This window comes from Siniperca chuatsi, linkage group LG11 (assembly GCF_020085105.1).
Source record: "Siniperca chuatsi isolate FFG_IHB_CAS linkage group LG11, ASM2008510v1, whole genome shotgun sequence".
NCBI classification, from domain to species: Eukaryota; Metazoa; Chordata; class Actinopteri; order Centrarchiformes; family Sinipercidae; genus Siniperca; species Siniperca chuatsi.
In genome coordinates, this window is record NC_058052.1 from 20507389 (window position 1) to 20568336 (window position 60948).

The 60948-nt window shown below is 39.4% G+C and overlaps 2 protein-coding genes across 7 annotated transcripts; one reads left to right on the forward strand and one right to left on the reverse strand.

The window, feature by feature from the left end:
* Positions 1–1366: 1366 nt before the first annotated feature.
* LOC122884768 (sulfotransferase family cytosolic 1B member 1-like) lies at positions 1367–14371 on the reverse strand. Of its 5 annotated transcripts, XM_044215090.1 has the most exons (5): positions 14163–14363; positions 13566–13653; positions 8724–8791; positions 8018–8192; positions 5463–7885 (listed from the first exon to the last, which is right to left on the reverse strand). In XM_044215090.1, exons 1-5 carry the CDS (start codon positions 14166–14168, stop codon positions 7839–7841), a joined length of 384 nt encoding a protein of 127 aa, XP_044071025.1. In that variant the 5' UTR covers positions 14169–14363; the 3' UTR covers positions 5463–7838. The 5 variants fall into 5 exon arrangements, 2 of the variants coding, with proteins under 2 accessions (XP_044071024.1, XP_044071025.1); XR_006379963.1 differs by lacking the exon at positions 5463–7885 and having other exon boundaries at positions 8050–8492; positions 14292–14371; XR_006379962.1 differs by lacking the exon at positions 5463–7885 and adding an exon at positions 8398–8492 and having other exon boundaries at positions 8051–8192; positions 13566–14363.
* Positions 14372–43142: 28771 nt separating this feature from the next.
* atl2 (atlastin GTPase 2) lies at positions 43143–60744 on the forward strand. Of its 2 annotated transcripts, XM_044215069.1 has the most exons (15): positions 43143–43419; positions 48223–48389; positions 49057–49269; positions 52223–52354; positions 52525–52629; positions 52724–52774; positions 52874–52930; positions 53176–53268; positions 53570–53708; positions 53815–53942; positions 54496–54552; positions 54676–54747; positions 55065–55496; positions 57394–57741; positions 58031–58256. In XM_044215069.1, exons 1-14 carry the CDS (start codon positions 43347–43349, stop codon positions 57529–57531), a joined length of 1857 nt encoding a protein of 618 aa, XP_044071004.1. In that variant the 5' UTR covers positions 43143–43346; the 3' UTR covers positions 57532–57741; positions 58031–58256. The 2 variants fall into 2 exon arrangements, with proteins under 2 accessions (XP_044071004.1, XP_044071005.1); XM_044215070.1 differs by lacking the exon at positions 57394–57741 and having other exon boundaries at positions 43154–43419; positions 58031–60744.
* The last annotated feature ends 204 nt before the right edge of the window (positions 60745–60948 follow it).

Genomic DNA, 60948 nt, shown 5'->3' on the forward strand with positions numbered 1-60948 from the left:
TAACACTTCGAGTGTGGGGAACTTCAGGTCCATCAGGCTTTGAATAAACATTCCTGAAAGATAGGAAGATAACATGAAAGCATCAGGAGAGGAAACACAGATGCAGACGAACGGAGAATAGTAACGGGACAGGAAGTTCCTTCTTTATTTTTAGCTCCAAACTCAGTGCTCAAAATTGGATTCTTTGCTTTTTCAACTTTCTTAATTTTGGGGATCTTTTGACAACACAACATGTTGCAGCTTCAGATACCAACCCCACTAAAATAATTCATATTAATCTTCCTGTGACCCACCTTGAGGTCATGACCCAATCTCAGAACAACATTGCTTTAGGGCCCATGCTGATTTAGGGGCCAGAAAAGCCAAATTGGGATGCTGCCCTCTGTAATACGGGGTCCTATCAGCAGAAGAGAGACCTGTCTTCTTTGAGCAGTTAATCAATCAATCAAAATGTATCCACAGAACATGTTTCATCCATTAAGATGCAATAAAATAATCAATAAAATACTTAAATCAAGAATGTAAAGAATCAAAGATATGTAAAAAATAATAATAATAATAATAAAGATGATAAAAGCACAGATAAGGTCAAGGACATGTTGTAGTCCAGTGGCCCAGACCTGTCCACCTCAGAGTAACATGTCTGTGGCTGTCCAGTCCTATGATTAATGACCACAGGGATTTCCTTGGTCAGCCACTGAACCTCTGCTCTATCGACACAGGTCCGCCTTTCACTGGTGATATTCTGCAGCACCTCAGGGCCTCGCTGAGCCTTCAGTGGAAGACTGCTCTGTACGGATCTCCTCAGACATCCTAAAAACTTAATATGTGATGATGCAGTAAGTATTAGAACTAAACTGTTACCTTTCTGTTGTTGGTTTATCTATGTAAAGTTTAACCGGGTGTTTTATTATGCTTACCTGTCTGTTTTTGTTGTGATGACACTTTAGGACACTTTTAACTGCTAATTCTACTTTCTGCTGATTTAAATCATATCTCTCTGCCAGCGGTGGAAAGTAACATTTAGTCAAGTACTGTACTTAAGTACAGGTTTTAGGTACTTGTACTATACTTCTCATTTTATGTTACTTTATACTTCTACTCCACTACATTTCAGAGGGAAATATTGTACTTTTTATTTATCTTTTACATTTATCTGACAGCTTTAGTTACTAGTTATTTTGCAGATTGTGTTCCAAACACGACATATCAGCTTAGAAAAAACAGAGAAACAAAAAATGTCCCCAAGTACTCAAAACTTTAAGGACTCAATTCCGTAAATAAAACTTTAAGGGATCACATTTTTATTATTTATTTTATTTTCATTTATAAAAAAGTGAAAAACATCTTCCAGTGCAGTGGGAATGTTTAAATATATTTTCAGTGTAAAGAATTTTCTAAAATCAACTTTTTCATAATTCTAGCGCAGCAATCCAACTTATTATCTCTTGTTTCAAGATACAGACACTCTTTTCTTGAACATCTTTTAAACAACTTGATTTGAATTAAAAACAGGTGGAAATATTCTCGCTTCACAGCAAAATAAGGTTTTTAAGACGCTGATATGGACAGAATAGTCTTAATAAGATCTAGGTTTTTGCAGGTTAAATGATGCAACACTTTGATGCAAACACGCAAGTGTTTGGACTTTATAAAATACCTTTTTTGACAGTTGTTGATGATTGGCATGCATGTGCAAATAAACTGAACATTACACAGAAGAACAGCAAAAATCAATGAACAACTAAAAATGTACGTAAATAAAAGCACTACTCCTGGGGTGACTTATCAATATGTTTTAAACATCTCTGCACATCACGTCTTAACACAACACACACTTAAAAGGCATAGCAGAGGACCACAGGCCATTATGTATTTTAAAAAGAGGGGCATGGTGAGCGGCCAGGTTATGCTCCTCTATTCTTCTTATTCTTCCTTCACCAGAGCGGTCGGTGTCAGTAGGCGATGGCAGGACAATGGAGGTGATCTCTCTGATCTCGGTGCTTCTATTGTGGCTCATCATATTATTAATGTTCATCTCTGAGAAAAGCCACGGCCTCTGCCTCACTGTCGTTTTGTCTCTGCTGGACTTTCTCTCTTCTCTCTGTCGCACTTTATCTCCATGCAGCTCTGTCATCTCTCCATGCTGTATTGTCTCTGTCAAATGCACATGCACACACAGAAAACCTATAAAAATAACACAATCCACCAAAGGAAATTGAAGTCATTGTCCCAACATCATTATCAGGGTAATTTCTTGGAAAAAATTCTCTTTTTCCAACCCACATTCATCAGTTGTAGTAATAAGACAATATGCCAGATCTATAGAGTCTTTGGGACACAAGAACTGTGATGCTGCAGAGACATAAAATTATTTTTAAATTCCTTCCCAATTTGCCTTCGCTCCAAACCTGTATTCAGACATTCCCACTCATTCCTGAGGTCTTTGTACTCCTACAATTGTGCAAAAATGGGAACACTTTGAAGGTGTGTTGCCCACTCTCCTTTCAAAACACACAAACTATAGAAGCCAGGGTGAGCTGTCGCTCATTTATCAGTGGTGCCGTGGGCTGCCCATGCCTTGCTGTGCTGTGCTTGGGGTCAGGCTTCCTTCACTGTGGACTCGGAGTAATTATTAACCTACAGGGATTGTCCCGCAGTCATCTGGGACTGCTGAGTGTCAGTCGGCAAAGGTCATGACAAGGCAACACAGTGATGAAGAAGGAGCTAGAGAGTGAAAATAGAGAGAGAGACTGACTGATGAATTAAAATCAAACTGGAAAATTAGACCACGTTCATAACAAGAGGCGCGGATTATGGATTACACACTTAAGTCTGGTTATATTCTATTTTTATTTTTCATTGTCAACAAATCATGAAAACCGTAAAACCAACAATGAACTGATTCTACTAACAAGCAGAAACTGATATAGCTTACTCCTCTGCAGTGCTGTGCAGTAATGCATTACTCAGTAACAGTAATGTGCTTACTTTTTGCAGTAATGAGCAGTATAAGGAATTACAATTCACAGTTAGCCTCTATGAAAAGAGGAGAAATGCAACTCCTGGTAACTTTAAAGTTGTATTATTTACATGTTGTGCCTTCTTAGCTGGCTTGCTAACGTTGGCCAGTGGTGTGTTTACATTCAAGAACCCCACAACTTCATGAGGATGGGACTTCTGGAATGCTGCGTGCAGTCGCTGAGACTAAAGTTAGGGGGATTTGGACCGAAAACAAGGCTGCGTTGGTGGGGGCAGGTTGATTAAAGTACAGATGAGACAATGAAATACGATCCAGGAAGTCCAGTTGGAGTAACAGATCCATGCAGCTTATCAGACACCAAAACACTGCTCGACAGTTTTCAATACTCACAGACGGATTTTACAACTCTGGAAAGTTTTCACGGCGGCAGCTATTTTATCTTTTGCCACAACAGTTGTGAGGTAAACAGTAGAGATACGATGTTCACAGAGTAATCCACCAGGAATGTGTGCTTGCATGCATTTGATTGTCCAGCACAGTGCCTTGCTGGATGATGTTGCATTGCATTACAGCTAAAGTTGAGCCAGATTAAACTTTTTTGCTGGGTGATCCTGCGTTGTTTTGCCGGAGACCCCTGCTTCGGGGACCCCTCTGTTTCAAATGAAATGAATGGGCTGCGTTTTTTCACGCAGGGCTGAAGTCGGTCTGAATGCAGCCTTAAGCTAGTTATTGATGGTCAGTAAATATCTCCAAAACGTAGGCTGGCTGCTTGTTAACATGTCTTCTACGTCTACACCTCTTCAATACAGAAAACGTGTGGATGTGGATGCTGGGTAACGAAAGTAAAGTAACGAGTAGTGTAACTTATTTCTTTTGCTGTTGAGTAATTAGTAAAGTTATTACGTTTTATGTAACATTATTACTTTTTCGAAGAGTAATATGTAATGAGTAATTGATTACATTAACCGTCCTGCTGCCATGAATACTCACTAGAGCATCAAATGTGTATCAATCCTCGGCTGAAAATAGTCCCCAACAAATGCACCATTTACTCCTGTTTGAGTAACTTATGCTGAAATCTACAGTGCCCATTTGTTTTGGACATTATTGAGCCTTTTAAATGAATTATTTGCTACTTGTTTTTAGATTTCATCTCCAATATGAACGAATGGGTTTGGGGCTGAGTGCCTCAGACAGGGAAGGGAAGTCGGAAAGTACTGAGAGACAGACTAACAACCTGTTGATTTTAGTCTTTTCATGGGATTTGTTGACAAACACAAAAATATAGAATATCCTTTGAGCATTAATACAAGCTCAGGTAGCTATTTTTCCTTAGACTAGTTCAAGAGTTGACTTATTAAAGTCTGTGCGTAAATAAAATGCTCAGACTTGACATCAGAATGTGTCTTCCACCTGAAATGATTGGGCAATAATTCAATTAGTCGACTGACAGAAAATTAATCTATTAAACTATTTTGAGAATCATCAAGGTAATTTTTCAGGCCAAACATCGCTCATCAATTGTCAGAATTTGCTGATTTCATTTATTTTATGTGGCAATAAACTGAATATCTTTGGACAAAACAAGAAATATAAATTTGTCGTTGGGCTTTGTAAAATTATAACGAGCATTTTTCACTATTTTCTGACTTTTTACAGACCAACCGGTTAAGAAATTAATTGAGAAAATAATCAGCAGATTAATCGATAATGAAAATAATTATTAATTGCAGCCCTACTGGAAACGTAAACTAAACACCACAGATCTTTTTGTGTTCCAAATGTAATGAATCTTAAAAACTTAACTCCTTAATAACATTTATAGATATTCAGGTTTACTTTACCAAAATATTTTGAAACGTCACTTTTATGGGTTTTATTATGTTACAGCTCTTTCTACCCAAACTAAACATAACCAAAAATGCCTAAATCAATGATATAGCTTCCCCCTACTCACTCAGCTAGACCCCCTGTGTGTGATATAACCTGGGAAAAAGTGCTGTTTTTTTTTTTTTTTAAATCATGGGAAGAGCAGGGTGTGGACGTTCTCTACATAAAACCCACCACCTCAAACTGAAGGTAATTTATACTGCTGCTGTGGCATTGTGGCCTACAGAGCCTTTGTGAGGCAGCGCACAACACATCTTCTAAAGATGTTTGGGTTTTGTGGGGAATAAATTGTGCGGTTCGTCTGCGGTCCAGCTCTATATCATATTCGGCTAGCTTGTCGGTGCCACTGAGGTGGTGAATGGGCCGCCAGAGGCCCAGCCACTAGCGGGTGGTCTGACACAGAAAGGTTAAATATGGTTCAGCCACGGACGCTCTCAAAGGGCCTTGCTGTTAAAAAAGTAAGTTATGTGGGTTATATGTCTTCACGCAGTCAGGAAATTGACAATACTGGTGCAGTGAGGCACAAGGCTGTCCCAGGGCTGAACTTCATGCTTGACCGTACAATTGAAAAAAAGAGTCACAACATCACTTGTTTCCGGTGGATTTATTGACGGCTCATCAAAGCTCCGGCTAGACAAGAGGTGTAAAATCAACACAATGACCATGCCTATATAATGGTTATATTCATCGAACTTCTTTGTACTTAAAAGTATGACGACAAACTTGAACTCTTCAGTGACATGAAAAATGGAAGAAAGCAAAAATGCAGCAGTTACAGAAAATAAATGGTTGAAACATTAACATAGTAAGTGGAGAGACACTGAATCACGGCCCTGAACAAACACTGCTATAGTGATCTATTGCACTACTTGTATGGTTAATTGATCATTTATTTCTGCTTTGTATTAAAGGGTCAGTTCACCCAAATTACAGAAAAGCATATTTTCACACATGGTAATCAACAGTCTTCATAATTTCTTTTTTCCCCCGATCCCCCTTGTCACAAGACAAATCTTTTTCCTTTATCACAATTCTCTTTTCCTCCTACTACTCTAACCCTACAACTAAACTTAATTAAAAATAATAAAACATTTAATTCTACAATGATATTGAAGAAAAGAAGAGCAAACCTCCAAATTACATTCAAGTATGTGACATGTTCAGTTCAAAAAGAGGACCCAAATGCAGGACTGAGGCAGGCAGGTTGAAGAACAAAAGACGAGTTTATTCCTTACTTAAACGGCAACACAACACAACTTGGATGGAATGAATTAAACTCGGATGAGAAGTTCAGGTAAGTAATCCAAAAATAAAAGACCAACACAAAAAATAACAGGAGCCCAACAAAGGTAAAGCCAAACAGAGGTACACAAAAAATACACGACTGACGATAACACGCTGAAATGGTGGGGACAAACGCAGGGAACATGGTACAATGATTACCTGACACAGAACAAAAGAAGAACACTGACTAAATACACTCAGGTAGGGGAGACAACGAGACACAGGTGAAAACAATGAAAGCAATCAAAGACAGGAAGCAAAACTATCAGACACATAAGGGAGGGACAATATTACAAAATAAAACAGGAAATAATAGGACAAAAACCCAAAACCATGGCAGTATGCCAGTTATTGTAGTTGACTGAATCAGTTCAACACCAAGTTTGCTCATGTTGCTTATGTCTTATATCATCATTGGTTTGTGTAATTAATATTTCCACTGTTCCAGTGTTGTTTTTAGGACAGAGTTAAATCGTTCAATTTGTTAGTTATTCTCCATGTTTGTGTTGAGAAGAAATATTTTTCCAAGGAGGACTTTTTCTTTGGTAAAAAGTAGCTCAGCTGAAAAATGGTCTGTCTATTATCCAGATGTGTTGCTTTTGAATTTTTTTAAATGCCAGTTTTCAATGCTCTGAGCACCACAAATGAAAGTCACTTCCATTTTACACAGTTGTGGAGTGGGAGGAGCTATTTGGGCTCCCCTGGTTCTGGAAGTAAAAGTCCCATAAATTTTTCCCATAGACAATGTTGTCAGAAAATGATTCACTGTTCAAGCACTTCTACAGTTTGAATTGTCAGTACATAAGATTAACAACCACTGAACTCACGTGTGCCACTAAAGGCAGGAGAAATCTAAAAATTACGGCGATGAGAAAACTTGACCCAAATTTTGGGTCAATTTTGGATGAACTGAGCAGCAGTAGCGCCATGTTTGGCTCTCAACGGCAATGACGAAGGGTTGTGAATTTGCTAGAGCTCTGAGTGGAGCCTCTGACTGGCTAACAAGTCCTCCACATTAAATGACAAAATAAAATAAGTACTTTTTTAAGGTTTGGGGGCCTTCGTCGTCATGGTTACAATAATAAACACGCATTTAAGGTTGTGGAACAATCGTGGTCATGCTATTAAAAAACAACAATGCTGACTGTCAGTCTGAAACGGGAAATGAACAGCAGTATCCCATGTTAAGGTTTATACGTTAAGTAACATGGAGGATATTGTTGAAAGAAAAAATTGAAATGGGAATACAGAATGGGGGGAAAGTCTGGAATCAGCAGCCCCTTCCAATTCACAACTCTATGGATGTGGCAGCAGAAATCTTTGCAGCAAATGTCTCAAAACCTGGACAAATAAAACCAAAACTATTTGCATGTTTTGTTATTTGGGTGAACCAACCCTAATCACACTGAAATACATAACGGGACGAGGAGACTGTTTGTAAAATGTGAATTTCTGACTGTGATGGAGACCGGTTTCCGCCAGTCCCTGCGCAGAGGTTCAAGTGTGTAGGAAGGATCCCTGAGGGAGTGAATTGCTGCTTTTGAGATCATGGTTGAGGGAGACTGTCTCTGAGTCTGTCTCTCTGTCGCTGAGCTGAATTTAAGAGGAGCTACAGTTTGATCTCCCAGGTGCAGGTCAGAGGCAAGTTTCTCAGCTCCTCCTTGAACACTTTGCCAAAATGTTAATTCTGGGCCACTGTGAAGAAATTCTTCCAGTCACCTGCCACACCTGTTCGGACACAGATAAGGTCAGAGATGTACCAGTCTGTACTGGTCTGCTGCACATTTCTTTCCCACCATCTCTGCCATTTTTTTTTCTGTAGATGTCAAAAATTGAGGAGACATCAGTGTGGAAACAAACCTTTGCGCATGGTTTCCTTCTTATAGCGGTCGGTTTCAACTAAGTCCTTGTAGTTTGCTTTGGGGTCGGACTTCATGTTTTTGAAGGTGGACATCTCCACAACATGATCGATGGCTTCATCTGTCAAATCTTTTCCCAGGAAAGCACAAACCTTCACAACTTCCCCTCTAAGGTCCTGTCAGTCACAGATGTTTATGAATATTTTCATAGAGCACCATTGTGTACAAAACAGAAAAATCAAAAATCTGCAGTGTTTGTTGCCTCATGGCTGTAGTATGGACCCCTTAGTTATCATTGCCACATTACTTAACTTAATTATATATTCTTATTATGGTCAAATGTCCTATTAAACATACAATAGAAAAAAGAAGATTCCCGACCTTAAACATGTTCTCATACTGAACAAAATGGATGTTCAGTTGATCTCGTGCAGCATAATATTCTCTCACATGATCAAACCATGATCCCATGTAAACTGTTTAAGAAATATGTATGTCAGTGCTGAAAATAAATGCAACAGGGGAGAGAGACTTGCTGGTGTTGTATGTGGTTACTGTTTGTTTCATAAAAACTTACAAAAATAAAGTGAGATTCAAACACATATTTTTAAGTAAAAAGTGAAATAACTCTCAAATCTCAAGTATTTGTTGTATCTTACAAAAGAAAAAAACTGGCTCACAAATATATTTTTGAATTTGTGCATCACCTGGTAGATGAAGTTAGAGCACATGGGAGACGAAGTCAGATGAATGAATTGAGCTTCTTTCCATCCCTCTGAATGTACAAATAAACACAAATGAAATCAGGGGATATAAATACATAAACATAGCTGTGAACCAGTTATTCTGTTAGTTCTACAAAGCATAACTAACTGCTTGGTTCTGAAGCTACCATTACCATCCAGGAACTGCTGAAAGAAATCCTCAAAGCTCTGAGGTGTTTCAAGCAAGACCCAACTGTGGGCAAAGTGATAGAGGGACACCAGGATGTCTTTGGGGTTCCTCCAAACATACACAACCTAAAGGAATATGATTTTTTTTTTCAAAAAATCATTGAGGGATGGCCTTCATTTACAACGATGTCGAGTAACAGTTTAAAATATTAAAAGATACAAAATAATAAAATATACCAATAAAAGAACAATAAAAGCAGTTTATTAAAACAAGTTAATAAAAGACACAAGATGCAAAAACAATTCAAGTAAAACAGGTACAAACATAAGCTGAATGGTTCTTGATCATGGATTTAAATTCACCAAGGGGTACCAAAGAATACATTTTTAGGGTGCTTTGTAAAGAGTTCCAGACAGTCGGCGCGCAGAAACTAAAAGCAGATCTTCCAAGTTTGGTACAAACTCGAGGGACTTGCAGAGGAAGCCCATCATTAGGCCATGTGTGATATGGTCGAGAGGACCAAACTAGCATAGAAGAGTTATAAGATGGCAACTACCCAATAAGAGCCAGAGAAGACCACCTAACCTTTCCATACAGGATGCAATGATGAGTGCTATACACATCACCAGTAACAAACCTAAGAGCAGAATGATATACTGCAATCAAGGGCTTAAGAGTAGAGGCATGCCTATAAATCACATCACTACAATCCATAACAGAGAAAAACAGCTTCAACAATCCTTTCCTACAAAACATAGGAAAGTTAGTTCTATTTCTACATAAAAAAACAATGTTAGATGTAATTTGATGACACGATTGTCTATATGATATTTGAAGTTGAGTTTGTCGTTTATCCAAATACCAAGGTGTTTATTTTCTGTAACTGTCTCAATGTTGGATCCTTGTACAGTGGAAGTACAAGTGTTTTTGCTACCATTATCTTATGCTCTAGAGAACAACACAAACTTAGTTTTATGAGCATTCAGGACAAGTTTACGATCCTTAAGCACAGACTGGAGAACATTAAAGGAATATTGCAAAGAGGTCCACAAAGATGGCAGCACAATTTTTTTTCACATCCAAGGCATTGACAATATCATTCACAACCAAAGTGATGGCAGAAACAGTGCTGTGCATGGACCTGAACCCAGACTGATGTGGGCTCAGAACAGAGTTAATGGTGTGAATGTTTTTAAGTTGACTGACTGACTGACTAGAATTTTTGCTAAACAAGGCAATTTGGATTTTGGTCTATAATTATTCAGATCACTCTTATCTCCACCCTTATGCAACGGGATGACAACACCAGTAGACATAGAAAGGTTAAAAATGTGAGTTAATTGCTCATCAATTAGTGTAAATGATCTTTAGCAGTTGATTTCGGTGTTCAGCTCAAAAGACATGGGCTTCTTCTTGGCCTTCACTCCAAGGGGCAACATGTCCGGTGGGAGGTGTGTGCCAAACATCCGAGGGTCTGGCCTGTCTCGGAAAGGGTTGTCAGCAGTTCTCTCCTCCTGCCAAGGAACTCGTACCCTATTGGTAGCATCTTCTGCCCCGTCAGGATGTGCAGCATCCATGATCTTGAGTAGGACCATACAGAAAAACCCAAATGCTCCCAGGTAACACTTACCTAAGCGCCTGTTTCCCGGTATTTAGCCTACACTCCTTGATATAAATGGGGTGGACAAAATAATAAAAACACCTGTGTGCCACCAAAGTGATAAAGTTGAATCAGCACCTCTCTAAAACAGCTTCAACCCGAACATTATAAGTTACCTTCATGACGGTAGAGTTTATTGTATTCGACTGCATTAGGTTTACTGAAGCTAGGTGTACCAAATAAACTGGCAACTGAGTGTAAATGATATATAATTGTAATTAAAATTGGTTGATAAACAGTGAACTAATCCTTTAATTGGGGCTCTATGGTGAAAACGTGCTTGAAAATGCTTGACGGCCCTGCACACTCATGATAAACCAACACAGGTGTTTTTACTTATGTAAATGCTTTATTTTATGTGACCCAGTGATACTCAATACACAAGCCCCAGAATAAACAGGAGCCAGAGACACATATACCAAGATTTTATTGACAATGCATGAAATAAAAGACTTGTCTCCATTCAACTAGGTGGCAGCAAGGGAGTTTTAAAAGAAGGCCTAAATGCAGGCCATAATAAAGCAGGGATGGGGTAAATTGGACAGTTAATACATAAATCAAATCAATAAACAAGAAATGAACAAGCAAATAAAATAAACAATGTGGGGCTAGACTGCACTATCAGGGAGGTTAATGTAGAGTTATGCATAAAAAGAGGAAATCTTCATAAAATATGTAGGCAAATTATGAATAAACCACCAATACACATGAACCTAAGGGTGCTCCGATCAGGATTTTTGGGGCCGATCACTGATAACCGATCACCAATATGGATCATGGGATCTATTTGAAGATTTATTGTGTAGCTTTATTTATTTATTTTACACTCTTTAACACTGTATATAAAGTATTAAAATTAAGAAATTAGAAAGTACCATGAATTGACAACTGTCTATTTATTGACAGGCAACATGTGCAACATATTCCACTGTCTCTCTTAGAGACACAACTTATTGGGAACAGCAGATATACAGTGTTTCACACATAACTGTAACTGTGGCAGGGATGGGAGAGGAGCGGGTACATTTCTATTTCTAGTAGGTTATTTCTTATTTCAGCATTTTAATTCTACTTAATTCTCCACCTTATTTTAGTGTTTACTCACAAACTACTTTAATCTGCTCACCTTGCTTTTCCCTTCAGTTCTCTTTTCTCCACACACACACGCACACACACCTCTGTCTCATTAATGCACACACACCGGCTCTTTCTGTTTCTCTCACGAGAATTTCATCTAATTGGCTCTTCTGTTTGGCCTAGAGACAAACCAATCAAACTATAATGAATATCGTATGATAACTGTCAGAGAATCGAAGCACCCTTACATGAACCAAATCAAAACTGTTCTACAACACTCAAATTTACCTACTCACAGCAAGCTAAGGTGATTCAAACATCACAATAAAGCACACATGCAAGATGGCTACTCAACCACTCTGCCCCCCTTTAACACAGCAGAAAGCCCCACAAGAAAAATAAAACAGAAAATGGCCCATTCATTTGATTAGTTAAAGGCACACTGAGATCTAAAAAGTCTGGTAAAAACTGTGGCTGGCTCCTCTAGCGGTGTCTTTGTTTGAAAACTTGCTAGACTGGAACACAGACATGCAGGTGACTGGAATGTTGTTTCTTGGCTGATGTGCCTAAGCAATCACTAAATGTTTTAGTCCCTCCTCAAACATGACGAATCAAATCAAACGCCAAACAGAGGCTGGCCTCACCTGCTCTCTCAGGTGTGTCTCAGTGCAGGAAGAAAGGCACAGGTGAGCTTCCAGCCCCATTTTATAGACTCTGTCCCTTGCCTGGGTCCTGGTGCTAGACTTCCTGTTACCTTCCCTTCCACTTTATAAATATGTTATATAACAGTTTTGGAAGGCGCTGACAAAAGATGGATAGATAGGAGCATCACAACACGCTTATATGTGTCGTTCTGGGGGGCAACTACCAACGATGTATTTTGTCATTTAATTTAGATGAGTTGTTGCAATTTTTTCACTTTTCCTGTGTGAACATGCTACATGCTCAAAACCTGCTTATAATTTACATGTAGTATGCAACTGGGACACAGTTTGGCGACCTCAGCAGACTCCCACCATAGCTCCACCCAACGTCAACCTGATTAGGAGGTGTAATTAGTCAGTAAGGGTAAAAAAAAACACCTATTTGAGTGTGCATGGTTAGCCTGACCTTAACTTTCAGTTTAAAAAAAGTATAGTTGCATGTTGTAGTCCATTTAATGCAAATTATACTTTATCCAAGGGAGTAATTTCCACTGAGGTCAGGAGGGAATGTCCTCCTCACTTTTTTTGAGAGACTCACTAAAATCTCTCTTCTGACAGTTCAGCTGCATTTATTCATTTATTACGTTTATGTTTATAGAATTTATTATGCTCTAAGCAATAAGCTTTATGCGCAGCAGTGACCCTTTGGCCAGGTTATGGCCCGGGCATCGTCTCTCAGGCTGCATACAAGCTGCCGTAATCTTCTAATTGGTGGATGTTGTTGGTGCTGTACGGCAGCCTGACGGGAAGACCTGCAGACTCTACTCAGGGCTGAAAAAAGTACTGCCACTGCATATATCATTGAATAGATTGTGATTTACAGTTAATATTCACTAGAATTGAGTCAATCAAAGATAAGGCAGTAAAAGCCAATACTTTTTGTAGTAAATATGTAAATACAAAATGATCTACCATTGAAACTAAATGTGACTTTAAGTAGGGATAGTGGATTAACAATACATACATTTTCATAGAATTCTAACAAGTTTATTCGCTATATATAAATACTTTGCTAGATATAAATGTATATACTTTACATTACTGATGACCATTTTTCAAACATGCATGTTATATAGTGTTGTAGATGTGTTTTTCGCGCCTTCTGGGGAGCAACTGTTTTTTTATTTATTCATGCTTGATATTTATGTTTGTAATCAGTGATAAAGAAGTAAGTGCCGATCTTATCTTAACTAAAATTATTGCATGCAACTGACCTGACTTCAGGTATGTGATGAGGAAGATATCAGTAGGACGTATCTCAACATGTTGGAGAGCATCAAGGTCCTTGGGTCGCAATGTGTCCTTGACCAGAAAGTTTCATTCATGAAAGTATTCTTAGTTTCATCACTTAATTTGATCTGCTTTAATATCAAAGTAAAACATGCTAGATGTGTTGATTATGAATGTTATAACCTGCCAAATGATTTCAGGTCTGATGTGTGTTGTGTTCATAGCTCATACATTTAATTGCTGTACCTTCATCATAATTTTAAGATTAGTGGCGAGTAGCCAACAATGCACCGACCGGTTCCGGTTGAGAATCACTGTGATAAATGATGTGCAATAAGTGTGAAAATCTATATTTACAGTGACAGATTTTGAATGTATCTGAATGCATTCAAGGCAGCTTTTTAGCTCAATTTAGGATTACGAAATGATACATGTAAACAAAAATGTTTTGTTAATCTATAGAAAATATAAGTTTTATTTTAAAACAACATAAAAAAGTTGAGAGAAATTAGAGAAGACAACCTGGAATTTTGCATTTACTGTTAAAGATTCTGCTGAAAGTATGAGCACTTGATACACACCCTCATGGTTTTCCTTCGCTTTGTATTTTACAGTAATCTTTAATCTGGTTGCTCTCCTCACCTGGAGCCTAGAATAAAATAAGAATAAAGTTTAAGTTAAGTTTAAGTTTAAAATATTTTCCTACTTACACCTTCACAGCAGGTGAACACGTCAAGAGATGCACTTGAAGGAATGCACTGCTGCTTTCCTCTGTAGCTGTATATGGCTGACAGTCTATATACTGATCAGTGATAAGACTGACATACAGTTTTATCATTGACATACAGCAGTGGGTGGCACTTACATGATGACTGGGCAACTCAGGAGAAACACTCAGTTCAGTTGCTGTGGGCATTTATGTTATAATAACTTGAGCAAGACTGAACATGATGATGAATGTACAGAACCTGTCAAGATTACATCAACCCAGGTTTCATGATGTAAATTACTCACTGAACCAGAGTTTGGATATTCTGTTTGTGCATATGCTTGACTGATGCACTTCAGGGTTTTTATTTGTGCACATATACATGACAAATACTTAACACAGGGAAAGTATTGTGATGAAAAAGATAATTACTCTTTGTTATGTGGCCTTGTGTAGCCTCTGACTAAAATTGAAACACAGTTAATAGGTCTATATAGGTGGTTTTCCACAGCTTAACAGTTTTTGCACCATCATATGCTAGCATATGACAGCTAGCCTTAGTTAGAAAACTTGGTAGGCGGGTGTGAGAGCCGAGGAAGACCATTTGTGTTCAAAATGTTATGTTTATGTAAAATAAAAGTCAGTCAGTCGGTCCAGATTGAAATATCTCAATAATTATTGGATGGATTGCCATGAAATTTGCTACAGACATTTATGGTCCACAGATCATGAATCAAATGACTTTGGTGATACCCTTGACTTTTCCTCATGGCACCACTATGGGGTTCACATTTGTGGTTTTGAGTGAAATGTGTCAACAACTACTGGATGGATTGTCATGAAATTCATGGTCCCCTCAGGATGAATAACCTTGGTGACCCCTCAATATTTCATCCATCATCAGATCAAAGTTTTAATTTGTCTAGTGCTTTGGTTTACGACCAAATACTTGCAATGCTAATGACATTCCCTTCAGACTCAACTGTACTTTGTGTAAAGTGCTAATTAGCAAATGTTAGCATGCCAACATGCTAAACTATGATGGGGAACATGGTAAACATTATAACTCCTAACAGCAGCATGTTAGCCCGCCCTGCTGAACTGCCAACTCCATCAAATGCAAAGCGCTCAACCTCACCACCACAGACTGTCTGTAGCTAATAAATAGCTGTAGCTTCGGTAGTGGGCCAATCACACGTCGCTTTAAATCGAAGAACACTTAGAGTGATTCCCTGCGAGAAAAACCATACAAATAGTAATTGTTTTTCTAGATCTAGGTACAAAAAAGGTCAAATGCAGGTATCGTTTAACAGGAGACGATTCGATTCTTGATACTCAGTTATTTTGGTCGATCGAGTACCGATACCCAGCCCTAGTAACAAGAGAAATTGTGTAAATGGGTGTGTTTGGCTCAAATACAGCAAAGTAAAAGACGATGTGTTTTGATATTTTTCACAGGGATGGGAGTGGGAAGTGGAAAGAGGGTGTGTGGTGGGGTGGTCCCAGAAGCAGTGAACAGGATGGGAAGGAGCTTCAAAGTGCGAGGAAGAGGTCCCTGGCCCCCCACTGCAGCCTTGTTCACATGAGAATCAATCTGGTGCCAGTGTTTGATGTGAACCACAAATAAAAGAAACAAAACAAAGAATGACAGCGGGGAGATATGGAAAGATGGGGCACAAACAGACAAGGAGATTAATGGGTAAGGCGGGGAGAAATGTAAAGGTATGAAGAAGTGCAAGAGGGCCACATTTACCAAAGAAGGGCAGGGATACGGTATCTGAACAAGACGGGACAAGCAAGTGTACATCTGTAGGAGGCGGGAAGATACTAAAAACACAACATTCTAAGAAAACACATTAGGGAAGATGCTAAAAACAACAAACCAAATGATTGACAGAGACATGTAAGTAGGAGGACAAAGTGAAAGACAGAAACAGTCTCTCAGTCAGACAGACACGATCCATCAGTCAGTCAGACATCGAAGGGCAAAAGAAGGTTCAAAGCCAGCGTGGTGGACACTAGTGCCTCGCACAGTCTCCCCATGACGCCAGGAACTTGCATTAGCATCACAATGCAAACTGCATTATCAGCATCGCCATCACTATTATCATGAAAAATGAAAATCATATTGAGTTCGGAGCAAAGCCTTCAGCTGGACAGCTTTCGATAAAGGATTCACCCCTCAGGAATGTGGAGGTTATCTCTCTGCGTCTCTGGAAGAGTTATAAATTCACAGAAAACACTCAAAAATGTTTGCATACTAACACTCCAATGATAACATACTGTGTCAAAGGTAGAAGTGGTCAAAATTAACATAAGAGCACAAAAATAAAAAAGAAACCGCCTTTTTAAACCTGAGTCCCACATGATCGGAGCCGAGCACTCCCCCCTTGCTTGTCCATCAGTCGGTCGTCATGCTCCTCATGGAACAGTGTAGGAATGTTGTTTTATTTGTACTAAGTTGAACAGAAAAGTCAGAGCTCTGTTATCACAGGCTGCACGGGGACAATGAGAGGCGGAGAGAGCAGCTTTTGGGTCTTTTCTTGTTTTTATTTCAGTTGAAACAGGCTCTGACATTGTTGTTCTTTCTGCTAATTAAGCTGTTAGAGAGAGGGGCTGGTCTGACAGGGCCCTGCTTGGCGGGGAGGCAAAGAGTCAATGGGCCGAAGCTGAACAGGAGACATTTATGGGCTGCCTTAAGCCATTGTTTCCACCCACCGAGGATCTTTTCAGGCCAGCCGCCTCTGTCTCGGTGACCTGTACAATGAGAAGAATGCCACTCCGAGAGCCCTGAGCCGGCCACAAAGAGCAGCCCCGCAGAATGAGGATTTCACGGCACTGGGTCGAATCCGGACGCTGCCAAGATTCCACGGATAGTTTTCACTTCTTCTCATCATCAGACACTCTGATGATCACACTGTGTGTTTATCTTACAAAGGTGGAAAAATATTTTGGATGTAGATGTTTTGAATATATCCAATGACACAGGTAAGTTTAACAAGACAAATGAACAAAATGGCTGGTGCAAAAGCTAATTCAAAGCCCAGTTAATAAATGCATTCCATAATAATGACACTGATGATATTTTTCTGACAAATTTTCCTGTTAAAAAAACATTCATGGTGGGTTACTAAGAAGCGGGAAAAGTTTCTTTCCCATCAAAGTATTTTTTCTCAGGATTATAAAAGTATACATTTCCAATTAATATGCTCAAAAATCAGATTGGGGCTTTAATCAACTCTTAGAAAATGGTCTCTCTAAGTTTGTCCAGCAGCAGTTGTTTGAGCCACCTGTTCCTGTTACAGAAGCTGTCGCCCAACCTTGCAGATTAAACAGGTGAGATTAAGGCAAAGCTCTGGGCAGCTTGCAAAACATCCCCTAACACAGGCTACAAACACCCCCTCTGTGAGTGTGTACGTCTGTGTTTGTGTGTGCGTGCATGCTCTAGTCCATTTGATGGTCATCCAAGCGTCTCTGTGTGTTTACTTGGACTGCAAGGCAGATCCTTCCTCTCTTGCCGAGTCACACAGCTCTGTCGCTGGCCTGAAGATGAATTTGTGATCTGCTTAGTTGTCGCAGAAAACTTTCTTTTTTTCAAATTATGGTTTTCTAGTGACTTAAAACAAACCATTTCTGTGTCAACACCACCTGCTTATCTCTTATCAGTGTGCCAGTTTCTGCTCCTTTAGCAACTGCCATGTGTTGTCATAATGTAACTCCATTTACCACAAAGTGTTGAATGGCACTTTCAGACGAGCCAGCACCTCGCACAACAAAGCGGCCCAATTATAGAGCCATTTATGTGTTTGTCAGGGGCTTCAAATGGGCACTGGTTTCTCGGGGTAGCCATATTGGCGAGGTCAGGCACAGCATCTGAAAAGGCAGCTTTATTACAGAACAACCCATCCCTCTCTTAGATGAACACCCAAGAAGAAAAAATGATAAAAAAGGGAAGAAATAAAAAATGACAACTTTGTTCTTTATAACAGTTTGGCTGAGCCTGCCTGTCTTGCTGCTCTGTGGAGCGCAGCAGCATGTGTTTCAGGGATTGTTCTGGAAGGGGGAGTGCAGAAACAGCAGGGAGCAGAAGACAAACAGGCAATTCGTGACTCATTAAACACGGCGACGGTGGCCAGCGCAGTGGAGGGGTGTGAGGACCCGCGTTCCAACCGGGCGATAAACCCCCCCTGTACCAGCTGGAGCAGGCATCTGTCAGCCGCACGCCGCACCACGCCACGCCACCGATTATCAGCAACAAGCCATATCTGAGTGGCCGGCCACAGCCATTTTCAAACACCCTACACTTACATAACAGCCCTGATTGGCTCACATTGAACCTGCAGGTCCACTGACAGGCTTCACGTTGGAAAGTTGTTGCAGGCCGAGCCGTGGAGGGAGGCAACGCTAGTCTCTCTCTCTGCTATACCAGAGGTCAACTCATGTTATTTTATCATTTTGTTATGAGCAGCAGGTTGGCAGTTTGGTTTGGAAGCCCGTCTGCTAACTGTGGCCCATAACACCAAAGCTAAGAAAGGACACCAAACCCAGATTAACAACCTGCTCCCAGGGCACGAGATGAAGTACAGGTAATTTTAACTACAAATTTAGGGCACACACAACTGAGAGTTACTTGTAATAGGTCATTTTGCTAGTATCTGTCCTTGAAAAACTAAAAGAAATGCATATACAAATTGCACTGGGTTTGAGACGGAACGCTTTATGAACTGGGAAACTGTGGCTGTAAAAGGGTTGTAAAAGTGGTTAGAAAACATTTAGCTTACTTGGGAACACTGAGTCAAATTTAAAATTTTCATATGTGAATGCAAAATAGAGATGCACCAATATCTTTAAAGCAGCTATAATATATATCCATTATAATAACAATGAATTAAATGACTATACGTAATGTTAAAAGTGTCACTTACAGAGAATTATCACCCAACTCTGCACCTCCTGTTTTAGTGTTTTAGCATCTTTCAGCTAATTGTTTTGGTTTTACTTCCCACAAATGTGCTATTCTGGGTCACTCTCAACGTTCTCTTAGCATCGTTTATGGCCTCAGCAGCAGGCAGCTGTTTTCAGTGAAAAACCTCTGATAAACCTACTGTACGCTACCTATCCAGCTGCAAACAGCAGATAAAGTTAGCGACTAGCTAGTGAACATAATGGAGCATTTAACTGCTAAAGCGCCAGATATTTCCCTCAGGAGTTAGTGGAAACCAAAACAGAACTAGAAGGAGAAGATATATTGGACTTACATTTATCAGGTGGACACAAACACAACTCCAAATTAATGCTAACGTTGCTCCTTGTCTGGTGAATGTGTAAATAAGCAATTGTTTGCTATTAATGTTGCCATATTGTGGCCAAACAATCAGTTATTGCAGGTTAAATAATTGCTAAATTCTTGCTTTTTGGGAGCTGTGACCACAGATACCATATGTAAGTTTAAAATTTGGGCCGAAACTTGCATATTCACACACCAATGAGGTTGAAAATTTTGAATTGATATGATGGTATACTAGAGTGTTTCTTTAACAACCATTTATTCCTCCATCTGTCTCAATGAGACGAAAAAAATGTCAGAAGAGAATATTTTCCCTGAAAAAATGAGGTGCTAAACCACAAAGACAACATAATTCAATAATAACTTATGACACTGTGGATGCAAGGTAATCAAAATCCTCCATTGCCTTGAAAAGCTCAACATCAGCACAACTTTGCAACGAGGTAAAAGTTTGCTCTCAATAGAATTTAACGAGCTGCTAACTGCCTAATTAAATGCTGAGAGCAGATAAAAGCATGAAATATAGATAAGCTGGAAACGCTGCCTATAGCTCTACGGTCCGTGCTGAGGAAGACGGTGATGTCTCCTAAAGCCACAATCAGCAGAGCAACTAAACCGTGCCTCGTCCTCCTCCCGGTTGTGAATGTTTAATAAGAACGTGAAGATAAACATGCTGGCTCACAAGCCATGAATAAGACCGAATCGCCTGCCAATGGAGCGATGTAAAAAAGTGTCTAACTTTCGATGAAAAGCCTGCGTTAATGTGGTACTTCCAAAGCCCATGGCACTTTCTAGGACTGAGGGATTGGGCCTTTAACAGCGCTCGAGGTGTGACAGAAGGGGCCTCTCCCTTTTCTCACCAGTGGTAGTCGGGGTTGTAATTCTGACTTTAGCAGTCTTTACGACTCCCTCTCCTCATTTCTCTGGAATATGAAAACATCAGCATATGGCCGTCGACAGCACCGAGGCTAAGGAGTCAATTTCCCCTAAGTAACATTGGGACAGGGGTGACATTCATTTCAGTACTGCTCCCTTGGCTCAAAAAGAGGACAGAGGAGAGACAGAAAGAGAGATTGAGACCGAGCTACAGAGCGAGAGACAGATGGTGAGATGCACAAGGACAGAGAAATTCAAAGGGAAAGAAAGAGAAAGACAAAGATGGTTTGACTCTCATTTTCTTGTACCAGCAGGTCTTCAATGTGTCTCTGTCTCAGTGTGTTCAGTGTGCAGTTCACAGAGTTTCATGTGGCTACCAGGAACAGAAAATCTGTCCGTCAGCTGCCAAAGGTTCCAGCTCCGCTCCGTTCCTCTGAGCGCTCTTAAAAACCCGCTGTTTCACACCCATGAATTACACTATTTATGGCCCTGGTTAAAATGGGCAGTTTCTGGGCACGCTGCATGTGTGTGCCTCTGTTTCTGTGTGTGTGTGTGAGTGTGGGTGTGCCATGTGGCAGATGGGAAGCAATATGGCATACCTCTGCCCAGACAGATGTGGCACAGCACATCACAGCGAGCCGCGAGAGGGATCGCAAACCTCAGGAACATCTGGACCTGTGGCAACCTTCACCCTCAGCCAACAGCTAACTTTATCTAGCTGCTAAGGACCTGGGAGGAGGAAACACAGGCTCGTAACATGTCACTAGTCCCTACGATCCCTTACATTGCATCTTCATCTCTAGCAGCATTTTGACTGACAGATGAGGAATCCCACCTCCCTCAGTGAGGGCTGTCAATCAATTGCTCTGTGGAGTGGAGAGCTGAGGCCTGTCCCAACATGGGCCTGTCATGGCCTGCTGCACAGGAGTACATTCCCACCACTCAGGGGGCAGCCTGGCTGGGACAGACTGGGGCTTCTACAAGGGCCGGGGTAGTGAGAAATCGGGTAAAAGGGACTTCTTGGGAAGACACTGGAAGAGGTGTCCGAGTATATTCATGCCTATACTTTGTCTAATGCCAAGCAGCAGCTGTTGATTTCCATTAATTTCACTGAATGATGTAGTGGCAGGTAATCCATACTTCTTCTTGCAATTGGAACAGCAGCATTCTTGCAGAGGCCAGCTCAGCTCCGGTGATTACACTTCAACACAATAACCACTTGGCACTTGGATCTTCCAGGAACCCTCCAAGGTGCTCAAAGACTCATTCAAATTAAAAAGGGTTCCTCCAGAAGCTGTAAGCTGAAGAAAAGTGCTTGCTGGAACCCACTGTGGTGGTAGGAGGTTCCTGCAGGAGCTTATAGGTTGTCAAGGGTTCTTCCAGTAACCTCATCATATGTAAAGGGTTTCTTGACACACTTCAGATATATCTAGTTCCTTGGGTACCCTATTGGATATTTGAGGCACTTTTAGTTTTTACAGTGCTACACACAGCCTCACAGAGCTGCTAGCGTGGCTGTGGACTCTACAGTCTTGTTCTTGAATGTGAAATGTTGCTGTACAGCAGCTGACTCCACGATCTCACATGTTGGAACTCCTTTGAACTCACCTACAAGTTGTGTGAACAGGCTGCGCTTGCAATTGCATTTCATAATTCTGACATTGAATAAATACATAGATAAACATCACCAAAGACTTTAGTTAAAAAATGACAACAATGGCTGCCTGGAAGGTTGGAAATAAATTTAAAAAAAAACAACTTGTTGTGGAAAAGATCAGGTGCAATTTGTTGATAGTGGGCTCTAGCAATACAAATACATTACAATAATTGTTATTTTTTTGACACTGCAGTTTAAAGACCCCAAAAATGTGTACATGCAAAGTTTCTAAAAGCTACTAGATCTGAAATATTTGAATACAAGAATAAGTTGTAAAGTCATTTTGAAAACAAGTTTCCCTCCTGCCAAGACTGTGATGAAACCAAAAAAAGTATTTCAGTGCAGTGTGCTTCACAGATAATATTCAACATTAGGTAAACCATAATCACACACTGAAGCTCAATTAAACAATCAGAGAACAATTTCACAGTAGAGCTGACAACAGTTAATTATCTGACTTTCCAGGGTAAGAATAGAGCAAAAAATTGTATTTAACTTGTTTAACTGTGTTCTGTAAGACAGGACACAGAGATGGGGCAGCCATGTGAGAGGGTCAGAAAAGTAAGCTGGCTTGCATGATTAATTAAAAGTTATATTGACAACATTTTATGCATCCACAAAGCTTTTAGAAAGGTGCAGAATAACCAAAAGTACCACTTTTCCTATTAAAAAAAATATTATGATTGTGAATTAATCATATTTAAAATTCTGACGGGTCCAAAATGAATGTTTTGTTTATCTCTGTGTGAGATGTCTGACATGACATTTGGTTCCTGCTTCTAACAATGCTTGTGAGCCAATGGTATAACGACGTTGGTATCACGTGGTATAGTTGCCAGTTAGTGTAGAACAAAATGGACATTGACGTTAGCACATATTAGCTATTATAGCTTACTCATCTGAACAACAGTAAGCCATAAAATTACAGTTCTGCATATTTAAACAAAATCAACAACAACTACCGACAGTCATAATCCTTAAAACCTTAACTAACGTGTTGACACCGGTTAGATTGTCAAAATTAGAAAAATAACAGCTTCAATCCCTGACAGTTACGTCCAGGTACCTAATGTTATAGTTCCCTCAAACAATGTAAAGTTATAACGAACATGCTTATCAGCGGGGATTTAGAAGTGGGCCAGGGTCTGACATAATAGATGGCCCGGGGCAAGTACAAATTTATGCAGGGCAACTTGATTGTGGAGGACTGTTTTCATAATCTGATATGAGATTTGTTTTCAGCAAGAAAACACTTCAACTAATGTTAGGTCAACACCACGCTAACACTAACGCTAGCTAATGTCAACTTTTACTGTAGCTGTCTGTCTAATGTTGAGCGCTGTGGGTTTTAATAGCATCCATACAAAGTACTGTACTTTTGAATGGATTAAAATGTGAATATTTACCTAATGTCTTATAGTGTAAGGATGATTGAAATGTCATTTTATGGTAAGTGCTGTAATATAGGGCCCATATAATTATTGAATGATGGGGAAAAAAGGGTTACCTAATGCTAGTTAGCCATATCCTAAGATTACCATAGATAACATTACATTAACCACCACCGCACAAAGTAACCTAAATCTATAGCAAATGTTTAGTTATATGTTGCAAAATGAATGAATTACTCTATCACGAAAAATTAATACACTTGATATGACTGAGTCTGAGTCTCACTCCACTCAACCATAAAATATGCACTTTGTGCAACGAACTGGCAACCACTAGAAGGAAATGGAAAGGAGGAGGGGGATTGCGTCATCTAGTGGCTGGATGTTGATGATGTCAACGTCATCAATAGTACCTTCAAATTGTCATGTGTCCCTCTGTAGGATTTCCAGTCCATCAAATTGTTCTTTTTGTATACCATACCGGCCTGAATATAAGACAATATTTTTTTCTGGATCTTATGTTTGAAAAAGTATATTCGAGGACTAGACAGTACTGGTCCCACCATAGTCCCTACATGAGTTAAGTAGCTAATATACTAAAGGTACCCCTTAATGTCATTTCTGGACGCACCCGTCTAGCGTAATGTTTTGATGAAAAACTAACTTATTTAACTAACATACTTACTTTAACCCAAACACAGGACTTTCACCCAGAAGACCACTGTTCGTTTCTCGTGTGAAACCAATAGTTAACACTGACTTCTGTTTTTAACTTACGTACATAACATAAGTTACTTAACTTACGTAACTAACATACTTACTTTAACCCAAACCATGATCTTTTTCTAAACCTACCCAAGTAGTTTTGGTGCTTAAACCTAACCAAACTGCGACCGTTTCACAACATTAGCCACGTGTGACAAAGTTCCTCAGCAAGCTTTATTTTGAAAGTCTAGCGAGGAACGCCAGACCGACATGGACCCTCAAATCAGGTTACGTACCATTAAGAGTGATAAAGTCCATGAGCTGAAGTAATGGTGGTTGAAAGGGTCAAACGCAGAACTTTCACCCAGGAGACCAAGATTTGAGTCCTGTGTGAAACAAATTTTGACTTACTATTTTTAGACTTTGTTTATGTATTATTTTCAGTTATTTTAGTTTTCAGTCGCAGTTTGGTTAGGGTTAGGCAACAAAACTACTTGGTTACATTCAGGAAAAGATCAACTCTATTTTAACCCAAACCATGATCTTTTCCTAAACCTAGTAGTTTTGTTGCCCAAACCTAACCTGAAGACTAACTTCTCCCAATACCCTGCACTACCTAGCGCCTACCTGTGGTCACTGTGCACTGTCGACTACATTGCACGACTTATACATCTTGTCAGTGGCCAAAGATCACATCATTTAACGGTGTGGTATCATTTCCTGTGCCATTTGAAAGTTGGACAGAGGTGTGCTGGATGCCTATAGACTGTAGCCCAGTTTTACAACCTAGAACTGTTCTATAATAAAATTTTGAGTGATTGTGACTAAAGATTCGTACATATGTGTGTCATTTTTCATTTATTTTGTGTTCCTGGCAACTTTATACTTTATTAAATTGACAAAATGAGAAGTCAGACTTATAGGTGAGTTTGTTCTGAAAACAAGGATACCATGCATGTGGGATAAGGATAGTTTAAAAGGTGCTAAACAAAGATAAAAATGAATGCATAGAAAGTCCCCTTGGTGTTTGCATGCACACTTGTAATCTCACATTACATTACAGAGAGAAAACCGACCGACAGACGCCTTCCTCAGCTCTCTCACTCTCTATATCTCTCTCTCTCAGCTCTTTGAATAATTAGTGATGTGTGTCAATATTGTGGCCCATAGTAACCATATGGTGGGTGCAGGCAGACAGGCCATTGTTGGGAGCTGTGAAATATTGTGTATCCCTGCAAGGGCTGGAGCCAGCAGAGGCAGGAAGTGTTGTCGGGACTGACAGGGACATTGTGCGCTTGAATGGGTGAGTCCTCGGTGGCAGGGAGCACCGTGGACCCAGACAGAAAGTCTTGACCCTGGCGAGAAAGGCTGATTAGGCATGGTGCGGCAGGCCTCTCCTTCATCCACCTCTTCCATCCCACCACCACCACCCCTCTCATCCACACCCCCCACTGGAGGCCGTTAGAGCCAGAGCAGAATACAACAAGGCCACTTAACTCAGCGGCGCCTTTTCACTGCACACATAAAAACACTCATATATTCATGTCAGTGGTGGAGAGGAGAGGAGAGGGACGGGGTCTCGGGGCTGCACCGTCAGTGTGTGAACTCATGAATGATTAGACTGTGTGTGATTTGTGGGAATGACAGTGTAACATAGAGAGTGTGAACCCAACAACTGATCTGATGCCTCAGAATAGAAAAGAATAAAGTAGTTATTTTAGATTTTGATCATTTTTCTTCAGCAGGCCGACTCACTTTTTAACATGCATCAAAACTAAATGATGTAATTAGTGTGTTGTGTAGAGGACAGATTGGAAATGATGCTAAGCTTTTGTTTTACAGTCCTCATATCGCCGCAGTATAATCAGACAAACACATTAGTTCAGATGTAATAGAAGGAGGCCAACATTATCCTGTCACATTAACAAGCTGTGGAGTGCAGGAAAACTGAGCAGCTAGTGCATCCTGACACTACACAAATCCTTAAAATACCATATAACACCCCAACAAATATCTGACTCTTAACTCTGCAAACATTTAAATTCAGGAAATCCTTCAAAATGTCGAGGAGAGACATTTCATTGTGAAACATCTTTGGCAAACATCTGAGCTTTATGGCAAACATTTTATTTGTTAATTAACCATTTAACAAATGAAATATTTAAACTTAATGTTTTACAGAAAAAGTTCACGTCACTCACAAGATAACTGAATAAATCAATGTAGCAATTAATGAGGATTCAAATTTTAGAAATATATGATACATTTTAAATGATTACAGGTGATAAAGACTAAGCAGTTTTTAAAACTGAACACTGAACATTTAACATTTTTTCCACGAAATTGATTTAAAGGGACAGTTCACCCCAAAATCAAACATATTTTCACTCTTACCTGTAGTGCTATCTAGATTGTTTTGGTGCGAGTTTGGAGATATCGGTCGTGGAGATGTCTGCCTTTTTTGAATATAATGGAACTACATGGCATTCGGCTTGTGGTGCTCAAAGCGCCAAAAAAATACATTTGAAAAAAATCAACAGCAATGTCTCTTTCCAGAAATCATGACCCGGTTACTCAAGATAATCCACAGACCTTGTTTTGAGCAGTGTTGTGTAGGTATTATTAGTAAAAATAATCTAGTTGGATAAATAGCGCTACAGGTAAGAGTCAAAATTGTATTTTTGGGTTGAACCGTCCCTTTAAGAAACAGCTCGGTCATAGTTGTGTAATCTGTAATTATGGATGGGGGACTCATTTTCTTCCATGCAAAACAAGCTGGGTAGCTTCAACCGGAGGAGCGAGTTCATCTGGTTCAGTTTCATTTTACTGTCCTCTGAGTCTTCTGCTCCTCTCTGCTCCATAACTGCCTGATCAAATACGCTTCCATCCACGTCCCCTCTCCTCCTCGTCGCTCCATCCTTCTCCTCTTTCATCCCGTCCTCCTTTCCCCTCTCTGCCAATTATCTCTCCGTCAGTCTGTCACACTTTGTAGTCTAATAAAGGCGTCCTAAATTGATGCCCATCCCGCCTTTATCCCCCTGATAAAGCACAACAATTAAGGCCCATGTCTCTTTGCTCAGGGCCTTTGATGGCGCACAAAGCTGCACCCAGAAAGAGGGAGAGGTGGTGGAGCTGCACTCATGTTAGCAGGCAGCTCTCTCTCTCTCGCTCTCTCTCTAGCTCTCTCTCTCTCTCTCCAAACCAATGTATGCACTAAAAATGCAGGTATGAACACATACACACAGAAAAATCTGAACAACAATGCACATCAGAGGTGTGGACTCGATTCGTGAATCTGATTAATTTAAACTGGCCAAAATCATAAAAGACTTGCTACTCCACTTTAACACCAGTGACACTTGGACTTTAGCCCTTTGATTTATATAATAACTTGATATTCTCCCTGAGCCCAAACATTAAAATTAGCCAATTTTGAGTGGGCCCCTCTCTGCCAGCACTCAGGGACAGGCTAGACTAGGACTAAACTATGATAATGTAGGGGTTTTTTCTGGGCACAAGCACTGGCCGACTACTGAGGACCAATATCTGTAACCAGAAAAACACACTCTGCAGGTGTGACAACATTCTGAGCAAGAAGCCAGCGAAAGTCTGAAGACATGTTGTGACTCAAAGCCTCTCTCTCTGACTCTCTCTTTTTCTTTCCCTCAGTATAACACACACAAAGACAAAATCTTGAAACCTTTGCCCTCGGATAAAACATACCTTACTACAATCAAGCTAAGCTGCTTAAAAGACTCAAAACTTTCTCTAAACTAAAGTATTTTACTACAGAAATACCATATAGCCTGGCTAAAAACAGTGTTATAAAATGAGTCTTTAAACCTCTCCCCACTGATAAAACGCAGCATACAACATTAAAAAAATGATAAAAACCCCACAAATAAAAACAATTACTTAATTAAAACAGAGGTGAGGTGCCAGATGACAAAAAGTACAGCAGCTCTCCAAAACTTAATCAGCATCAAGTCCACCAGTAACAAAAACTTTACAAACAATATTCACAAAGAACAGGATCTCCAAACTCTGAAAAGGCTGAAAAATCTGTGACTGTTAAAAGTATTTTACTATAGAATAAGCATCCAAAACACAGCTGCAACCGGCATGTTTCACACCTGTACCTGCGTACACTGCTCCTGCCCCTCTCCTCACCAGTGTGAGGCATCAGTCATTTCCGCAAATGGCCCAAAAATGACAAATGTTTATGTTGAAGTGAAAAAGCCCTCTAGCAGCAGTTAATGCTTGTAAGTGTTTTCTGGAGGGCAGTTACAAATGATGTCTTTTATCATTTAATTTGGAGGTTGTCAGGCAGTTGTCAGACCAGATCCTTTAAAGAAATCATCATCAGAGTCTCTAAAGTCTGTTCTGAACTAAGCAAAACTGCATGTTCACACTACACACCTTAAACTTGGAACAATAAAAACAAACTTCATTTAGAGACACTACTTCCATGTCAGGCATTCAAACGCCACGTTCAAAATGTGTTTTATGAAGAATATAACTGTTGTACATAGTCACTCTCTCTTCTTTATGCCTCTCAGGTCCAATGGTATATGTAAATAATGTAAATTATTTATGTGACTCTGTATAATCTACTCTAGACTGCCAGGTCTCTCCTGTAAAAGAGATCATGTATCTTGAGAGACTTCCTGGTTACACTAGAAGAGTGCAGATCTCCGCCGGGTCTGGTTCAGCCCCGACAAAACATAGCAAAACGTTTATTGGAAAATAAATGGAAACGGTGGTGCATTGAACACCGTGTTGTGTTAAGCAAGCGCACTGCACTGGGGTTTATATACATGTCGCTACTGATTGGGTAACACCTCTGACACACCCACCAAACAAGAGAAAACCTCAAAGCCTGTTGCACATCGTTTCGAGGGAACATGACATTCAACACGGAAACTGTAGCAAAACAGTGCACATCGTTGTCAGATTGAACATGCCCCTGGTATCAACAAATGACTTAAACGCATAGTATGTAATTTCTGCCACTAGGGGTCTTTCATATCAAAACAATTACAAAAGATGTAGTTTGATGATGTGCTGAAGTAACATGGGATCATGAGAGTAGTTGTCTTCACCACCACTACCTTCACTGCAGTCAGTAAAAACACTGAATAAAGCAGTTTCACATTAAAAATCTGTGTTTCTCTGACGCTGTTTGACGGACAAAGGACGCCACAGAGGTGCTGCAAGCCGAGCTGCCATTAAAGTTTGCTCAGTTTGTTTCTCTGATAACTTCAGATCCAGACATCTGATGACTAAAATCCTTTATCCAGTTAAAATATAGGCCTATAGTTAAAAACGACCAATATCTAAAAAGTGTATCATAAAAATGTGGTTTAAAACTGGATAAAAAGTCCATTTATGACAGCTTCTGACAGACAACCACAATGCTGACGAATGCGCAAAGGGGATATGACGCCATTGACAGGCGACCAAAGGAAACGCACCGTTACCTTGATTAAAATTACGGATTTCTCTAGGTTTGAAAATTGATGGAAACATTTGGGATAGTGTAAGTACACAACTCAACAAAATATATAACAGGTCTAATCGTTTTTAGACATTTTAATGTGAAAAAGTTACATATTATACCTTTAAGTCATTTTGTGTGTTATCACAATGCCTTTTTTGCTTTTCACATGTCATTTCACACCATTTAGTCTCTACTGACTTACATTGTACAGAGAAGGTGTGTCATTTTAGGCGTGAATGTCATAGACAAAAAAATGTCAGATGAGATAGGCTATTATAAAGAGGAAACAAAATCCACGTAGGGACGAGGTCGTGGTGGATGGATGGGTCAAACAAACACGGGACTTTCACCCAGGAGACTGCTGTTTGTGTCCCGTGTGAAACCAAAAGTCAGTCAACATGACAGAATACTTCAATGTATTGCAGATGTAGAATCTTGCTTATTTATTTCTTGCAACAAATAAGAACGTAACTTAGGCCGTGACCAACAGAAGTGGTACTAAATGAAGAGCTGTTTGGGAGCCAAAAGAGCCGGCTCTCGTCTCTGAAAGCATCGAAAATGATGCGAGTTTATGTAGTGTAATAATATAACATACTATAAGGAGATTGTGTTATTATATTCCCAGCTATCTGGCTGTGAAATGTGAAAAATCAACAAACTCTTAACTTGTACTTGGAGAACAAAAGTTTCTGTTTTTGATGAAAAGAGAAAATTGTTTGGAAATGATTGATAAGAGTCTTGAAACAGCAAAATGTGGTAAACAATCATATTTCCTCAGGTTATTTAGAATTTGGTTGATGAGAATTAAAGCATAGATAATTACTGTGTGAATGCTAAACATTTAGAACAAAAAAAGAGAACATTTAAAAAACACAGCGTGATTCCTGCAAGAATGTTCAACATGTTACCTCTTTGTTTATTGAGTTGAGTTTGGTTTTTTTGCTATATGCCATGACACCAGGGGGTAAGCTGTAAAATTGAATCGTCAGTGGAAGTAAATGGAAAGGTGTGAAGGAAAGCAGAAAACACAACGTCGTTAAAATCCATCTTCGGTCTGTGAAGGATTCAGATACACAAGAGTAGCTCTGTTGTTATGGCAGACGACTGAAATCAAATCTGCACCCTGTTATTATACCGCATCTTTTCACCAGAGACAGATCTGAGGAGAAGTGAACGAAACTTTTCTACTCAAAGAAGCACAAAATGATGCAAGACAAAGTAATATTTCTCTGAATTATTCAAATGTAAGTTGTACTTACCTGTTAAATATTTTGTTGCTGCCTGCAGCTCCTTTAATATTTTACAAGACTATTCATTAAAGAAACGTTTAGCTTTTCTCTGCCTTTGCACTGACATTATATAAGGAAATATCTCATTGTTTTGTGATGTTGAGGTTTTCTTTTGGTTGGTGATATTTGTAATATTGAATATCATGTGTTCCTTGATTTGATAGCTTTTTTTTACAGTAAAATATAAGTTATTGCAACACCTACACAGGCCATTTTCTTATTTAATCATATTAGTAGTAACTACAGAGCTGAGACTGACGTCTTCCCCTTAAAGGTACAATTTAACCATTAAATATTTGGCATTTAGCATTTTTCTCTCAAACAAAAAAAAACAGAATTTATTTTAATTATTTTAAATTTTGTTTATTTTAAAAGTAGTTGCAAACACATCCTTGTTGTGGCTTAAGACTGCTCCCTTTAAATTATTTAAATTATTATATATATATATTATATTATATTTATATTTAGAGTCAATAGCAGTAAATTGGAATTACAGGATGTAGACAAAATAATGAAAACACCTCTTAGAAGATGACATTTAAAGCAAGACTATGTAACTCTTGCTGAACAGCGTCCACAACAAATGACAATTTTGGGATAATGCTAAATGCAACATTATTACTGTTTAGCAAAATGCTAAAATGCTAAGCTACTGTAACAAAGGCACAAATAGAGAATAGTCATAAAGTCAGCGAACTGACTCAGTAATGTGCTTTTCATACAGCAATATCTTGCTTAAGTTTGCTAACACTAGCTAACATTAGACACCATAAGCTACTGGTCATACCAGACCAAGGGAGGCTGCAGCATCTACAGCCCTGAACTGTATTAAATCGAGCAACGATGCATTTTATTGCTAATGAACACGACTTTTCATTTGTAAAAGGAAAAATGTGTTATTTCTTCTGTCAAAGTTACATAGTCTCGCTTTAAGTAACTTATTCACAATTTCAAATATTGTCACAAAGATCGTATTAAGTTTACTGTCAATCAGCAGCATTTGTCAGCAATAAACAAGGTGTATGTGAATATAGGCGATTTCAGACAAATGAGACACAAACTCCAAAGAGGCCAAACTGTCCAAACTGCTGGAGCATTGGTCCCAAAAAAAACTGTCAATGTTGACACTAACTAGCTACTGACGTACAGTACACTGTTTATGAATGAAGGAATACAAATACCATCATCAGAATCAGCTTTATTGGCCAAGTATGTAAGTATGTTTTCGCCTACAAGGAATTTGAGTCCGGTTTCTAGTGGCTCTCAATGTACTTACACACAATTCCAAGAACAATACCAGGAAGACACACATAAACAAACAGACGACAACATACAGTGTTGATATACAGGTCAAACTGTAAACTTTAAACCAGGGTGTGTGAGAGTGCAATACGTGCTGGAATAAATATTGAATGGGAAATATAATAAGTTACTTTATATAGACACATTAGGTGGTTTATGTACAATATATGCATGTATAGACATCTACTGTACATCTGCTTACTTTTTTGTAAGCAGATACTTTTTTGACAGTGATGGATGAAATATACATGTTATCGCACAATCTGTATATAAAATCAGTCCACTGGATGTGTTTTTCTTCTTCCCTGGCTATCGTTTGGTTGGTCCACATTTTGTGAGGGCTGTGCTGAGGCTGTGTACTGTCTCCCTCTTCAACAGCACCAGCTCAGCAGTATAGTTACCTGGGAGGCAGGGCCTTGTGAGTGAGTAATGTTGCTGAAACAAAAGCCCTGACAGCAGAAGTGTGGAGAGAGTGATGAGAACTCCTGCTGGCGTGTTAGCTAGCCTGGCCTCAGCGTCTCCTCCCTGGCTTTCCCTTTCAGACTCCAGCCCCTGAGGGCTCGGACGGAGCCTTGGAGACACCAGGATCCTTGAGAGGTCCCGGTTTACCAATGTTCACCTCTTATGCAAATGTAGCCTACTTCTGTTCAATTCCAAAACAAGTTTCTGATTCACGAAAAACTGATGTGGATGTTAAAATGATCGGCTTTTTATAATTACAGTATGTAGGCAGTGTGAGAAGTTTGAAAGCAAAGAGGCATTTCAGTACTCCAACATTAAAAGCCTGCCCTACCCTACTGTGATAAAAGGGAGTTATTATCAGTGGTGGAAAGTAACTAAGTACAGCTACTCTAGTACTGTTTTGAGGTACTTGTACTTTAGTATTTTGGTTCTGCTACTACTGCTGCTGCTACTTCTACTCCACTACATTTCAAATGGAAATATTGTACTTTTTACTCCACTACAATCATTTGACAGCTGTAGTTACTATTGTTTACTGCAGATTAAGATTTTAAATACAAAATAATAATGATTATCTTCTAAAATGATGCAGTGTTATAGATTACCCAACTACCCAAAAGTATATAAAAACACTTAGAATTAGCTCCACCTTGACCTGCGACAGCATCAATATGCTCCTTACATGTTAATGCATCAATAATAATAATCAAATAACACAAAATATACAATAATATAACAATCTGAAAGGGGCAATTCTGCATGACAAGTACAAAGTACAAAGTACATTTTGTTGACAATAACTTTGTACATTTACTCAAGTAAAAGTTTGAATGCAGGACTTTACTTGTAACAATGTATTTTTACAGTGGGATACTGCTTCTTTTACTTAAATAGAAGATCTGAATACTTCTTCCACCACTGGCTATTATAAATAAGTAGGCACCTGATTTGGGAGGTAAAATTAAGATGAAATAAAAAATACATTACACATGTTCTGGTTGCTCTGTATCAAGCCAATAGTTTTGCCATCGTCCACTCACTGTCAAAACTAGCTTCAAAACCCACCATGGGAACAGATTTAACTGTGTGAGGACCTTTTAATTTTATGTTCCTGCTCTGTTTGATGCTCTATGCCTGAGTACAAGAATGCATGAATATACCCACCCAGAGTACAGTTTACTTTGAGGAGAAAACATGACATGTGACGGGTTTTTAGACTAAAGAAACTAAGAAACACTTAAACACTCAACTACCTCCAAATACAAAAAACGAAAATGTCTCCAAAAATAACTTTGGTCAGTTTTTGGAGGCTTCACATGGGACACCCGGCTTTCTGTTAAATACTGTGGCTATGACATGAGGAGACACTACACCACCAACTTCTCCTGGCTCCCCCCGTTTTTGCCAGCCTCTTGTGGTTGCCAAGGTAAACGTCATGGCGACCATGGGATCGGCTGCAGGCTCAGAGGGACGTCCGGCTGTGATGGGGCGCGTGACATGATACTCAACAATCAGACACCATGACAACCTGGCAACAATGCTGTTGATTCAGCAACCCAAACTGTATGAGGAGTTGGAGAGAGGGGACAATAAACATGTTGCTGAGTGGAGGAAACACAGTTTGGTGTTACAGGATCAAAGGCTGCATTTTAATACCTGCAGAGGAATAACAAGAGCTTTAGTAAAAATGATCATCCCAACGTATTTCAGGTCTTTCTGTCTTTGTATCTATTTCTCTCTACTTCTCTGCCTGTGTACATCTCTCTCTCATGCACAAGTTTTATGTTGCCCAGGCTTTTACATTTACAAAGTAAAAGACAGATTTTTAAACGTCTTTGCAACATTTTTTATCAATAATACAGCAATAATGTTCAGACAGGAAATGGAGAAACCCGCCCTGGAGTCGGAAATAAAAACCACTATTAAAAAACTATGAAATGGGAAATCTGCAGTGGGTGATATGTTTACTATAGTTTCATAGTCAGGAAATGTTGTCTCCTTTTCTTGTTATGCTTTACAATGATCTAACAGAGAAACAAAAATATGGCAAATAAATTATTTGCAAAGATTCTCGCAGTGCACTCTTGTGCACACGGATCAGGTGGGCTTTAACCTGGGAAGACTTTCCTCCAATAACATGAGGAGACCTACATGTGAATGTCCCCTCCCACTGGTTGCTGAAAAAACTTTTGATAAGGCAGAGTGGCCATATTTGTTTTTTGTTTTTGTCTAAATAAGACTTTGTCTTAATGAAACGGATTAAAGCACAAACCAGTAGCAGCAGTTGAAATCATTAGTACATTATCTGATTAGTATATTATCTGTATCCAGCCCTATCTACAGACAGGGCTGCCCAGTCTCACCTGCCATTTTTGTGTTGACATCGGAGCCTTTTGCATGTGCAATAAGAGCCGACATACAAGGCGTCAAAACTGGTGCATGACTTAAAAATACATCTTTATGCTGATAATATAATGTTTGTTAATGTTAATATTTTCTAGGTACAAAGTAAACTACAATAGCAGTGAAGCAATTCCTTGTAATCAGTTAACCTTCTCTTAACATGTTAATTTAGAAAATACAAGGTATGAGGTACATAGGAATTAATATTACATCCATGATTTCCAAGATATAACATTGCAGGTCTTTTAAAACAATAAGAGGAGACCCCCATCCCCCAATATTTGTGTCATTGTATACATATTGTGTGTGTTGAATGTAATGTCATGTCACATATTGTCTGTGAAAATCAGAAAATATAAATAAAAAATAATGTTGTTATTGTTTAAATTCATCATCTCTGATAACAGCTTTTACATTATTTTGAGAGATGAATAGCTGAAATCTATCCACAGGGCCTGCTGTAATCATTTCAACACAAGTGTATGAGGATGAAAACACAAATGTTATCAGTTATTTATCAAAATGATCTCACATGCATGTTGTAAAATTACTCATCACAGTTAATTACAGTTTTTTTCAAGGCAAGGCAACTGTATAACACCTTTCAAACTCAGTGCTTTACAATAAGGCAAAGAAATGCATTACAACAACACTTAAAAACACAATAAAAAGGAAATTAAATTAAATTTAATTTAATGAGATTTTTTTAAATTGATAAAATAAAATAAAGTACAAATACACAAACATAATAATAGACCAGACACAGTTATGGAGCAGTTACAGTGCAGTAATAAGTTGTAAGTTAAAACATAAAATAAAAGTGTAGTAGAAAAATAAATCAATCAAAGGCACAGGAGAAGAGTTTTTCATTAAAATTTGAAGTGTCTAGAGTTGGGGCACATTTAAGATCATGTGTGCAGCATCGAAGCTGAAAGCAGCTTCACCCTGTTTGGTTCTACTGACTGCTTCCTAAATATCCAGGAGACCTATTGGGTTTATTTCTTCAAACAGATCAGAGATATATTTTGGACCCAGGTTGTTATGTGATATATAAACCGACATCACCACTAAAATCTATTCTACAACTAACTGGAAGCCAGTGTAAAGATTTAAAAACAGGACTCTTGTGTGTCTTGTTAAAACTCTGGCAGCAGCGTTCTGACTGTGCTGAAGTTGTCTGATGGTATTTTTTGGAGAGACCAAACAAGAGACCGTTACAATAGTCCACCCTGCTGGAGACGAAGGCTTGAATGAGTTGCTCTAAATCTTGTCTGGACATGAGACCTCTAATTCTTTCTATTTGTTTGACATGATAAAATGCTGATTTCGTTGTTGCCTGGATGTGGCTGCTGAAGCTCAGACCTGAGTCTAAATGTCTGGTCAAACTTAGTCAAAAGAAAACAACTTTTTCACAAGATGAATTTTTAGGCCCTGATGAAGTGAAAAAGCACAACAGGAGAAACAAACAGAGAAATATCATTCTAAGTCTGCCAGGTTTGCCAAATAGTCAAACACTGAAAAATTACAATTATCTATATCATCTACTTGCTCTGATCTGCCTCTGAGCACAAACTGACTGGCTGCACAAAACTCAACCAGGCCCACAATGCCACCATGTGGTAGCAGTGGGAAATGAAAAACTTTTAAAATGTTTTTACATTTCTTTCCATAATTTGCAATGTCCTGGAGATTTTCTTGATGTTGTCAAGTAACTCTCACATGTACAAGTTTAGACTCCTATAAGCATCCAAGATGGATATTGACTTACAGTGTGTAAAGTCAGGTAAATGGCAGTGGTGGAAGAAATACTCCATAGTAGTAATACCACAGTGTAGAAATACTCTGTTAAGTCCTGCATTAAAAACTTTACCTTAAAAGTGCAAAAGTATTAGCATTAAAATATACTTAAAGTACAAAAAGTATTCATTATGTAGAATGGCCCATTTTAAAATCATATGTATTATATTATTGGATTATAATAATTGATGCATTAATGTGTAAATCACTTTAATGTTGGTAAAGGTGGGGCCAATTTTAATTACTTTATATACTGCTGGGTGACTTAATCCATTAAATTACATCATACTTTATTATATTTTGCATTAATAATTTGACTCTGCAAATAAACTAGTAACTAAAGCTGTCAAAATAAATAGTAGTAGTGGAGTGAAAAGTGCAATATTTTCCTCTGAAATGTCGTGGAGTAGAAGTATAAAGTAAGATAAAATGGAAATACTCAAGTAAAATACCTCAAAATTGTACTTAAGTCCAGTACTTGAGTAAATGTATTTAGTTACATCCCACCACTGGGTAATGGTGAGATGCTGCATCTGTGTTGTTGTATTCAGTCAGTGGTTTGATTGTCAATTCACAAATACTGCGTTGGTCTCCGACAATTAATGTTGTGTAGAATAGAAAATATTTGATGTTTCAGTGTCAGTTTCCTTTTTTTTTAAATAGTGAACATTTTTGGTGTTTTCTACAGCTCGTAGAAAAGATCAGAAAAAATACTTTTTTCTTCTCAGCAGCACAAACTACAGGCTAAAGAGATTGGAACACATGAAAACTATGTAAAAGTATATAAAATAATAAATTAAACAACAGTTCAGTAGTACAAATTATAATACCATACAATATCATATACATAAAATGGTGCAAATATGTCCAAAAACAATTAGTCTAGTAGTAAGAATCTCCTTAAACCTTAAAGAAAAACCCTTTCAAACAATACCTGCTGTCATTTTATGCAGTTCTATAAACCAGAAAGATTTTAAACCACTAATATAAAAGGTCGATGGAGAAGGCAGACATTGTTGTGTTATTGTTGTGCCATATGTTGTGTATTTTGGTATGAATGTGTGAAAATGTCCATAGGACACATCCAGATTAATTATGCTGATGATTTCAAATTTCAGGAAATCACATGGATGCAATACGTTTTTCTTCTTCACTGACATTTATCAAGATGAATCTGTTTGCAAGGTGGGAAGCCCTCATCCACAAATCCAGATATTTCAGATGGAGGAGCGTAGAGGTATAACATGTTACATGTATAACATGTAACAACATGTTATGTTGTTATTATTATTTTTATTTAACTATAATTTCTGTTTGTTTATTTATATAGATTTATCTGGTTTTTTTAGCTCTTTGCGTCCTTTTTTATTGTGTGTGTGTGGGGGGGGGTGGGGATTAAACTAATAAATATTATATATATCATAATCAGCAGACCTTTTGCAAATTGTGCTTTAAAAGTTGTTTGACGCATACATGTCAAACACTGTGCTTGGGGACCCCACTTATCTTGTGTATTTTATGTTATGGACACTAGAGGGAGCCCTCTACTCAGCCTCCACCAGTTCCTGAGCTCAAATAAATGTACAATAGATGTGAAGAAAATATGACATGAGTTTTGATGGGAGGGAAAAACGCAAAGCATGCAATAGGACGCAGGGGAATAATCCTCCAAAAACGGTCCCAGCTGCTCCATACCATCCAGACACACACACTGTACAGTCAACACATCTGGAGTTTAGTACTGCTCTTTCGTCACTGTTCGCTGACCCTCTCTCTAAATTTATCAGCTTGTCGTCACATGTATCTCTCATATTTCTGCTGGCCGATGGGACCAGCTAAGAATAGAAGAGCACTGACACAGATTAACACGGCTGGTCTCTCTTTCCCTTTCACTCTTTCTAAAAAAAACTATTATTTTCCATCTGTCACTTTTACAACCATGAACCTCCTCCTTCTGTACGTGTGTCTTGACCTTTTTATATGTTTAACTACTGACCTCATCCATTATAGTGTATGGAAGAAGGGGGAGAAAGGAGAAGAGTGAGGAACCTGGCGTCCAATAAAAAGCTCGGACCACAACACATCAAATACATACAACGACTCTGAATGTGTAGTTACACAGGAAAGACAAGAGAGTCTTTCAGTGACTCCTAAATGTCACATCTAATCCCAGGATGGAGCAGGATCTCCAGCATCTGTGGGTTGTCCCTCAGAAAGAGAGTGTTGACCCAGCACCCGTCAGACACCCAATCACAGTTGTGCAGGGTTACTTAGGGTACGCTTCGAATGCATCTTCAATTTGTCTATCCCTTTTCTCCTCCTCTGTCTTTGTCTCCTTAGCTGTATGTAAACCATGTAGATGTGTGTGTGTTGGTGGGTCCAGGTCATATCAGTTAGAGTTTAGAGTTGGAAAGTTACAACGGCACCTTTGATCGTGTTGGATCAAAAAAGTGACACAGATAAGTACCGAGCTGACAAGAGTAGCATCTCTGTAAAATAGGCTACCGTAATACGCTATACATAGGAATAAGGCTCTAAAATTTCCTGTTATCGTCTGAGTATAATGAAGTACAAAACCTCTTACAACTACATTGATAGTGGTCTTGCATTGGATGGCTCTGGCGATGGCAGTGTCGGTTCTGTTGGTCCACCACTTTGGTCCACACTGAAATATCTCAACAACTATTGGGTGGATTGTCATGAAATTTTGTACAGACATTGATGGTCCCCAGAGGAGGAAGTCTAATGACTTTGATGATCTTTGACTTTTCCTCTAGCACCACCGTTAGGTTAACATTTGCGATTTTTATATGTCTCGACAACTATTGGATGGATTGCCATGAAATTTGGTACAGACATGTTCCCTCGGATGAATTGTAATCACTTTGGTTATCCCTTAACTTTTAATGTAGCAGCATCGAAATTTTCATTTGTCGAATACTTATACTTATCAGCCTTGGTTGTACTTTGTGTTAAGTGCTAATGTTAGCATGTTAACACGCAGAACTAAGGTGTACATACAACATTATGCCTGCTACACATCCGAATTGCAGTCATTGTGCGTATGTTAGCATTTAGCTCAAAGCACCACTGTGCCTAAGTATAGTCTCACAGAACCATTAGCATGGCTGGAGACTCTTGTCTTTACCAAATAAAAATCACCACATACTTCACTGTAATTGGCCTATTAAAGCATATATATTTGTGTTAAATCCATATCTTCCCCAACAGCAAACTGAACGGCAGGCCTCCTCAGCCAGGTGGAATCTGACCTAGGATTACAAGGCTTGAATAAAAGCTGCCCTCCTATTTATGCATCTCTGTCAGCAGATAGTGTTTCCACAATGTCAGTAGGCTACATAATGCTGGACGTGAGCAGCTGAGTAAACACATGAAGCGAGTTTATTGAGATAAAGAGCTTTTATGATTTTTTGTTTAGCAGTCATCATCACTGAGAGAAGTTAAAACAACATAAAGTAAGAGGAGAACAACATATCTCCACTGTGTCAGATATCTGGCTAAACACGGGAGATAAGTCTGATCTTTACTATTGGCAGTCTGCCTGTGAAAGCAAAATTGACCTTCATCAAGGTAGTGAGTACACAGAGTGGTTCAGAGTATAGACATTATATCATGCCTGCTAGTGGCCGCAAGAGGAAGATATGGTAACAGTGACTGAGTGAGTGAATAAATTAATGAATATTACATATGTGTGTCACATTTAAACAAACCTACAGCCATGCTAGCGGGAGGCTGTACTTGTCAGCATGCTAAAATGCTCATAAGGACAATGCTAACATGTTGATGTTTAGCAGGTATAATGTTTACCATGTTAACCATTATAGTTTGGCATTTTAGCATGCTAACATTAGCTATCAGCACTGAACACATAGTACAGCGGAGGCTGATGATAATGTTATTAGTTTTGCAGGTATTTGATAATAAACCAATGAATTGGACACTTGAGATATGAACCTGATGATGGTTACAATTCATCCTGAGGGGGACATGAATGTCTGTACCTAATTTCATAAGTATCCATGAAAGAATAGTTGAGACATCTCACTCAAAACCACAAATGTCAAGCTCATGATGGCGCTACAAAAGTCAGGGATCACCAAAGTCATTAGGATTCATCCTCTGGGCACCATGAATGTCTGTACTAAAGTTCATGGCAATCCATTCAATAGTTGTTGAGATATTTCAGTCTGGACCAAAGTGGTGGACCGACTGACCGATATTGCCATCTACTGTAGAGCCATGCAGCTAGCGTGGCTCAAAACCAACATTAAAAAATGTTGAAATGTTAGAAATTCATCCAAAGTGCAACTTACTGAACAGATAGATCAGAAAGTCAACACAATTCAGAAGCAGCTTTTGACAGTATTTAACAGTATTTAATAATATCATAATAAATATTTAATTGTGTTATAAGATTGTCATGTAGACTAGTGATTCGTATGTCATGGACAACCTAATTCGGACTTTTCATTTTGATCAGCAGACAAGGAATAACCAAGCAAATGTTAAAGCTAGATTTGAAGCATGCTCATGTTTCTCATACCAGAACACAAACAAAATAGAACAAAGTGAGTGTAGGCAATCCTGAGACACGCTGAGGAAATGGATCTAATTTCCTCCAAGATTCCTATCTCACATTCTTGGGATGGAAACCAGCGTTGTTGTGACATTAGTGGACGACAAAAGAAACAAATAACATGACCATAAGGCCCCAGTAGTATCGGGAAAAGATGGTGATACTGTGGTCATAAAAGTAAAGTTGCAGCTTCAAATGTACCACCCTGTCTGTGAATGAGTATCAGTCATCTTCTAGCGCTAACTAGACAGAATGGCAAATTATGACCTTTATCAGATGATCATTAAACAACACCAAAACCACCATTCGAAACAAAAATAAATGAATAAACTCATCAAATACATCAAAACATGGTGCATCCTGGTGGGACAGTGATCCAGATGCATTTCATGAAAATGGTTTGAGTCAAACAGGGAACCTTGTTAGGTGTAAGTTAGCTCTTTACCCATGTTACTTTCCACTTTCTACAGTTCAATAAATGCCATTTAAAAAGGAAACACATACAACAAACCATTAGTTTGTCTTTTTTGCTTATAACTAATTTAACTTATCTATTAAATGTACCTTTACGGAGTGTTAAAGGCCCTGAAAACCCATTCTCTTTATTAGCCTCTTGCTATAAGTGATAATGGCAATTATACATAAGAATTTCTGTATTTTTGTGTTTCGCCTGTGCTCTTCTCTGATCTCGTTTGAAGTGAATGGAGATCTGTTGGAAAAAGTTGATGTAAGTTATTTCCATGCACCAATCAGAATCAAACACTGTAATAATCCTTATCAGAAAGTGATGACAGTCACATTGTTTGCTTATGTTTGAGTCGCCAGGGAGACGCAACTGCCAATCAAACATGCCTACACACAGTCCTGATGATGACACAGGTTAGCTGAGTTTTTGAGGGTTAAACTTTGATAAATTAATAACTTAGAAAATATTATGTTAATGTAAGATTTGAAGTTTTAATAGCACACTATTAAATAACAAACATACCAACCTACGTATTCAAAATACAGTAGTTATAGTAAAGTAGAGCTGCGTTTCCAGCCACTTGTTTTTACGCACATTTTCAATTTGTGCATAAAAACAGCTGGAATGGAAAGGCAGAAAATTTTAATAAAAAAAACTTAAAATATAGCAAAACAAATATTGCTTGGCTGAGGTGGAAAAGTTGGTGTATCAATAAAAGCAAAATGCGACAAAATGCAATGGAAACAATCTTAGTGAATAAATCACGACTTACATGAAGCATGTATAACGAATAAATTAAACATTTCTCACATTTTTATAAATTCAACTGTGTAATTATATTTTCTGTACATTTTATCTCCCTGAGATGGCCTAAAGGTTGTTTCAAAGACCTCTTCACACTGCCAGGAATATAATTCTGGTGGAGAAAGGCTTTACTCCTTTATATGTTTTTGCCTGAAAGCTGTAAATTGAGCCTAAAAAGTAACGTGTGATTTGCGTGTATTTGCACTGAGGACATGATAGGGTCCCTCCCCAGGGAAATATTCTTGCAGGGGTCCAGAATTATTTGCTCCGCCCCTGCATTCAGGCTACAGACTAGTGTGTAAAACACATTTCTCAAATATGTAATGGAAGTACACTTAGAGTAGAATACCTGCTTTCGATCATTTTAAAAACATGAACAGTTTGCGTCTGTGAAATTAGTAAATAGTTTGCGCAGTGGTGGACTTGACCCAGCAGCTGCAGCCAGCATGAACTTCAGCAGACAGCGTGAGAAGAAAAAAAGCTCCCTTGACGTCAGCCACGTTAGATTCAGCAGTCCAAGATGGCGGAGGTGAGCGGGTTGAGGAGCAGAAATCACTTCGAGCCCAACCGCAAAAGCCGAGTCGTCGACGAAGGTAAACCGTTGTTGATTTTGCCGAGTAGATGTACAACAGTGAGTCGAGTACGAAGCTTAGGGGTGGGTGGATTAAAATTTAAAGTGTTTTTTTTTTTTTTCTGTCGTCTTTGTCTTTGTGAGTGGCAAACTCGCTTTTCCGTTAGCCAGACGCTTCTGTTTTCAGTTGGGAGACCCGCGGTGTCCTGCCAAATTGCGGTACCCCTGCCAGATTGTGTCTCCTCTAGTTCGCAAACATAGTGCCAACACAGTCCTAACCGTGTGAAAGTTATCTAGAGGGAGATACGTTTTTATCGGTCTCTGTCAAAATGTGTTTTCTCACCGTAACTTAGGCTGAAAAGCTGTTGTTTGAAACTGACTCTGACCCGGATACAAAATTTCAACCGCGACACCTGTTGGCCCATTTGTCCGGTCCGTCACTTTCACCTGGCCCACAGAGGACCAGCCGTGGTGTCTTGTCTCTGAACCTGCCTGTAGTTGCACAGTCACTCTGTATTTGCTTCAGCTGCATCGTTTCTGAACTTTGAAACAGTCCGCTTTAACCTACAACAGTTTCCTGTAAACGGGGATTTCAGCCTAACTAACCTCACACAACATATACGTTAATCTTCTCATCCCACTAATGACTCGGATATTTTTAAATACTATAATTAGTCTGTTCAGTTTGCCAGCAGACTTATCCCCTTAATTGTGAGGCTAATTTTGTCCTCTGAATACAACTAGATACACGAGTGTATGAGCATTTTACAGCCAGAAGAGGGGAAAAAAAGTAAACTATAGCCATTAACACATTGTTGACTGATGCTGAAAGGACATCACACCTGATGCAGATTTTTCTTGCATAGAGGTATATGCAGCTTCCTCACTTTGCAGGCTTAGTGTGGTGTCTAACTCAACTTAATATTACTTACAAATGTGGATATTATTCATTTCTGTATCCCCAAGCTTTTTAAAGTAAATGTGATAACAATTTATTTGGTCAAGGTTCTTAAGTGTCAGTGTTAAGGTTGTTTTTTAATACCAGGATCAAGGTTAAACTACCAAATATACATACATTATGGTAGATTATCTATCTCCACATCTGTGGAGATAGATAATCAGGGACAAGTGCTTTGGCAAATGGGAGAAAGAAGGCTATTGCCAGCTCCCTGTTTATAGAGCTGAAACAATTAATCAATTCATTGATCAACATCGGCAATAACTTTGATAATCGATTAATCATTACAGTTGTTTTATCGAGTTGCGCAAATGTGAATATTTGCTGCTTTTTTCTGCTTTGGGTTTTGGACTGTTGGTCGGATGAAACAAGCCATTTTGGGCATTTTTAACAATAACAAAAATTTTTTAGCATTTTATACACCAAGCAATGAATTGAACAATTAACTAAAAAATAAAAGTATTTGCCTGTTTATCAATACAGACAAATTCTGATTTACCATCTCAAAATCTATCTTTTTCCTCTGCCAATATGACAGCGGGAAATAAATGGACAAGTTTACTCCAGCACACTCTCATCTTTTGTCTGTTATTGTTACATTTCTACAAACGTGTAGAAAGGCTCATCACTGAGATATGGTCCCTTATCATGATAACCCTTATGTCTACTTTCATACAGGCCAGCTGACTCTGTGGCAACAACGTTCACTAACTTCGGGTGCTCTTAATCTGCACTTTGTCCTCACAGACTCCCAATTGGTCTGCTTGCTGCAATTGAACATTTGCCCTCCTTGACTCTTGTCCAGAGAGGCCGTGGCAGGTTGTCTTTTGGCGCTGGTATGCAGGAAAGTCAGTGTACCTGCATCTTAATAGGCTACGGTGGATTCCTCATTCTCTTTCATAAACTCTCTGCAGTCTTGTTGTCTTGACATATAGAAAACGCATGTAGCCTGGTTGCTGAAACAATTCTAATTATTTTAAATGCATAGCCTGGATGTCACAAGGCTGGAACAGGGTGTTGAGGTATTAATAATCTATGTTGCAACAGTAGAAAGGAGATGTTTGCATGAGTTTTCCCTGCTAAACACTTAGAGTGCCAGTGTTCTCTCTTATGATCCAAATGGAAATGTAACGTAACCAACAAGACAACTATATATACCAAATATAACTTACTAACTTGCAGTAGTATATGTTCCTTGCATGACTCAACTTCACCCCCAAAGATTTGTTAAGGTTCCTACACTAAATCTCTTGGAAAAAGCCAGGGAAATTGGCTCTTTTAAAGTATGAAACCTCCCATATTAAGACAGCTAGTTAAGTTAAGTGGACCATGGCCTTATCAAAGTCTGCCTCAGATATAGTGCAGGAGTCCAGGGAAGGCAGAGCTCATTTGGGACACAGTGCTGAGATGTAGGCTAACCTGCATAGACATATTCTCGCCATGCCATAGTTAAAGATAGACCCCTATCAGAACCGGAGGGATGCAAAACACTTGTGTGTTTTATGTGTGATGCTTTATGCATTGTGTGCGTGATATACTGTACAAACTCCTCTCATCCCGTAACTTTGTGTATGAGTGTATGGGCAGGAAAACATGTAGGCCAGTTAACATCTGCTGCGTGCCTCCATAAGATAAGAAGCAATGTAGCTAATTTTAGTTCTGCCCTCGTTTTCTGCAAGCTGAGGAGTAGGACAGTGCATTAGCCACTTTATCATGAAGCGTGAGTGTGAGCAGTGAATGCACATATCAGCAGAGCTAATGGTTTTCCACTGGCTGGATGCTTCCTTGCATGCTTATTGTGTTTTGTCTCTCGCACACATTCTGCTGCAATACAGACTCCTCGCAGGCCCAGCAGAATAGTGTCTTTGTGCTGGTCCCCTCTATGGCTGCAGTCTGTGCCACTTCATCCTGCTGAGTGCTGCTCTGGACTTGAGGGGAACCTGCACTGCAACCAGACTGAGGAAATGTGCAGGGCTAATTTGAGTGTGCAGAGCAGATTACTGTAACTGCTCCGTGCTTACAGCAGCTCCTCAAACACTAGCACAGCATTGCTGCTGCCCTTTGGGAATATGCAGCACCTCCAGGTTGATCTTTAAATGTCCCATTAACAGTTGTCCTCTTGTGCAAGAATGTCACTCAATGTGTTCAAAACTGTCCTCCCACCACCTTGAAATGGCCTTGAGTCCAGGACTGAGATGCTGCCAGTGCTGGGGAGTCAAACAAGCCTGCATTTACACCACACAAAGTATCTAAAAAAAAAACCACACATTATAACAACTAAGATGTATAATCTACTTTGGGGCGTGGAAGAAAATAGCACAATGTGTGTTGATAATGTTGAAAAATTACCAAGGCAATTGCCTAAATGCGGAAGTTGATATTAAATATTTTCAACCTGTTAATGATCCGATTTGTTGTTGTTGTTGTTTGTTCAGCCCTATATCACTTGAGGTTAGGGGTAGGACAATTAATTGAAATATTATCGAAATCGCAATATCCAAACCCCAAATTGTTAGTTGCAGCTCTAATCAGCATTTGTGTGGCTACTTAGTGAAGGGTAAATCATTGGTGTGCACTTACGCAACCTTGTGTTCGTTGTATGCTATCTTGATGTGCCATGAGAATTTGTTTTTGCTTGCTAGACATAGATGACGTTATAGCAACTATATGCTGAATTAGTTTTCTTATTGTTGGATACAGGTGGTGTATCCAAGGTGTGTCTATGAAGCAATAACAGGAGCGGATCTGTTGGGGCCTGTTGGTTTACCAAAACCTAATTTGTATGTAGTGAGAGACATTATGGTGCTACAACGCCGTACGGTTGAATGGCTTGAATAACTTGAACACACAAATTAGCCCTGAAGTTGAGTAATGCTTAATACTTGTTGTCCTACCTGTTCAGTGGACTCAGGTGTTTGGCCAAGGGGATTGCCTCTTTCAGTGCTTCAGGGAGTGTCATCTTAATCCTGCACCAGTGATTTCTACATCTGGCAAAGAAAACTGTTTAGATATAAAAGGTTTGCGACACTTTTTGGTTTTGAATACCGAATAATTGTTTTGAGTTGTTATTGTTGTTTGTTGTTTTTTTTTTAAGAATAAATTCCAAATTTCTCCGGTTCCAGCTTCTCAAATGTAAATATTTTCTTGTTTCCTGGGTCTCATGATAATAAACTGAATATATTTGGGTGTGAGACTGTTGGTCAGACAAAACAAGACGATTCGAAGACGTCACATTGGGCTTTGGGAAATTGTGATGGATAATTTCTATCATTTTTAGAGACAAAACAATTAATCTATAAAAGTTATCTGCAGGTTCATCAGTGATGAAAATAATCATTAGTTGTAGCCCTAAAAAATAATGCTGCCAAGACAAGCCACTCATCTGCATGCACTACAGTTTGTGGTTCAGCACACTTGCTTATACTGCAGTTGTGGCACTGTGGCAGGAAGGAAGGCATCTTGCGGTTTTAGAGGAAACCTGTGCTTTAGATTTAAAGGAAAGACTTTGACAGAAACATCAAAATGGCCAAGAAGAAAAATGTGAAAACGCTGTCCTCCTAACTTCCTTTTCGTGTGTCCTTTTTTTTTGCTGGCCTTTTGTGATTTTCAGCGCAAGGCTATTTTGGCTATTTTCGAGCTTGACCTAGATGTGTAGACCAGAGTGAATAACCATATTTAGCCCAGCACAAAATGCTGGAAACATTCCTGTCTACAATTTGACCACATATAGGGCATTTCACTTTCTCTTTAACTTCTCAGAACAATAGTCGGTCTCTCACGCAAACAAATGCCCATTTTCTTTACACAAACATGCAGCATGCTGTTATCTAACCAGTGTAATTTTATCCTTCCCTCTCTACTCTAAAGGCTCGAGTGGCGTGGAAGATGTCCCCATTTTTCGACATAAGCAGAGGCCTCCTTTAGCCAAGCCTGAAGACCTGGAGGATGAATTGCTTCCCAGAACCATGGCCTCAAACTCGGGCAAGAATGCCAGCCTCACCCCCTCACCAGGTGAAGAGACTCAGGAAGAAGAGGTAAAGTGTTCCTGTCTATTGACAAGCATGTATACCATATCTAACTAAGACTTGATGCATCTGTAACTTAGAGTCCCCGTTTCTCTTTCATCTTTCACCACTCTGTACTTTATCTAGAAGAAAAATTTGTTTTTTTACACATAGCTTTGGACCTAAAAGGTTGTTGTAAGACCAAAGCCACATAGAGGAACAAAGGAGAATGTGTATATATATTGTATTTTTTATTTGTTAATACATACTACACATTTTTAGGGAATAGGCAAGAATTGAGATTGTCCAAATAAATGTTCTCTATTTACTATCAGTTAATGGCAATGAGGGCTGCAGTTAAAGGTTATTTTCATTATCTATTAATCTGATGATTATTTTGTCGATTAATCGAGTAGTTGTTTGTTCTATAAAAACCAGAAAATGGTGAAAGTGAACATCATAATTTCCCAGAGCCTGATGATGTCTTTAATAGGGCTGTAATCAACCAAAGAAAACCTTGGTTGACTGAAATTCTACCTACTGTTCAACCAATCGATTGGTCGATGAGGGAAAAAATCTGCATGTTATCTCTAGATTAACTAAATCAGCCACAGTGCACTATACCTGGTATCAAGTATGTCTATACTTCTCTCAATGCCATGGAAAGCTCTAACTGATTGCAAACTCGTGTCTTCAGGCTGTGATAGAGGACGAAAAGGCCAGGCCCATCCAGATCGTCCTGGCCAACGAGGATGAGCACAGCTTTGAGCTGAACGCTGCAGCACTGGAGAAGATCCTGCTGCAGGATCACGTGAAGGACCTGAATGTGGTGGTCGTGTCTGTGGCCGGGGCCTTCCGCAAAGGCAAGTCCTTCCTGCTGGACTTCATGCTGCGCTACATGCGCAGTCAGGTGAGATAAATAATGTGATTTTCATACGGTTTCTGGATATACAAGGGTTCATATTCGTGTGGAGATTCATTTAAAAGAGGAAATTATTTAGTCAAGTACTTAACACGTGATGTCAGGTTTCTTATGTGACGCTGCATACTAGAAATGTTATAATCAGGACAAAATAATATTCAGTCAGAATTTACCACCATGGGTGCACCGGTAACACTTTCAGTTTGAACAATGGGGCCAGTCTGAAATATAAACAGTGAAGTTAACTGATGCCAGTTAGTTTTTTCTGTAATTTGTAATTTTGTGCAAAGACACAGGCTGGAACTGGAGTTCACAATCTACAGTCTTTTGTTTTTTAGATAACTTGTACAGTGATGTGGTTAGTGGGTATTAGATAATGTTTTATTGAAAAAGTTGCATTGTTGATATTTATCATGTAAAATTGGGTCACACAGTATTGAAAATGTACCAATATCAGATATTTTCATGGTAATTACATGGTCATTTTTGCAGAAATAAAACTGACTATGTGTACAGTAGGGCTTCCACTAACTTATTACTTATTATTATTAACATTAATGATTAATCTGCTGATTATTTTGTCGATCGATCAAGTAATTGTTTGGTCTAAAAATGGTCACAAAATAGTGGAAAATGTCCACCACAATTTCCCAGAGCCCAAGGTGACATCTGGTTAAAAAATTCTTGTTTTATCCAATCAACAGTCCAAAATCCAAAGATTTAAAAACCCTTTTCTATGGAGAAAAGTTAATTTAGATCTAACATTTACTTTAGCATAACGTTTTCAAACATCATTGTTCTTGCATTTGTTTTATAGCTGGTGAATCCTTGAAAGTCCATGTAAGATGTTGACTGCCAGTGTTGTTTTTATTAACGTCAAAAAGAAGTAATATTATGATATTTAGATATTAAATATCAATTGAAAATAGGCCAGTGATGGCCTCATTTACATACAAATAGCCCATAATGACTAGAAAATGCACTGTGATGCTGATGCAGTTGTTCTTAAATAAATCATCAATAAGTCAAATCGGTGTGATACATTTGGCATAACATTAATATCAGTACTGCCGAAGTACATGTGCTAAGAAAATATAAAACAGCTCGTCCCTCCTCTGGGGCTTTGATATTGTGTAACATTCGCAGTCAGTAGTGATTGTGAAAACACGTGTACAGCAGATAAGATACAACCAGTACTCCCATGTCTACCAGAATGTGGCGAGCAAAGACCAGCACTTCCTGGTTGATCTCATACTGAGATACTCAACCAGGTGAGTAAGATGTGCATGAATAAGATTAGTGGTTTAATTGGTCTCAGCCTCGTGGGAAGGTGAATTTTAAAGAGCTGAATTTGATTCATTTTATATAAAAATAAATCAGGTTTAGAAAGAGTTTTGGTCTAATATGCTTAATTTTCCTGTGTGGTTACTGGCTTCTGAATTAATGTCTGTGAATGTGAATAACACAAAGTGGCACATCCACACACACACACACACACACACACACACACACACACACACACTTTCTTGTCCATGCATGCATGTCCACCCAGCAACTGTGTTACTTGCACCGACACAAGTATCAACAACTAGTCCATCAGACCCTCTGGCAGCAGCTGGACACACAGACGCAGCCAGGATCCCCTTACACTCACTTGCACATACTCTCTCTAACACACACACACACAACAGGAAAGACTGAGGAATGTTAGGACCCTTTCTCACAGTTGTTTGGCAGAATGAACATGGGCATTCATGCAAGTCTGACCAGATCTGCACGTGTTCACATTTTTCCTTAAACACTGATGCTATTTGTTCAGGCTGTGGTTCTATATATTCATTTATATACAGCCGTTCATGTTAGAAATAGTATTGACAGGTTTGTACGACTTTCATAGTTGTGTGTTTATCTGCTAGTATTATTAGATTGCAGGTATTTGTTATTATCAACTGACAAATTATTATCTTGCTCTGTCTAAGATCATGGCTAGGCACTTAGCACAGATGTCATGTAGTCAAATCAGTGTTCATACATACTTTGCCTTGCAAATGAGGTATTTGCTTGTGAGGATTGTTTATTTGTTTCCACTTTGTGGTCAGTCGAGCTCCTCACTTGTCTGCCTGAAATACACACAAGGTAACAATGTGTTGCTTTTACTTTGACCTTTTTGTGTTTTAAAATCAAAACTGAACATTATTTTTAGTGAAGATCTGACTGACAAGATAAACATGAAATCCTTCACTATGAGCTGGTCATTTTTTTGTGCTTGGCTTTCAGTCTCAAATCGAAGCCTTGTGCTGCAGCGCCACTAGTCTTGTTACTGTGGGAGCCACATTTCATTCAGTGTCTTCCAGAGTAATATGTTCACACCTGTTGCTGTGTACACTATACACTGTAAAAACACAAGGATGATGGTGTGACTTGTGTTGAGTGTGATGCTACACTGCCCTGCTGTGGATTAAAACAGCAAATTGGCAAAAAAGAAATAACTCAAGAGTACAGACCTTTACCAAGGTCTAACAATCATCCCAGTTGTTCTCAGTCAACATTGTACTGGTAGATGACAGGTTAGTTATATAAGGCTAGTCAAAGTGTGGCCTGATGGTGATGTTAGATTAAATACTACGGGTTCACCAAAATCAATGCTTTTTTCCCCTGTTAGAAGTGTGAATGCGCAGATCAAATTTCACACCAGTTTGGACCCAGGGTTTGGAAATATTGTGGTCACAAACAAATACACTTTTTTTCTGTGCATATGAGCTAAATGCTGGTGAACTTCAGTCCATTGACCTGTACCCTTTTTTTCCATTCCTCCCTCTTTCTCTCATACCATTATCTCTCCACCTCCTCTCCACAATCTTTGTCTCTTCTGCCTCTCACACTTCACCCCTCATCTCATTTTACCCCCTCCCTGTCTTCTCCCTCTTTCCCTCTGCTGCAGAGTGAGTCGTGGATGGGAGGTGATGATGAGCCTCTGACAGGGTTCACCTGGAGAGGAGGCTGCGAGAGGGAGACCACAGGAATTCAGATCTGGAGCGAAGTCTTTGTGGTGGACAAACCTGATGGCAGCAAGGTAGATGGTTATCAAACAAACAATACCAAGAGTTCTTATGAGCGTCATAAGAAAATGTTGTCACGCATGTAATTTATCTTTGGGAGAACCTTTTTAAAATTTAAAGCAAACACACAAACACCCTACTTGACCCACAAGCTGAAGTAGATATATGCGTCTCATCCCAACAGGTTGCTGTGCTCCTCGTTGACACTCAGGGAGCATTTGACAGCCAGTCCACCATAAAGGACTGTGCTACTGTGTTCGCCCTCAGCACAATGACCAGCTCCGTACAGGTCAGACTTAAAGCATGTCTTGTTTGGTGGAAAGTCTGCTGTTTCTTATTTCTCTGAAATGTCAATATTCATCAGTTTGTTTCTTTGCTTTCAGGTGTACAATCTCTCCCAGAACATCCAGGAGGACGACCTGCAGCATCTGCAGGTTGGTGTCATTTCTTCTCTTTCCAGGAAACAGTAGCACCAGAATCTGTTACATTGACTTCTGTTTTCTGATCATGATTTGTTTTTCTCTCATATGTAGCTCTTCACAGAATATGGCCGGCTGGCAATGGAAGAGATCTACCTGAAACCTTTCCAGGTACTGGCTGCTTCTGTTGGCTGTGTGTACATGCATGTAGTGGAAACATGTGTATAACATTTGTATTATCCCAATTAATGCCATACACTATTAAACATGCGAATCTACCTATTCAGTCATATTATTATTATTATGATTATTAGCATTATTATTATCATCATCATCATCTCAGCTGTAATTTTTCTTCCCAGCATCAAATATAATGTGTCTCCTTGTGTTTCTGTGATGTTGGCGGTGTGTTTCAGTCCCTGATGTTCCTGATTCGTGACTGGTGTTATCCTTATGAACACGACTACGGACTGGAAGGAGGCAACAGCTTCCTGGAGAGAAGACTCCAGGTGAGACTCATTTTTTAAGTCAAGTTGAAAATGGTTTTCTTTTTTAGGATACAGGTTGCTGAACAAAGGAAATGTTTTTCTACCCTGATATTTCTACACGTAGTTGGAGATATTTATGCAGCTGGTCACACGCTCACTGTTCCTGTCAGGCACACCGCACCTGTCTTTGAAAAGCACGGACATACTTAATGTCATTGTCTGTGGCACAGGTGTGGGCAAATTTGCTTAGTGTGTGTACACATTCACACATCAGTCAAAACACACTTTCACTGTGAGAGTATATTGTTGTCTGCTGACTCAGGTGAAACAGAACCAACACGAAGAGTTGCAGAATGTGAGGAAGCACATCCACTCCTGCTTCTCCAACATCGGCTGCTTCCTGCTGCCACATCCTGGCCTCAAGGTGGCCACCAACCCGTACTTTGACGGCAGGCTGAGAGGTGAGGAAACAGGAACATACACACGTACTAATAATGAAAAGTGATAGTTAAAGCATGCTGGACTGAAATGTCATGCTCCAGAGGACAATCAAGTTGTGTGTTTCAGACATCGATGGTGATTTTAAGAGGGCGCTGGCCAAGCTGGTGCCTCTCCTCCTGGCCCCAGACCGACTGGTAGAGAAGGAGATCGGAGGCAACAAAGTCACCTGCAGAGATCTCCTGGAGTACTTTAAGGTCCTGCAGGATTTTATTACAGTCCACTGGTCTGCACACTGATAGGTCACAGATCGTTAAACATAAAGCCTCAAATTATTCACTCTGCTGGCAAAAAATAACAAACAAAAGCTTTAGGGTGACTAAACGGCACAAACTGGTTTTGTTTTTTAGCCACTCTAGACTCCAGTAAATCATGTACAGTGGTATCCCGTAGAGAAAAAGAAAAAAAACTTCAATCATGAAGTGAAGACACAAAGTAAAACCAGTGACACTGGTTACCAACAGGGTTCAGTTTTTTTGCCACCTGATTATGGTTTGCAAAGCTAGATTTAAAATTTTCCAGACGCACAAGTGGAAGTAATACAGGGGTGTTAAATCACCCACAGTGAACTATGTTTCAGTGTTTGGCAGTATTATATCCTGTTGCGCCCTTCCAATATGTCCCCCAAAATGAGTCTTAAAAAAAGTACAGTACTTGCCAGGCTGTTCGTGTCCTGTGTTAGCTGCCAGAATATTAACATTGTACAGGAATCACTGGTATGATAATCTGTATTATTTTACATTCCTGCAGGCTTACATAAAGATCTACCAAGGTGAGGAACTGCCTCACCCAAAGTCCATGCTGCAGGTTAGTTACTGTCTCAAAGGGATGGATCTAATTAAGTATGGGTCACGCTTTTGAGGATTTAATTCTCATCTCCCGTGTTCATCAAAGCTATCTTGAATCTTGTTGTGTTTTCCTGTTTGTCAGGCGACCGCAGAAGCCAACAACTTGACTGCTGTGGCAGGAGCCAAAGACATGTACAGCAAGAACATGGAGCTGGTAAGGACATGTTTTTCTTTCACGCTCATCATGAATCGCAATCAATTTAATAACCCGAAGGTTGCCGAAGACCACCAGGTGTCATTGAGGGACAACAGGGTGTAGTCGTGGTCTAGTTTTAATTTTGTTTACAAGAACCTTTCAGCACACTAACAGAATAGTTCGGCTCATATAATATCTAATAAAAACTCTGTGACTATCCAACTGGAGTTTCATGCTACTGCAAAGTTTGAAACCATCTTTGTCTTCCCTTCAGTCTTCATCTCTTCTGTCAGTCACACAAAATTTCTCTGTCACTTATGGTCTTTCCTTTTCAGGTCTGCGGTGGGGACAAGCCATACATCGCCCCGGCCGACCTGGAGCGCTGCCACGAGGAGTTTCGCGACCACTCTGTGCGTTTCTTCCGCTCCGTAAAGAAAATGGGCGGCGAGGAGTTCTGCCAGCGCTACCAGAGCCAGCTGGAGTCGGAGCTGGACGAGGCCTACGCCAACTTCTCAAAGCACAACGACGGCAAAAACATCTTCTACACAGCACGCACACCCGCCACGCTTTTTGCAGTCATGTTTGTCACCTACGTGGTGTCTGGGGTGACGGGCTTCATCGGCCTGAGCACCTTAGCAGCCCTGGCTAACCTGGTGATGGGCGTGGCGCTGCTGTCGCTCTGCGCCTGGGCGTATGTGAAGTATTCTGGAGAGTTTCGGGAGGTGGGAACAATGATAGATCTGGTGGCCGATACACTCTGGGAACAGGTGGGTTGTCATTGTGAGAGGAGTGTATTTGTCCAGGTTAATCTACATGGTGAGAACAGAGATATTGTAGCAGGAAAAGGATTGGCTAAATTTGTAGTGGTGGTTGTTATAGCGTTTAGGTATTAAGCTTTAGTTTTATCAGGTACTTTAAGCTACAACTGATCTAAACTTATCATAGATAGTTCAGTATCGGGCTTATTTGTCGGCCAATAAGTAAGAAGAAATTGCAGTGCAGAAAAGCCTTATATATGTTTGAGGTAATATAAAAACAATGTCTTTACATCATGGCTCAAACTAACAATGTTCATTATCGATTTAATATGTTGATTATTTCTGAAATGTCCGAAAATACTAAAGAACCGAAGGTGATGACTTCAAATTGCTTTTTGGTTGTTTTTTTTTCCATCATACCAGTTGTCCAAAACTCAAACATGGTCCATTTACTGTGAGTCGTAACTGAAAAAAGCAACAAATCATCACATTTTAGAAGCTGGAACTAGCCAATGTGGCATTTCTGCTTGATGCACAAGTTAAACAGTCGATCAGTATCATTAAAAAATAGTTATATCCATCGATTTAATTGTTTCAGCCCTACATTACGTATTCAAAAACAAATATCGGCCGATTATATTGTTCTTGGATTTTTTAATTCTAACAAAATCCAGTATTGGTCGGGCTTTAGTATTAGGTTTAGATCACTATAGGCAATTATATTTAGGTAATTTCCAATAGAATAAAAAGTTATTGTCAGTTTACTGACACCTATTTGTTATGCATACTGTGTAATGTTAAGGTAGAGATTTAACCAATGTGCACTGGAAGTGCATGTTTTTTGCAATTGCTGTGTTTTTTTTTTTGTTTGTTTTTTTGTTGTTTTTTTTGTTCTTTTGGGGATTTACATTGTTTGAGAAAAGCTTTAGTGTTAAAGGACTGTCACTGGACGTAAACATGATCTGACCCGAGGAGTAGTTACATTTATAAAAACTGGGTATTAGTTTTGGTTAAGTTGGGGTTTAGGTTAAAGTCAACGTATAAGACACAAGGGTCAAAGTAAAGGTTCTTAAGTCAGTGACATTTTTTTTCTCCAGGAATATAACACTATATAGCGTGTCTGTGTGTTTTAGTTTGGTTTAACCTCAAGTTCCCGTCGTTGCCTTTTTTATTTCTAGGTGTTTAAAAAAACCTGAGAAAGAAGAATCCTTCCATCAGTTTTTATTTCCTTCTGTCCGCTGCATGTTCATGATCGTCTTCTGTGTCTCGTCTTCACATCCCATCATGTATCTCACAAACTCATAAGACAACCACACTTTCAATTCACCTTTCAGCGCTCCCTCCACACTGAAACTCTGTCAGCACTTACTTTTCTTTGCTCTCACTTCATTCCTCCATCCGTTCTTGGCCTGCAGACTGTACTCAGGAGGACAAACATGAAGTCAAGTTTGTGTTTCTTTATTTTGGGTTTCATGGATATTTGGGATTCACCACAAACGCAGCCCTCATGTGTCCTCTGACTTCTCCCTCCTTCCTCTGCTTTTGTCTCTCTTCCTCCCTCCCCCGCTTTACAGAAGACAGTCAGAAAGGTGAGAGGTGTCGCTTCCCATTTCTCTAATCTTCTGCCTGCCCTTCTCAACATCCTGCATTTCCTTTTCTTTTACTTCCTCCTCCTGCCGGTCTCCCTGTATTCTTTTCATTTGTATGATTCAACACCTATCCTGTTTTCTCAGTCTTTCATCTTTCCTCCTTTCTTTTTTTTAACCTTTATTTCTCCTTAATCTCTCCCCAAACGTCTGGATGGATCTTTCTCCTCTTTTCTTTCCTCCGTCTGCTCCAGTGTGTGTCTCGCCTGTCAGTCTTGTTCCTTGATTAACTCTCCTGTTCCTCCCTGCTGTCCTCTCAGGTGTTTTCCAAACTTTTGGAGCCTGTCAGGAGCCGCCTGGCTTGGCCCGTCTCTCTCCTCTCTTCATTCCCATCAGGAGCGACACTGGGACTCAAAGCTCTGTCTCCCCTCAACAACAACTACAAGACGACTAACTAGCTGCTGGACGACTGGCGGATTTACAGACTGTTAAACTTTCTTCTCATATCAAAACTTCTGCAGTTTGCCGGCTTCTTTATTGTTAATTTGTCGGTCCAATGGTGCTGGATTGTTACACTTTAACCCTGGGTCCCTCTGAACTTCACTGAATGTATCACCGGCAGGCCAGGCCCATCTCAGGATCTCGAGGACTTGAAGCCTGCCCAAACGGTTTTTAATAATCTTTGATGGCTGATTACTTAGAAGAGGTTTTGTTCAGTTGTGTTGTGAATCTTGTTTTGTTTGAGAAGTCTGTGGTCGGCATGTTGCAGACTACATCATGTTTTTGTTCCTTTTTTATTTTGCCATAAACGTTTTTCTTCCCTAACCTACTTTCTTTCAGTTTCTTTGTCCCCTTTTATAGACATGTTTTTAGACGAGTTAACTTGATTTGTTCTCACACAAAATCCTCTTTTTGTCTCCTCCTGTTTCCCCTCGCCTCTTCTCTCCTCTCCTGCAGGTTTTGAAGCCATTAAGTGAACATTATATGGAAGACAATGTCAGACAGACGGTGGTTAACTCTATCAAAGCCAGTTTGACAGAACAGGGCTCGCAGCACACCAAGTTAAAGACTCACTGACGCTCTTCATCCTCATCTCCCTCGTCATGTTCATCATCCTCCTGCCCACTCGCTCAATGTGCTCACTCCTAGAACTGTGGAACTAGTTCAACACCAAAGCTGTTTTCCCCTAAACACCCACCATCACATCGCTGCCCTATCTTTATTTGCTGTTGTGGACCTGTAGGCTCGCTGTCTGCCCTGCTCTTCATCGCCCCCCAGTGCCTCAGAGCAGAAACTGCACGTTAATGAGAGGACCGAGCAGAGAAGCTGGCTGCGTAGCCTCTTGCCAAAACAGGACCTGAAGGACTGTCACCTTCTCCAGTGTGCCAAGCTGTGATAGATGCATCTTGTGCTGTAATGCATACTTTAGGCTGACACACACACACACACACACACACACACACACACACACACACACACACACTGACATCTTTGCTGGTAGCGGACTGCACTTGCTTCAGGATTGAGCTGTAATTCAGGGAAAACTGACACCGCCGTGGGCAGCTGTTATCAACAGTGGATGCAAACTAAAACCCTTTTCTGTGCATTTAATCATTTTGTCTTGCAGGCCAGACAGTAGAGAGCTCAGTTGACTTTCTCTTCAGACTGTTAATTAACGTTTCCTACAAGCACAAGTGACTAATTGACTCAGAAAACTGATAATGAGGTGATTGTCATGTTCATTGTTTTTGTTATTTCAGTAAAATCAGGAAAAGGATTTTTTTGATTCTACTGAAGTAAAAGGAAATAGAAAACCCTGTCATGGCCAAGCTGGAGAGGCTATTTTAACTGTCAAATTTCCAGTCTGTCCTGGTAAATTGATCTGTGTCCTTCTACAAATCTGAACTGAACAGACGAGTGCAGGAAATCAAGTAAAACTAGTAGTTCACCTGCATGCCTATGTTCATTCATTTTTTCACACTATGTTTAGAAGGTGTGTTAACCAGGTAACATAATCAAACTCTGGGCTCAGGTTGCTTCTAGACAACATCTCTGTACGTCTCTCTGTCTCTCCCTTTAATATTTTGTGATTGTAATCGTGAAGAGAACTAGGAAGCCTCGAGCCTCTCGCCTGATGTTTGATCTGTTTTTAATTTAGAACTGACGTGTTTTATCTGGCCTTTTGTGTCTCGTAGCGGACCTGCCAGCGTTTGGCCCTCTGCATGGTGTTAAGAGGTACTGTGTTGTAGCATTAAGCTAGCTAAGAGCTTTTAGAGCCCAGGCCTTTATAGTCAGGTAGCCAGGGAGGACTGTCATGTTGAACCATTTTCTCTTCCACTGCCTTTCATTAAAGCTGCACTAGCCCTGTTTCCCCTTTGCATTTTAGGAACTACAGGATGTAAGTTTGACTCTTGCTTTTGGGGAGTTATATACTTGCATATCTTTTTTTAAGCTCAAACTCATATTACCCCTCTAAAGGAATAGTTTGACATTTTGGAAAATACGCTTATTTCTTGCTGAGAGTTAGATGAGAAGATTGATACCACTTCTATATCTGTCAGTTAAATATGAAGCTACTACCAGCAGCTAACCTTGTTAGCTTAGCTTAGCATAAAGTCCGGAGGTGAAACAGCTAGGCTCTGTCTAAAATCTGCCTATAGCAACAGCTCTAAAGCTCACTTATTAACTCACATCTTGTTTGTTAAATTCTTACACAAACCAAAGTGTAAAAACAACAATTTAACAAGTACAACCTGATGTTGCTGCGTAAAACCACTCTGTTTTTTGTAGGAATTAAACAAGCGTGTTAGTGAACTTTAGAGTAGCTGGTAGGCAGAAGTTTTTAACCTTTTGTACAGAGCCAGGCTAGCGGTTTAACCCCGTTTCAAAGCTTTATGCTAAGCTAAGCTAACTGGCTGTTGGCTGTAGCATCATATTTAAATGACAGATATATGAGAGTGGTATCGATCTTCTCATCTAACTCTCAGCAAGAAAGTAAATACACGTATCTCCCAAAATGTTCAACTATTCCTTTTAACCGACAAGAAATGATTCTATCCGCTGCCTTTATTCTCTCCTCTCACTGGACTCGTATTCCTCTCTTCAGCGAAAGGTGGTACAATCATTCAAATGGCGAGGGACTTTTTCACAATTTAAAATGTGGTTACTTCACAATAAGAACCTGGCTTAATGTTAAGTAGACTAAAGAAACCTTCCCCAGTATTCATTTTTTTACTTTGTTCAACAGCTGCATCACATCTGTCTGAGCTCTTTTGCGTTGATTCCATCCACATTATTTCTCACCTCAAGCACCATCTCGTACTGTACAGTGTGTTCACATATTACAAATTGGGCATGTATGTTGGATTAAATATTTAAATAAACTTTGTATACATTTTATAGTTAATCATTTGACAATGGCTGTTTTTTTTCCTCTCTTGATCTACTTAAAAGTTTATGGTTTGGATGTTAAGTTGCTGCTGTAGGGTTTACACTAGTGTTCTCCTTTTTCATGAGGACGGACGTTAATAGAAACGTGGTGTGAATACTGATAGGAAAATGTTTTGATTGTGACGAGTGGATTGGAGACAATGTCTGCCTTTTAAAGGTATCTCTGGTAATTTATTTTTGAATAAAATGTTTACTTTAAGAATAAATCATCATTTCAGTTCTTTTGGCTCATTTGCGTCTGTTCTTTGAGGAGCACTTTATTTAGTCTGAACCAATTTATCACATTTCAGTTTTAAAGTTTCCATTGCTTACACACCTTTTTTTTTTTTTTTTTTTTTTTTTATATGGGCTCAATTCTCAAAACACACCTATTGTGTTATCAGTTATTTACATGTTTTCTGCAGGAAAACACTAAAGATGAATCA

Excerpts from the sequence above, each read along its gene's own strand:
- LOC122884768 (XM_044215089.1), bottom strand. Across the intron at positions 2,158-13,565 it reads CATCACATACCTGAAGTCAG|AGACAATACAGCATGGAGAG; the intron begins GTCAGTTGCATG and ends TGCATTTGACAG.
- atl2 (XM_044215069.1), top strand. The coding sequence starts at position 43,347 with ATGGCGGAGGTGAGCGGGTTGAGGAGCAGAAATCACTTCGAGCCCAAC. Across the intron at positions 52,355-52,524 it reads ACAAACCTGATGGCAGCAAG|GTTGCTGTGCTCCTCGTTGA; the intron begins GTAGATGGTTAT and ends TCATCCCAACAG. Across the intron at positions 53,709-53,814 it reads CTTTGACGGCAGGCTGAGAG|ACATCGATGGTGATTTTAAG; the intron begins GTGAGGAAACAG and ends TGTGTGTTTCAG.